Source organism: Oncorhynchus nerka, linkage group LG18 (genome assembly GCF_034236695.1).
Source record: "Oncorhynchus nerka isolate Pitt River linkage group LG18, Oner_Uvic_2.0, whole genome shotgun sequence".
Classification (NCBI taxonomy): Eukaryota; Metazoa; Chordata; class Actinopteri; order Salmoniformes; family Salmonidae; genus Oncorhynchus; species Oncorhynchus nerka.
The window spans coordinates 78,790,902-78,862,780 of NC_088413.1; the positions used below are offsets into that span (position 1 = coordinate 78,790,902).

At 45.0% G+C, this 71,879-nt stretch overlaps 2 protein-coding genes across 2 annotated transcripts; one reads left to right on the forward strand and one right to left on the reverse strand.

Moving 5' to 3' along the window:
• Nucleotides 1–17,648: 17,648 nt before the first annotated feature.
• LOC115123216 (trichohyalin-like) lies at nucleotides 17,649–21,269 on the reverse strand. The gene is made up of 3 exons (XM_065004373.1): nucleotides 19,645–21,269; nucleotides 18,250–18,817; nucleotides 17,649–18,096 (listed from the first exon to the last, which is right to left on the reverse strand). The coding sequence occupies exons 1-3, from the start codon at nucleotides 21,248–21,250 to the stop codon at nucleotides 18,072–18,074; spliced, it is 2,199 nt and encodes a 732-aa protein (XP_064860445.1). The 5' UTR covers nucleotides 21,251–21,269; the 3' UTR covers nucleotides 17,649–18,071.
• A 5,475-nt stretch (nucleotides 21,270–26,744) lies between these two features.
• On the forward strand, nucleotides 26,745–36,103 carry LOC115122711 (zinc finger protein 239-like). Its single transcript, XM_029651957.2, has 4 exons — nucleotides 26,745–26,895; nucleotides 28,719–28,839; nucleotides 32,721–32,834; nucleotides 33,196–36,103. The coding sequence occupies exons 1-4, from the start codon at nucleotides 26,857–26,859 to the stop codon at nucleotides 33,963–33,965; spliced, it is 1,044 nt and encodes a 347-aa protein (XP_029507817.1). The 5' UTR covers nucleotides 26,745–26,856; the 3' UTR covers nucleotides 33,966–36,103.
• Nucleotides 36,104–71,879: the final 35,776 nt, after the last annotated feature.

The following is a 71,879-nucleotide window of genomic DNA, read 5'->3' on the forward strand; positions in this document are numbered from 1 at the left end:
GCAATTCGGTTCCCGACGTTCGTTCGTGAACGACACATCACCACACTGTAGTTCTCCACCATTTCGTATCGTGAGCTGGAGGAGCGTTCGTCCAACTTCTCATCCAAGTAAATGGCAGCGGCGCATCGCGTCATTCTTGAGGGACTCTTGCTCCAGAGGAAATCTCAGCAGCGATGTCTCTGCTGTGCGTCAGAGGTGGGATCTTTTCCTTCTTCACTCTGCTTATTATACTGTACATATCGGTCACATTAATGACATTGCACTCAGGAAAGTTGTCTGTAGGCTATTGGGGAGATGCGCATAGCCCGTTGAGTTGTCCCGTTCCAGTCCAAACATGACCTGGGATGTGAGAAGGGAGCTATTCTATAACACATGTAGATGACATGTTGTCTTTATATGTAGATTATATTTTGGTTTTATATTTCATATTTGATTGATGATTAGGCCTATGACTTTTGATTCCACTTTGGCTACCTTGCATATTGTCCTTTCTTGCTATATCTTAAACGTTATGCCCTTGTGCAGATCTTCTCTCTAAACAATATTCATGATAGTTTGAATGAGTTGAGTAAACTACACTGTTGTTAGCTTCTCAGTCTGTACTGTACTGTCCCTGGAAGACTCTCCACATAGTTCACCTAGATCCAGTCCACTTTGTTCCACTGGTCAACTAATCATCCAAACCTCTGATTAGTGAATCAGGTGTGCTGGTGGTGGAATACATGATATGAGCTGGTTAGGGGGAGGACAGGTTTGAGAAGGGAAAGACTAAATGGACTTTTCTGACCAACATCCCATTGACAGCCTGTGTGACCAAAACCTAAAACGGACCCTAACCTTAACCCTAACATTAACCCTAACATTAACCCTAACCTTAACCCTAACATTAACCCTAACATTAACCCTAACCTTGACCCTAACATTCACCCTAACCTTAACCCTAAGATTAACCAAACCCTTATGCCTTAAAGGTAGTTTCATCATGGGTGTGATTCAGACTGTAGTTTCTCCCTGTGTGTCCAGTAAACCTCCTCTCATCATGGGTGTGATTCAGACTGTAGTTTCTCCCTGTGTGTCCAGTAAACCTCCTCTCATCATGGGTGTGATTCAGACTGTAGTTTCTCCCTGTGTGTCCAGTAAACCTCCTCTCATCATGGGTGTGATTCAGACTGTAGTTTCTCCCTGTGTGTCCAGTAAACCTCCTCTCATCATGGGTGTGATTCAGACTGTAGTTTCTCCCTGTGTATCCAGTAAACCTCCTCTCATCATGGGTGTGATTCAGAGTGTAGTTTCTCCCTGTGTGTCCAGTAAACCTCCTCTCATCATGGGTGTGATTCAGACTGTAGTTTCTCCCTGTGTGTCCAGTAAACCTCCTCTCATCATGGGTGTGATTCAGACTGTAGTTTCTCCCTGTGTGTCCAGTAAACCTCCTCTCATCATGGGTGGGATTCAGCCTGAAGCTGGAGAGGCCAGTAGCAACCAGCCCGACCACTTTATTACTAGTTGGGGATGGATAGTATCTCTAGAGGTACAGTAGGGCATTTCCATGTGAAAGGATTGTCTATTAGGTATTTGTGAAATTGTTAGATATTACTTGTTAGATAATACTGCACTGTCGGAACTAGAAGTGCAAGCATTTCGCTAGACTCGCAATAACATCTACTAACCATGTGTTGTGACCAATAACATCTGTTAACCATGTGTTGTGACCAATAACATCTACTAACCATGTGTTGTGACCAATAAAATTAGATTTTGATTTGAGCACCAATTATAATGTTCATAAGAGCATGTGTAATTGGGTGTCAAATGAAATCTAAGAGTGTATATTTTTGGTAAATGTAATTCTAGATACATTTTTCAACCAGTGAAGGCTTTGATTTCTGGGTAAACAGATGGACAAGGGATCTTAGAAAAGATTAGCAGAAAAAGTCTGAAGAGATCCAATATCAGAACTACATAAAAGCAGAATCATGTTGACATAAAGACCCCTGACTACTATTATCAACACTTACATTTGGGTTTGGAGAAATCGTTTTGGTAATATGGCCTTCCGGCGCCGACAGAGATGGCCGACTCGCTTCGCGTTCCTATGCAGTTTTTTGTTTTTTTACGTGTTATTTCTTACATTAGTACCCCAGGTCATCTTAGGTTTCATTACATACAGTCGAGAAGAACTACTGAATATCAGATCAGCGTCAACTCACCATCAGTACGACCAAGAATATGTTTTTCGCGACGCGGATCCTGTGTTCTGCCTTTCAAACTGGACAATGGAATGGATCCCATACAGCGACCCAAAAAAAACGACTCCGAAAAAGAGGGAAACGAGGCGGTCTTCTGGTCAGACTCCGGAGACGGGCACACCGTGCACCACTCCCTAGCATTCTTCTCGCCAATGTCCAGTCTCTTGACAACAAGGTTGATGAAATCCGAGCAAGGGTAGCATTCCAGAGGGACATCAGAGACTGTAACGTTCTTTGCTTCACGGAAACATGGCTCACTGGAGAGACGCTATCGGAGGTGGTGCAGCCAGCGGGTTTCTCCACGCATCGCGCCGACAGAAACAAACATCTTTCTGGTAAGAAGAGGGGCGGGGGCGTATGCCTTATGGCTAACGAGACATGGTGTGATGAAAGAAACATACAGGAACTCAAATCCTTCTGTTCACCTGATTTAGAATTCCTCACAATCAAATGTCGACCACATTATCTACCAAGAGAATTCTCTTCGATTATAATCACAGCCGTATATACCCCCCCCTCCCAAGCAGACACATCGATGGCTCTGAACAAACTTTATTTGACTCTTTGCAAACTGGAATCCATTTATCCGGAGGCTGCATTCATTGTAGCTGGGGATTTTAACAAGGCTAATCTGAAAACATGACTCCCTAAATTTTATCAGCTAATCGATTGCGCAACCAGGGGTGGAAAAACCTTGGATCATTGTTACTCTAACTTCCGCGACGCATATAAGGCCCTGCCCGCCCTCCTTTCGGAAAAGCTGACCACGACTCCATTTTGTTGATCCCTGCCTACAGACAGAAACTAAAACAAGAGGCTCCCACGCTGAGGTCTGTCCAACGCTGGACCGACCAAGCTGACTCCACACTCCAAGACTGCTTCCATCACGTGGACTGGGATATGTTTCGTATTGCGTCAGTTAACAATATTGACGAATACGCTGATTCGGTGTGCGAGTTCATTAGAACGTGCGTTGAAGATGTCGTTCCCATAGCAACGATTAAAACATTCCCTAACCAGAAACCGTGGATTGATGGCAGCATTCGCGTGAAACTGAAAGCGCGAACCACTGCTTTTAATCAGGGCAAGGTGACTGGTAACATGACCGAATACAAATAGTGCAGCTATTCCCTCCGCAAGGCTATCAAACAAGCTAAGCGTCAGTACAGAGACAAAGTAGAATCTCAATTCAACGGCTCAGACACAAGAGGCATGTGGCAGGGTCTACAGTCAATCACGGATTACAAGAAGAAATCCAGCCCAGTCACGGACCAGGATGTCTTGCTCCCAGGCAGACTAAATAACTTTTTGCCCGCTTTGAGGACAATACAGTGCCACTGACACGGCCTGCAACGAAAACATGCAGACTCTCCTTCACTGCAGCCGAGGTGAGTAAGACATTTAAACGTGTTAACCCTCGCAAGGCTGCAGGCCCAGATGGCATCCCCAGCCGCGCCCTCAGAGCATGCGCAGACCAGCTGGCCGGTGTGTTTACGGACATATTCAATCAATCCCTATACCAGTCTGCTGTTCCCACATGCTTCAAGAGGGCCACCATTGTTCCTGTTCCCAAGAAAGCTAAGGTAACTGAGCTAAACGACTACCGCCCCGTAGCACTCACTTCCGTCATCATGAAGTACTTTGAGAGACTAGTCAAGGACCATATCACCTCCACCCTACTGACACCCTAGACCCACTCCAATTTGCTTACCGCCCAAATAGGTCCACAGACGATGCAATCTCAACCACACTGCACACTGCCCTAACCCATCTGGACAAGAGGAATACCAAATCAAATCAAATCAAATCAAATTTTATTTGTCACATACACATGGTTAGCAGATGTTAATGCGAGTGTAGCGAAATGCTTGTGCTTCTAGTTCCGACAATGCAGTGATAACCAACAAGTAATCTAACTAACAATTCCAAAACTACTGTCTTATACAGAGTGTAAGGGGATAAAGAATATGTACATAAGGATATATGAATGAGTGATGGTACAGAGCAGCATACAGTAGATGGTATCGAGTACAGTATATACATATGAGATGAGTATGTAGACAAAGTAAACAAAGTGGCATAGTTAAAGTGGCTAGTGATACATGTATTACATAAGGATGCAGTCGATGATGTAGAGTACAGGATATACGTATGCATATGAGATGAATAATGTAGGGTAAGTAACATTATATAAGGTAGCATTGTTTAAAGTGGCTAGTGATATATTTACATCATTTCCCATCAATTCCCATTATTAAAGTGGCTGGAGTTGGGTCAGTGTCAATGACAGTGTGTTGGCAACAGCCACTCAATGTTAGTGGTGGCTGTTTAACAGTCTGATGGCCTTGAGATAGAAGCTGTTTTCAGTCTCTCGGTCCCAGCTTTGATGCACCTGTACTGACCTCGCCTTCTGGATGATAGCGGGGTGAACAGGCAGTGGTTCGGGTGGTTGATGTCCTTGATGATCTTTATGGCCTTCCTGTAACATCGGGTGGTGTAGGTGTCCTGGAGGGCAGGTAGTTTGCCCCGGTGATGCGTTGTGCAGACCTCACTACCCTCTGGAGAGCCTTACGGATGAGGGCGGAGCAGTTGCCGTACCAGGCGGTGATACAGCCCGCCAGGATGCTCTCGATTGTGCATCTGTAGAAGTTTGTGAGTGCTTTTGGTGACAAGCCGAATTTCTTCAGCCTCCTGAGGTTGAAGAGGCGCTGCTGCGCCTTCTTCACGACGCTGTCAGTGTGAGTGGACCAATTCAGTTTGTCTGTGATGTGTATGCCGAGGAACTTAAAACTTGCTACCTTCTCCACTACTGTTCCATCGATGTGGATAGGGGGGTGTTCCCTCTGCTGTTTCCTGAAGTCCACAATCATCTCCTTAGTTTTGTTGACGTTGAGTGTGAGGTTATTTTCCTGACACCACACTCCGAGGGCCCTCACCTCCTCCCTGTAGGCCGTCTCGTCGTTGTTGGTAATCAAGCCTACCACTGTTGTGTCGTCCGCAAACTTGATGATTGAGTTGGAGGCGTGCGTGGCCACGCAGTCGTGGGTGAACAGGGAGTACAGGAGAGGGCTCAGAACGCACCCTTGTGGGGCCCCCGTGTTGAGGATCAGCGGGAGGAGATGTTGTTGCCTACCCTCACCACCTGGGGTCGGCCCGTCAGGAAGTCCAGTACCCAGTTGCACAGGGCGGGGTCGAGACCCAGGGTCTCGAGCTTGATGACGAGCTTGGAGGGTACTATGGTGTTGAATGCCGAGCTGTAGTCGATGAACAGCATTCTCACATAGGTATTCCTCTTGTCCAGGTGGGTTAGGGCAGTGTGCAGTGTGGTTGAGATTGCATCGTCTGTGGACCTATTTGGGCGGTAAGCAAATTGGAGTGGGTCTAGGGTGTCAGGTAGGGTGGAGGTGATATGGTCCTTGACTAGTCTCTCAAAGCACTTCATGATGACGGAAGTGAGTGCTACGGGGCGGTAGTCGTTTAGCTCAGTTACCTTAGCTTTCTTGGGAACAGGAACAATGGTGGCCCTCTTGAAGCATGTGGGAACAGCAGACTGGTATAGGGATTGATTGAATATGTCCGTAAACACACCGGCCAGCTGGTCTGCGCATGCTCTGAGGGCGCGGCTGGGGATGCCGTCTGGGCCTGCAACCTTGCGAGGGTTAACACGTTTAAATGTCTTACTCACCTCGGCTGCAGTGAAGGAGAGACCGCATGTTTTCGTTGCAGGCCGTGTCAGTGGCACTGTATTGTCCTCAAAGCGGGCAAAAAAGTTATTTAGTCTGCCTGGGAGCAAGACATCCTGGTCCGTGACTGGGCTGGATTTCTTCTTGTAATCAGTGATTGACTGTAGACCCTGCCACATGCCTCTTGTGTCTGAGCCGTTGAATTGAGATTCTACTTTGTCTCTGTACTGACGCTTAGCTTGTTTGATAGCCTTGCGGAGGAATAGCTGCACTGTTTGTATTCGGTCATGTTACCAGTCACCTTGCCCTGATTAAAAGTAGTGGTTCGCGCTTTCAGTTTCACGCGAATGCTGCCATCAATCCACGGTTTCTGGTTAGGGAATGTTTTAATCGTTGCTATGGGAACGACATCTTCAACGCACGTTCTAATGAACTCGCACACCGAATCAGCGTATTCGTCAATATTGTTAACTGACGCAATACGAAACATATCCCAGTCCACGTGATGGAAGCAGTCTTGGAGTGTGGAGTCAGCTTGGTCGGTCCAGCGTTGGACAGACCTCAGCGTGGGAGCCTCTTGTTTTAGTTTCTGTCTGTAGGCAGGGATCAACAAAATGGAGTCGTGGTCAGCTTTTCCGAAAGGGGGGTGGGGCAGGGCCTTATATGCGTCGCGGAAGTTAGAGTAACAGTGATCCAGGGTTTTACCACCCCTGGTTGCGCAATCGATATGCTGATAAAATTTAGGGAGTCTTGTTTTCAGATTAGCTTTGTTAAAATCCCCAGCTACAATGAATGCAGCCTCCGGATAAATGGTTTCCAGTTTGCAAAGAGTTAAATAAAGTTTGTTCAGAGCCATCGACGTGTCTGCTTGGGGGGGGGGGATATATACGGCTGTGATTATAATCGAAGAGAATTCTCTTGGAAGATAATGCGGTCTACATTTGATTGTGAGGAATTCTAAATCAGGTGAACAGAAGGATTTGAGTTCCTGTATGTTTCCTTCATCACACCATGTCTCGTTAGTCATGAGGCATACGCCCCCGCCACTCTTCTTACCAGAAAGATGTTTGTTTCTGTCGGTGCGATGCGTGGAGAAACCCATTGGCTGCACCGCATCGGATAGCGTCTTCCCAGTAAGCCATGTTTCCGTGAAGCAGAGAACGTTGCAGTCTCTGATGTCCCTCTGGAATGCTACCCTTGCTCGGATTTCATCAACCTTGTTGTCAAGAGACTGGACATTGGCAAGAAGAATGCTGGGGAGTGGTGCGTGATGTGCCCTTGTCCTGAGTCTGACCAGAAGACCGCTACGTTTCCCTCTTTTTCGGAGTCGTTTCCTTGGGTCGCTGCATGCGATCCATTCCGTTGTCCTGTTTGTAAGGCAGAACACAGGATCCGCGTCGCGGAAAACATATTCTTGGTCGTACTGATGGTGAGTTGACGCTGATCTTATATTCAGTAGTTCTTCTCGACTGTATGTAATGAAACCTAAGATGACCTGGGGTACTAATGTAAGAAATAACACGTAAAAAAACAAAAAACTGCATAGTTTCCTAGGAACGCGAAGCAAGGCGGTCATCTCTGTCGGCGCCGGAAGTATAGACTACTATACCTATGTGAGAATGCTGTTCATCGACTACAGCTCGGCATTCAGCACCATAGTAACCTCCAAGCTCGTCATCAAGCTCGAGACCCTGGGTCTCGACCCCGCCCCTGTGCAACTGGGTACTGGACTTCCTGACGGGACACCCCAGGTGGTGAGGGTAGGCAACAACATCTCCACCCCGCTGATCCTCAACACTGGGGCCCCACAAGGGTGCATTCTGAGCCCTCTCCTGTACTCCCTGTTCACCCACGACTGCGTGGCCACGCACGCCTCCAACTCAATCATCAAGTTTGCGGACGACACAACAGTGGTAGGCTTGATTACCAACAACGACGAGACGGCCTACAGGGAGGAGGTGAGGGCCCTCGGAGTGTGGTGTCAGGAAAATAACCTCACACTCAACGTCAACCAAACTAAGGAGATGATTGTGGACTTCAGGAAACAGCAGAGGAACACCCCCTATCCACATCGATGGAACAGTAGTGGAGAGGGTAGCAAGTTTTAAGTTCCTCGGCATACACATCACAGACAAACTGAATTGGTCCACTCACACAGACAGCATCGTGAAGAAGGCGCAGCAGCGCCTCTTCAACCTCAGGAGGCTGAAGAAATTCGGCTTGTCACCAAAAGCACTCACAAACTTCTACAGATGCACAATCGAGAGCATCCTGGTGGGCTGTATCACCGCCTGGTACGGCAACTGCTCCACCCACAACCGTAAGGCTCTCCAGAGGGTAGTGAGGTCTGCACAACGCATCACCGGGGGCAAACTACCTGCCCTCCAGGACACCTACACCACCCGATGTTACAGGAAGGCCATAAAGCTCATCAAGGACATCAACCACCCGAGCCACTGCCTGTTCACCCCGCTATCATCCAGAAGGCGAGGTCAGTACAGGTGCATCAAAGCTGGGACCGAGAGACTGAAAAACAGCTTCTATCTCAAGGCCATCAGACTGTTAAACAGCCACCACTAACATTGAGTGGCTGCTGCCAACACACTGACACTGACTCAACTCCAGCCACTTTAATAATGGGAATTGATGGGAAATGATGTAAATATATCACTAGCCACTTTAAACAATGCTACCTAATATAATGTTACATACCCTACATTATTCATCTCATATGCATACGTATATACTGTACTCTATATCATCGACTGCATCCTTATGTAATACATGTATCACTAGCCACTTTAACTATGCCACTTTGTTTACATACTCATCTCATATGTATATACTGTACTCGATACCATCTACTGTATCTTGCCTATGCTGCTCTGTACCATCACTCATTCATATATCTTTATGTACATATTCTTTATCCCCTTACACTGTGTATAAGACAGTAGTTTTGGAATTGTTAGTTAGATTACTTGTTGGTTATTACTGCATTGTCGGAACTAGAAGCACAAGCATTTCGCTACACTCGCATTAACATCTGCTAACCATGTGTATGTGACAAATAAAATTAGATTTGATTTGATTTGTAATTCCGTTACCAAAAACCCTCAGAACTTTAAGGTATTTTCACATTTGTCTTTGTGAGGAGGGGGGATAATGAAAGTTCACAGAAGTAACAAGTAAGGTAACAATTAGTTCTAGTGATTTTTCTGATGTATATTTTGTTTGTGAATTATTAAGTGATTAAAACTCATAATTCCGTTACCAAATTATACTATACTAGCGTATACGTCCAACTTAAATGGTTTGTCAAAGTTGGGGGCGGCAAGCACTGGGGCACTAACAAGTAGTGCTTTGGACTCAAAATGTAACGTCAGATTTCCTCCTCTTCGTCAGAGGTGTTAGAAGGATCGGGCCAAAACGCAGTGTGGTAAGTGTCCATGTTTTAATAGAATAAACTGAACATGACACAATATAAAATAACAAAGTGAATATTAAAGAAACAGTCCCGTGTGGCACAAAGACTGACACAGGAATCAAACACCCACAAAACAACAGTGAAACCCAGGCTACCTAAATATGGTTCTCAATCAGGGACAACGATAAACAGCTGCCTCTGATTGAGAACCATATCAGGCCAAACATAGAAATAGAAAAACATAGAAAAACACACAGACTGCCCACCCCAACTCACGCCCTGACCATACTAAATAAAGGTCAGAACGTGACAGTACCCCCCCCAAAGGTGCAGACTCCGGCCGCAAAACCTGAACCTATAGGGGAGGGTCTGGGTGGGCGTCTGTCTGCGGTGGCGGTTCTGGCGCGTGACGTGGACCCCACTTCACCAAAGTTCTGGTGCGCCTCTTCGCCCGCCTCTGTGGCCTCTTTAAAGCGGCGACCCTCGCCACCGACCTAGGACTGGCAGCCCCACTGGACTGAGGGGCAGCTCCGGACTGAGGGGCAGCTCCGGACTGAGGAGCAGCTCCAGACTGAGGGGCAGCTCAGGACTTGCTGACGGCTCTGGCAGAGAAAAACACACATAGAAAAACACAGACTGCCCACCACAACTCACGCCCTGACCATAAATAAATAAAGACAAAAGAAAGGAAACAAAGGTCAGAACGTGACACAAAAGCATAGTTACATTCCTTGGACCACTTAAATGGTACTTTGGGCTAAAGCAGCGATGTCAGGGGAGCTACTACCATCTAAAAATTCTTACAGAACGTACGATAGTACCCTCCCATCCCCAGGAATCTGCACAACTGGGGACAAGTCGTGAGAGCAGGAAAAGCAACAATTGCTTCCACTTTGCCAGTTATTTGGCACACTTGACCTCGTCCCACCTGCGTCCCCAAGTAAGCCACAGTAGCCTTCCCAAACTCACCTTCGTCCCACCTGCGTCCCCAAGTAAGCCACAGTAGCCTTCCCAAATTCACACTTGACCTCGTCCCACCTGCGTCCCCAAGTAAGCCACAGTAGCCTTCCCAAACTCACACATGACCTCGTCCAACCTGCGTCCCCAAGTAAGCCACAGTAGCCTTCCCAAACTCACACTTGGCCAAATTGAGGGTTAAAGAAGCATTCTACAACCACTGAAACACACTTTTCAAGGTGGCGAGATGATAAGACCAAGTTGACGAATTAATCATCACATTGTCAAGGTAGGCAGTACAATTTGGCACATCCACGAACACAATGTTAACTAGGCGCTGAAAAGTAGCAGGTGCATTACACATTCCAAAGATGTCAGAAGCTCGAGAGTTCAGAGGCACCTGCCATTAACCTTTTAGCAAATCTAACTTACTAACGTAAGCAGCAGAGCCAATTCTATCAATGCAGTCATCTAAGTGAGGTTTGAGGATCTGGATTTCATTTAGCTGTTATCTCTTGTCCTAACAGTTGACACAAGTTATGTAACTTTCAAGTCCTTGACACCTGTTGACATATGTTACACACCTCGGACTGGGATGTGGTCAGCAGATAATAAACCTGAATTAACAGGGTAAAATGATGAGACGGAGAAACGTTACTAGTGTTCAGTAGTAGGAATTCTCCAAGATGTATTAAAATACTGTTCTCTTTTGTTAATCTGTTTGGTTATCAAAACCAAGTATCCATTACAACTCTATTGTTGCATTACATCTCCACATTTCATATTCCAGTATCAAAAAAATAAAAGGTCTGAGGTTAAAATACTATCACCACACATCTACACATTCACATTATATATAACTCACTGTACTATCAGTGTCAATTTGGAAAAAGCTAGAAATGACAGGAGGCCTGTGCTAAACGGTGCTACAACCATTATATTATAAACTACTAACATGTAAGCTATCAGACTGAGATAAACTAGCCTAGAGCTAGCTAGCGCTTAGCCAAGCTAAATATGGTTAGCATCAAGCTAGCGAACAGTTAAATGCTATTTTTGTAGAAATAGCAACACACACATTTTATCGTGACATCACATATATTACCTGAACTAATCTGAGTCTTTGTTGATAGAAAATAAAACAAATAGGATCTAAACGTTATTGAAAAACAGTACAGAAAGTTCAGACTCCATCTTGTTCCCTTCTCTTACATGTAAACCATTAGCAACCTAGCCAGCCTCCATTACTTACAATGGGGAAAATACCAACCAGTTTATCACTCTGTTAAAACTCCCTTCAATTGCCTTCAAACGTGACCAAACTCATGGACTATGTAGTTAACCATGTTACCTCAATGTGCTGAGAGTCATATTGCACTTTTGCACATTACGTAACTTGATTAACAGGGTAAAACGATGAGACGGAGAAACGTTATTAGTTTTCAGTAGTAGGCATTCTCCAAGATTGAAGAAGAAACCTCTAAGACCTCACGATCTCACTAACGCTCCCCATTGACGTCACAGCTCCCCCTAGCAGCAGTATTCATATACATTACTTTAAATGCAAATACCTGGGAGGCCTAGAAAATGATACAAGGGATGGCTCCATCAGATAACAAATGAAATAAAATATAAAGAATATGACCATACGTATTTCTATGTGGCACATATACACACATGGCATATGCTTGGGTGCCACCTTGACATCTCTGATCTGCTTGCCTCAGTGGTGGAAAAAGTACTCAATAGTCATACTTGAGTAAAAGTAAAGATACCTTAATAGAAAATGACTCAATAGTCATACTTGAGTAAAAGTAAAGATACCTGAATAGAAAATGACTCAATAGTCATACTTGAGTAAAAGTAAAGATACCTTAATAGAAAATGACAAGTAAAAGTGAAAGTCACCCAGTGAAATACTACTTGAGTAAAAGTCTAAAAGTACTTGGTTTTAAATATACTGAAGTATCAAAAGTAAATGGAATATCTCAAATGTACTTTAGTATCAAAAGTAAAAGTACAAGTGTAAACCATTTCAAATTCCTTATATTAACACACCAGAAGGCACAATTTTATTCTTTTTTAATGTTTTTGCTGATAGCCAGGGGCACACTCCAACACTCAGATATCATTTACAAAGAAGCATTTGTGTTTAGTGAGTCCACCAGATCAGAGGCAGTGCTAAAAGTGTTTCATATGATTTCAGATCATCTTAACTCCCCTCCACCAATGAACCATTTATTTATTACAGAAAACCACTGAACCACCACTGCAATATAGACCTACACTAAGAACAAGGTGCTTTCTACAACCTAAAAGGATTATTCCTCTGTCCCCATAGGAGAACAGCTGCAGTGTTGTTTGTTAGATAACAGGAGCCAGGTGTGAGATAACTGTATTGAGTGTGTGAGCGTATAGATATTCTACACAACTACAACGACTGACCGCTGAAGCGCCAAGGAGGCTGGGACCAGCTCGTGCGCCAACAATCAACGATAGGCTGGGTGAGTTTAAACCACGCCCAGTCTCTACTCTGACAGGCCGGCTCGGAAGCAGGAACTACTTCTGTCAAGAGTATATTATAATATCTTTGTCAGGAACAAGTCAGTTCTCTGTTTGCCCTGCGAGGTGGGACAGAGAGCCAGTATATACGAAAATTGCATTTACCACTTATTGCTTAGCTCATAAAAAATACATAGTATACAATCGGTGACTCAATGTCATATTTATCCTGATACCAGATTCGAATCTACATTTCACCCCCAAAAAGGGAATATGACACCGAATGGAAAAACAAGGGGTGTAACTTATACGCTATCATCAGACGATTTAGAATATTACATTTATATATGTTTTTTTTATTGAACTTTTATTTAACTAGGTAATTCCGTTAAGAATAATTTCGTATTTACAACGATGGCCTAGGAACAGTAGGTTAACTGCCGTGTTCAGGGGAAGAATAACAGATTTTTACCTTGTCAGCTCGGGGATTCTATCTAGCAACCTTTCGGTTACTGACCCAACACTCTAACCACTAGGATACCTGCTGGTTACTGACCCAACACTCTAACCACTAGGCTACCTGCTGGTTACTGACCCAACAACTGGTTACTGACCCAACACTCTAACCACTAGGACTACCTGCTGGTTACTGACCCAACACTCTAACCACTAGGATACCTGCTGGTTACTGACCCAACACTCTAACCACTAGGATACCTGCTGGTTACTGACCCAACACTCTAACCACTAGGCTACCTGCTGGTTACTGACCCAACACTCTAACCACTAGGATACCTGCTGGTTACTGACCCAACACTCTAACCACTAGGACCCAACACTCTAACCACTAGGCTACCTGCTGGTTACTGACCCAACACTCTAACCACTAGGCTACCTGCTGGTTACTGACCCAACGCTCTAACCACTAGGCTACCTGCTGGTTACTGACCCAACACTCTAACCACTAGGATACCTGCTGGTTACTGACCCAACACTCTAACCACTAGGCTACCTGCTGGTTACTGACTAACCAAGGCTACCTGCTGGTTACTCTAACCACTAGGATACCTGCTGGTTACTGACCCAACACTCTAACCACTAGGATACCTGCTGGTTACTGACCCAACACTCTAACCACTAGGCTACCTGCTGGTTACTGACCCAACACTCTAACCACTAGGCTACCTGCTGGTTGACCCAACACTCTAACCACTAGGACCCTGGTTACTGACCCAACTCTAACCACTAGGCTACCTGCTGGTTACTGACCCAACACTCTAACCACTAGGCTACCTGCTGGTTACTGACCCAACACTCTAACCACTAGGCTACCTGCTGGTTACTGACCCAACACTCTAACCACTAGGATACCTGCTGGTTACTGACCCAACATCTAACCACTAGGATACCTGCTGGTTACTGACCCAACACTCTAACCACTAGACTACCTGCTGGTTACTGACCCAACGCTCTAACCACTAGGCTACCTGCTGGTTACTGACCCAACGCTCTAACCACTAGGCTACCTGCTGGTTACTGACCCAACACTCTAACCACTAGGCTACCTGCTGGTTACTGACCCAACACTCTAACCACTAGGCTACCTGACCCAACACTCTAACCACTGGTTGGTTACTGACCCAACACTCTAACCACTAGTTACTGACCCAACACTAACCACTAGGATACCTGCTGGTTACTGACCCAACACTCTAACCACTAGGATACCTGCTGGTTACTGACCCAACACTCTAACCACTAGGATACCTGCTGGTTACTGAGCCAACACTATAACCACTAGGATACCTGCTGGTTACTGACCCAACACTCTAACCACTAGGATACCTGCTGGTTACTGACCCAACAGTCTAACCACTAGGCTACCTGCTGGTTACTGACCCAACACTCTAACCACTAGACTACCTGCTGGTTACTGACCCAACACTCTAACCACTAGGCTACCTGCTGGTTACTGACCCAACACTCTAACCACTAGGATACCTGCTGGTTACTGACCCAACACTCTAACCACTAGGCTACCTGCTGGTTACTGACCCAACACTCTAACCACTAGGCTACCTGCTGGTTACTGACCCAACACTCTAACCACTAGGCTACCTGCTGGTTACTGACCCAACACTCTAACCACTAGACTACCTGCTGGTTACTGACCCAACACTCTAACCACTAGGCTACCTGCTGGTTACTGACCCAACACTCTAACCACTAGGATACCTGCTGGTTACTGACCCAACACTCTAACCACTAGGATACCTGCTGGTTACTGACCCAACACTCTAACCACTAGGATACCTGCTGGTTACTGACCCAACACTCTAACCACTAGGATACCTGCTGGTTACTGACCCAACACTCTAACCACTAGGATACCTGCTGGTTACTGACCCAACACTCTAACCACTAGGATACCTGCCGCCCCCGGTAGCCTAGTCAACCTTGCATGTTCCGTTGAAGAGGTTTGCTTCACCAATAAAAACGTCAAGCTCATCTTTTAATAATAATTTATTCATCATAGAATCATCTTTGATTATAGTGTTGTCAGTGGCGAGCCGTCATTTAGGGCAGGTGGGGCGGAGCCACACCCGTTTTGAGCCCCACGTGTTTAACAACAATATATATATGTTGCCTGTTTTGCATGTTATTTTGGCATTAATATGAGTCACATATCAGTTTTCAAACAATGTAAAAACATTTTTTAAATCATTGAGTTAATAAAGCCACATACAGACATTGTCTCTTTTTTGCTTTCTTGAGTAAGGCAGCTCATAAATGCAGGTGTTTCAGCCCAGCTTAGTGCTTTCTGTGGTGGTGGGGCAGCCAGTGAGAAATACGGAGCGTAGGGGTTGGTAATGTTCTCTGGTTGCGCCGTGATTGGCTCAACATGATATTTTCTAAATCATAGCTACCAAGCTAGCAGTCATCATCATGCATCCAGTCAACAATCTCCTGGCAAATCCTTTTCAATCCTTGTCATATGAAGAGAAATTATAGATAAAAAGTCTCAGTGCTCATCAACCTTTCCAAATAAACACAAAAAGTTGGAAAATCGCAAATTCAACAATGAGTGGTTTGGAAGGAATCAGTGGCTAACTGCAAGTTTAACAAAGCAATCACTAGCCTGCTGTTCAACATGACTCTTGAGTGGTTGGAAGGTATGCTTCTCTATAAATGATGTAATATGCCTGGGAGTGTCATGTTCTGACCTTTGTTCCTTCATTATGTCTTTGTGTTAGTTTGGTCAGGGCGTGAGTTGGGGTGGGTAGTCTATGTTATTTTTTCTATGAAGTATTTATGTGTTAGTCCTGGATGTCGTTCGTTGTCTCTGATTGAGAATCATACTTAGGTAGCCTGTTATTCCCATTTTAGTGGTGGGTGATTGTTTTCTGTCTCTGTGTCTTCACCAGACAGATCTGTTTAGTTTTCGTTCGTTGTCCTTGTTATTTTGTTTTTTGTGTTCAATGTTAATAAATTATCAACATGGACACGTATCACGCTGCATATTGGTCCGATCCTTCATACTCCTCGTCAGAGGAAGACGAATATCGTTACAGGGAGATATGCATACTGTATCTAAGAAAGTAATACTAAGTGTATGTTGTGTAGTAAGCTGTTAGTAGCCCATGTGCCTCACCCTAATAATTTTGTCCCTTTCCACTCTCATAACTTAGCCTACTGCTCTGACTTGATGGTGCACATGTAGACTATAGCCTGTTTTAGAGAAATGTAATCATCGAATATTGTATGAGCTTTCATTGTCTGCTTATATGCAGTTATGACTTGGTGTACAGGGAGAATACTGTAAGAATGGCCCATGTTCAAAATTCTGTCGCTGTACATTTCAAAAGTGCTGAACAAATGGTGATATTGACGACGTCCATCCTAGGTCTCTCATTGTCTTAATCTAAATTACAGATATCCTGTAGTCCACTCGTTGTCCCCTTGTGCCATAGTTTGTACATAAGCAAGTCAGCCATATCAGCTATGTTTTTTAAAGGATTCTCTCCATGGTGCTGAAAAGAAACCTCTGCTGTTGGGACAGCTTTATGTAGACCCTAACAGTTTGTGGGCATCGTTTGTTAAAGTTATAGTGCAATTAAGGTATTGTTTAGTGTTGTGTTGTGTAGTGGCTTTGCTGGCATTCATCTAAAACATTTTGGGGGAGTTTTCCCCACCATGATGTACATGCTGCAATCACCACTGGGTGGGTGAATTATAACACCACAACCCTGTTACCTATAGATAGACAGTCTAGAAATGTTTAAACTATTTACATGTGTTTGGTAAGCTTGCATTCCATTCCCCCTGTCACATGGGGATCTATGGTTGATTCTAGATGAAATAGTCAACTCTGTTACAGTCAACCCTGTCACTTTATTTGGCCCTTAATAGGCACTTGCTATAGTCTGTATTTGTTACTCTTGAGATGGGAAACATGTTTTATATTAAGTTGAACATGTGCTCTTTATGACAGAATGTTAGAATTAGGTGAAATAAAAGTTACACTCCCCAAAAGGTACTCAATTGGTGGAATGACCCAATTACTGAGAGAGCTAACGATGCGTCTACTGTTGCTCTCTCCTCAGATTCTTAGAGAAGCTATTTCAATCTGATATTTCTCCTATGGTCTAAAATAGATGTGTATAGAGGACTCCTCTCTAATATAACATGTCACACATTGTATCAAACTGATGGAATGTTAGGTGTCTCATTGAAAGTCTAACATCTACCATGACTACTGGATGTTTCAATTCTAATAAATAACAAAACAATCCACACCGTAACAACAATATTGCTTTTTTACTAAATGCTTTTATTAAAGAATAAAACTTTGCTAACAAAAATGACATCATCAAACATCACTGGCCTGGTGGAAATGATCAGAGTTGCATTCAACTTGAATAAAGATGAGAAACTCTGGTCTGTGGAGCCACTGGTCTGAGGGGAGGACTTCTGTTTAAACCATTTCCATTTTTGGGATATTTTCTAGGACTGTAGAGGTGGGGATCAGAGATGAATTCAACTTGGATAAAGATGAGAATCTGTTCTGGGGAGGAGTGTCACTGACCTTCGATGGTTTGTTGCCTGATAAAGAGGATACTTGCTGGCTTGAGGAGACTAAAATGTTTTGAGGAGGAAATGTGGCTCGATGACTTAAAGAGGAGGAGGAATTATTGGGCGACACTTTTAATTACCAACGTAACCTCAGTGGAACTGTGGCTTCATTGAGTTCCAGCTCTAGGCAGACAGCACATCAGGAAGGCTGTAAGACATCACAGAGACAGGTAAGTATCTATATATTTACATGTGTGTTGCATGTACACTAAACCCTCACATTTGGATAATGTCACTTTTTAAAGTGATGACATGTATATTAACAGTGTAAAACATGAATAGATGTTTAAACATTCTTTACCTCATCCTAATTTTCTTCCAGATGCTTGGCTTTTTCTTTGTCTTTGTCTTGGAGATTGGCTCTGATGTTTCAGCCTCTTCTGGAGCTTCTAGCTGCTGGCTGTCTGGCCCCCCCTGATGGTTCTCTGGCCCCTCCTGATGGTTCTCTGAACTCCCCTCCTGGTTCTCTGCCCATGCCTGTTGCCTCCTTGGCCCCTCCTGCTGGCCATCTCCAGATGCAACAGGCTCTTGGCTTACTTGTTGACCTGTCGCCCACCCCGGCAATTCCTGACCTTGGTTGTAGTCGTGGCTGTGTTGGGTGGTTGGACACCGGGTGATGTACTGGGTGCTGAACTTCTGTATTTGCTCATCAGCCTCCAGATTAATCTGCTCCAGGTACTTTTCCTTCATCTTCTCCCTCTCCTCCTTCAGTTGTTGATGAGTGTGTTTTTTAAGCAGGGACCGCTCTCTCCACTGCTTATTGAAATCCTCCAACTTCTTCCTTCTCTCCTCAGCCTTCAGCAGCTCCTTCCTCTTCTCCCTCTCTCTCTCTGCCCGGGTCATGGTTAGCCTTATGGGTCCAGGGATGACTGGAAGGGGAGAAGTAGAGTTCTCATTCAACTTAGTGGATCTGGTGTCAACTTAAATGTAATGGACACAGGGAATTAGGAATAGAAAACACAAATGGATCTCAATGATTCTTTACTCTTCTCATTTGAGCATGGCATGGAATTTGTAAATAAATGTAAATAATTCCCATCCCGAATTGACCTGACCCAAAGTTTAACACGAGTCCCAAATGGCACCTATTCTTGGAAAAGTGCCAGGGCCGGCCCTAGGCATATGCGATTGCTTAGGGCCCCATGGCAACTAGGGGCCCCTGACCCCCCAAAAACCTTTCCTGGTCAAATTACCCAGGGGCCTTGAACTACAGTGAGCCCCCATTAATTTTGTTAGTCAATTTCATTCAGATATTATCTTAACATGCCATAAGTCATGGCAAAATGTGTAAAGTTGAAGGAAATAGATTTCAAAACAGCTAATTCTTCTCTCCACCCCATGGGAAAATGTGTAGATTTGCAGCAAACTTGCTTAAAAAATGCAATATGTTCTCTACGCCCCGTTGCAAAGTGTAGATTGTGAGGAAATGTAGTCAAAAACCTGAACAAAATGTTTCTTAGGGCCTCAAAAGGCTATGATGCACTACTTTAGACCAGGGTCATTGAGATCCAGTTGAGTTTTCCATTCTAAATTCCCTGTGTACATTACATTTAAGTTGATACCAGATCAGCTTGACCATTTTGGACAGTAGTTTTATATTGAAACAATGATGCAACATGATGACTGGTGTGGAACGTATGTGTGTAGAGGAGACTACAGAGGATGATGTCATAAGCAGAGGGAAAACAGGTCTTACCTATGTGGACGATCTTTTCGCCCTCCTCAGCTTCTCTCTGACAGGTTCTCTCTATCTTTTTGAGGTTCCTCTTCTCCCACTTCTTGTTTACCCAGCCCACAGCTCTCCTTCGGATACTTTTATCAGGTGGGAGAATGTCCTCCTTGTCATCTTCCTTCTCCTCCTCCTCTTCAGTGTCCTCTAAGTCACCCCTCTTGTACTCAAGGATCTCCCTTCTCTCCTCTTTTTTCTTTACCTCTAAAATCTTCTCTCTCTCTCTGATTAAAGCTAAATGGCCTTCAAAGACTCTCTTTCTCTGCTCCTCTCTCTCTTCCTCTCTCTGCCTCTCCTCCTCTCTAAGTCTCAACATTTCTTTCTGTCTAGCAATTTCAATCTCTCGTTTTCTATCCTGCTCCTCTTGTTGTCTTGCCCTCTCCTGTTTTCTTTCCATCTCCAGCCGTCTTTCCTCCTTCTCCCTCCTGATTTGTTGTCCTCTTTCTATGTGTTCTCGTTCCCCCTTCAACACTTCTAACCTCCTCTCTTTACGCCTATTGAAGACTTCCCGTGCTTTTGCTTTAACATTAACTACTACATGTTTCTTCATGCTTACTTCCTTTCCTCTCTCTTCTCTTTCCCTGTACTCTTCCTCTGCTTTCTTAATCACTTCCTGCTTTTCTTCCATCTCTCTCTCCTGTTCTATCTCCAGTTCATTCTGTCCCTCAATATCCCCCAAAATATTTTTCTGCCCCTCCTTTCTTCTTCCTGCTTCCTCCCTTTCTCTCATAATCATATTTTCGTTCTCCATCTCTTTCTGTTGCTGATCTCTTAATTCCATCTCTCTCTGATTCTCATTGTCTTTCTCCCTTTCTTTCTCCTTCTCCTTTTGTTTCTGTCTCTCCTCTTGTTGTTGTCGTCTGTGTATCTCTTCTATCTCTCTCTGTCTCTTGTTCTTCCTCTCTCTTCCCTCCTTCTCCATGTCAATTTGCTTCTGTTTCCATATATCTTCTTCTTGATCTCTCTCAAACGATCTCTTTCTCTCCTCTTCTTGTTGTCGTCTCTCTTTCTCACCCATCTCTCTCTTTCTCTCTTTCTCACCCATCTGTCTCTGTCTCTCTTCTTCTCTTTCTTCCTCTTCCATCTCTATTTGCTTCTGTTTACATCTTTCTTCTTCAATCTCTCTTTCAATCTCTCTCTGTGTCTCTTCTCTTTCCATATTTTTCTGTCTCTTCTCCCTTCTCTTTCTTTTGATCTCTCTCTGTCTCTCTTTCTCCCTCTCTCTTTCTTCCTCTTCCATCTCTATTTGCTTGTGTTTACATCTTTCTTCATCGTTCTCTCTTTCAATCTGTCTCTGTCTCTCTTTCTCCCTCTCTCTTTCTTCCTCTTCCATCTCTATTTGCTTCTGTTTACATCTTTCTTCTTCAATCTCTCTTTCAATCTCTCTCTGTTTCTCTTTCTCCCTTTCTCGTTCTTCCTCTTCCATCTCTATTTGCTTCTGTTTACATCTTTCTTCTTCAATCTCTCTCTGTCTCTCTTCTTCTCTTTCCATAATTTTCTGTCTCTTCTCCATTCTCTTTCTTTTGATCTCTCTCTGTCTCTCTTTCTCCCTCTCTCTTTCTTCCTCTTCCATCTCTATTTGCTTCTGTTTACATCTTTCTTCATTGTTCTCTCTTTCAATCTGTCTCTGTCTCTCTTTCTCCCTCTCTCTTTCTTCCTCTTCCATCTCTATTTGCTTCTGTTTACATCTTTCTTCATTGTTCTCTCTTTCAATCTGTCTCTGTCTCTCTTTCTCCCTCTCTCTTTCTTCCTCTTCCATCTCTATTTGTTTGTGTTTACATCTTTCTTCTTCAATCTCTCTTTCAATCTTTCTCTGTCTCTCTTTCTCCCTCTCTCTTTCTTCCTCTTCCATCTCTATGTGCTTCTGTTTGCGTCTCTCCTCTTCTTCTCTCTCCATCTCCTTCTTCTTCTCATCTTCTTGTTGTCTCTGTTTTGGTATTTTCTCCATTCTCTTTCTTTCTACCTCTTTCTGTTTGTTGTGCTCACCCTTCATCTTCTCCTCCATGTCCATTTGGTTCTGTTTCCATTTATATTTGTCTGTTTCCATATTTTCTAATTCTATCTGCTGTTCCTTGATTTTCTTGAAGACTTCCTCCAATTCAGACATCTTTTTGTCATTGATGAGGGCTGTCTCCATCTCCATCTCTCTCTCCACTCTATTTTTCATCTCCTCTTCACTTCGTCTCCAATCATTTTCTCTCTCTCTGTCTCTATCAAATGTTCTCTCTGGCTCAGTCTCGTCTTTCAATCTAATCTCTTCTTTCATTCTCACAACCTCTCTGTCTAACACTAGTACATTTTGGTTAACCTGTTTCACTCTCTCATTCTGTCTTCTAAACGCTTCTTTCGCTCTTTCAAATTTGATTTTGTATTGAATCTCTTTTGTTGTCATATCTTCTTTCAGTCTCTCAACCTCTCTCTCTAACTCTTTTACCTTTTCGTTAACCAGTTTGACTTTCTCATTCTCTCCAATACGCACGTCTCTTTCTCTTTCAAATATGATTTCCTTCTCAATCTCTTTCAATCTCTCAATCTCTCGTTCTAACACTTTTATCGTTTCTTCTGCCTGTTCCACTTTCTTCTTCATTTCTTGTCTTTCCAATTCTGCTTTTCTCACCCTTTCCATCTCCCTTTCTCTCTCTCTTTCCCTCTCTCTTCCTGTCTCAATAGGTTTGTGGTTCCAGGCCAGTCTTGGTCGCTGATCCTCCATGACTTTCTGCCATAGCCTCAATCTCTCAATCTCTTGCTTCATTTTAAAAGGTAAAATTAGTGATAATCTATGACCAAGACATACTTTCAAAGGATTTGCAGAGAACGATACACAGAAATACAACCTAGAACTGGGTAATTGAATCAAACACTGGACAACATCAATAGCAGGGTCATTTTGATCAATTCATCTGGACAATTCATTGTCAATTAATGTATTATCATGGTTTGAAAAAATTACGAGACATTTTATGGAATCAATTGTGTCCAAAATGTGTACAAATACAAACACACAACCTTCTTACCCATTCAGTTAGGGGTTTGAGAAATTCCTGTTACAATTTGTGTGATGTTACAACAATGTTGCCTCTGATGTTTATGCTTGTAGAAATGACTCCTACAAATGATGCTTCACTAATGCAGTTATTTAAAACCTGCACAGATACAGTTATCAACAACAACAACAGTAATGACGTTAATAAGGAAGTGGATATTCAACCGGCAGAAGAAAGGCATAGGGGTTGAGATAAATGAAGGTTAGGTTCAGGACCTAGGGTTGGGTTAAGGTAAAGGTTAGGTATAGTTTCAGTGAGGTTAAGGTAAGGGTTAAGGTAAGGAATAAGAGTTAACATTGGGTTAGCGTACCGCTGTCTGCCACTATTCATTTTCAGCTGGGTGAATATACACTGCCTTTTAATAATAACAATGACATGTCTTACGTGGGCCAGTTGTAGGTCCACCATCAGTAGATCCAGCAGTTGTTTGAGTCTGTGGATCTCCTGCATTTTTCTCTGGTGCTCCATTGCTTCTGTGGCTCTCTCTGCCTCCCTCTGTCTCTCTGCCTCCCTCTGTCTCTCTGCCTCCCTCTGTCTCTCTGCTTCCCTCTGTCTCTCTGCCTCCCTCTGTCTCTCTGCTGCTCTCTGTCTCTCTGCTTCTCTCTGTCTCTCTGCATCTCTCTGGCTCTCTGCTTCTCTCTGTCTCTCTGCTTCTCTCTCTCTCTGCATCTCTCTGGCTCTCTGCCTCCCTCTGGCTCTCTGCCTCCCTCTGGCTCTCTGCCTCCCTCTGGCTCTCTGCCTCCCTCAGTCTCAGGATCTCAGCCTTCCACTCTGTCATTATACCCCTTTCTACTCTTCTTCTCCTCCTTTCATCTTTTAAAAGGGATCGGAGATTGTCTGTCTCAGACTGTAATTGTTCAATGATCTTGTCCATCTCCGTTCCACCATTCCTCTTCTTCTTTTCCTCCTCCCAGAGGCACACTTGAAGTCTGTCCATCTCCTTCTTCTGGTTTCGGATCGTTCGATCCTTCCCCCTCAACTCAAGCATGTGGGCTTCCTTCTCTGTATAGGTCTTCTTCTCTTCTCTCGGGAAGTGAACCTCCATCTCTGCCTGCTTGTAGCTGGGATCAAAGGAATGTCAACACATTTTTTAGGAAGTGAACTCAGACAATTTACTACAATATTAAAATAATAATTAAACATCTGCTCAATTTAACTGTCTTTAATAACACAAATCACACAACTGTGACTTACAGTAGGTGAATGTGATGAGTTGACTGTCCATGATGGCCAGAGGTGGGTCATGTGTCACTCTGGTCCAGGGCGTTACGTACAGCTTGCAGACACTGAGCCTTCCTTCAGCAAGCTGCACATAATGCCCTGGACCAGAGCTAGGTTATGTGATGAATGACTTACAGACTGTTCCATATGATAGGAGGGGGTAAGAAGACAGTCCCAGTAGGACACATAATGCCCTGGACCAGAGCTAGGTTATGTGATGAATGACTTACAGACTGTTCCATATGATAGGAGGGGGTAAGAAGACAGTCCCAGTAGGACACATAATGCCCTGGACCAGAGCTAGGTTATGTGATGAATGAGTTACAGACTGTTCCATATGATAGGAGGGGGTAAGAAGACAGTCCCAGTAGGACACATAATGCCCTGGACCAGAGCTAGGTTATGTGATGAATGACTTACAGACTGTTCCATATGATAGGAGGGGGTAAGAAGACAGTCCCAGTAGGACACATAATGCCCTGGACCAGAGCTAGGTTATGTGATGAATGACTTACAGACTGTTCCATATGATAGGAGGGGGTAAGAAGACAGTCCCAGTAGGACACAATGCCCTGGACCAGAGCTAGGTTATGTGATGAATGACTTACAGACTGTTCCATATGATAGGAGGGGGTAAGAAGACAGTCCCAGTAGGAGACGGAGATCGTCCAGAAGAAGAAGAGGTGTCCATCTCCTCAGAGACTGCAGGAAAGGTCTACAAGTTTTATTTCTGGAAAATAAAGAGATGCCTTCATTCAGCAACAATGTGTGTTTCTATGTTTCTGTCACTAGATGGTGCCATTGTACACAACATTTACTCACCAGGTCAGTGAATTCAGAAACAGTCTTCAGAGTTGAGTCCTCAAGCTCTAGCCTACAACCCATCATGCATCAGCACAACTAATATAATAATAGCTCATCACAACTTCATAATCACAGTACACCTGGATTGTGTTCACAAAGTGTTTCAGGGTAGGAGTGCTGATCTAGGATCAGGTCACCTCCTGTCCATCAAAACGTATTCAGTTTGATTTAAAAGACCAAACTGATTATTGATCAGCACTCCTTCTATGAGACTTTGTGAATATGAGCCTATGGGAAAGAACCTTTCTGGCATATGCTGGCTAGACAGTACACAGACAATTCAGATGGTCCGACAGACAGACAGAAGAGTAGATACAGATGGAGTGATTGATAGCAACAGAAATAACGAAGCTATAATAAATAATTGTATTTTATAAGGCTAGGTATATAATGTCAGAAAGAAAACATATTTCAAATATATTAACGTTCACCTTCACATGTGGTATCTTACCATGACAGAATTATAGGCTAAGTAGGCTAGCGGATGGTTAATGTATTGTAAACTTTTGTAAATATTTGACTCACCTCAAATCACACGTGTCAAACCTCAGTTTTAGTGTTGAACTGAATAATATCTTCGGCATGAACTTTCTCTGGTCTGGAGCTGTATTGTTGCGTCATTTGGAACGCTTGAGCGTCATAATTGTTTGAATGTTAAATGACGAGACGGAGGCGTTGATGCGAGTAACCAGTCTTGTTCAGTACATCACAACACATCCGGGTAACTCAAGCACCCCGGTAAAACACAAGAGTTGCAGTAATGAACATTTACCAACAGATGGCATCACTGTGCCATTTTACACCCATAACACACTCTGTTACAGATTTTAGTTTTGGAAACAGAAAGATGTATGGAGATCAAATGTTTCATTGATGAGAAATTGAGCTGAATATTGGTCAAAATCCATCTTGTTCAATCTTTTCCCACTGATGGCCACCGGGCTTCCTCTCACTACCAAATATGCCAACCGGATGTTTCACATTTATACACGCTATCTGTGGTACAATGGTAGAACAATCTAGGAGGTGAGTTCATCTCTTAAATCAACATCTAGCAGGATTGGGTCGGTTTAACAATATTCACAAAACTGTAGCTAGGTTTCCATCCAATATTCTAAAATCCCCAAAACGATGTGCTCATTTTTCCCTCCAGTGACGTGTTTCCATCAATTTGTGTTGTTACAGGCTGCGTGTGATTTATTTTACTGGGCAAGTCAGTTAAGAACAAATTCTTATTTTCAATGACGGCCTAGGAACAGTGGGTTATCTGCCTGTTCAGGGGCAGAACGACAGATTTGTACCTTGTCAGCTTGGGGGTTTGAGCTTGCAACCTTCCAGTTACTAGTCCAAACGCTCTAACCACTAGGCTACCCTGCCACCCCAATGATGACGTAGTGCACATACCTTTTGTGGCGCACATACCTCTTATGGTTTCGAAACATCTTTGATGGACAGGCTAATAATCTTTGTTCATTTAGAGAACATGGTGGCCAGAAAGGCTAAACTAGGGCTATTTTGTGTGTGTGTGTGTGTGTGTGTGTGTGTGTGTGTGTGTGTGTGTGTGTGTGTGTGTGTGTGTGTGTGTGTGTGTGTGTGTGTGTGTGTGTGTGTGTGTGTGTGTGTGTGTGTGTGTGTGTGTGTCAGTTGAGGCTGGTGGGAGGAACTATAGGAGGACGTCCTCTTTGTATTGGCTGGAATGGATTAAATGGAACGGTATCATAAAACACCTCAAACATATTGAAACCACGTTTGACCCCATTCCATTTATATAACCTCTTCTGGTGTGTGTGTTGTTGTTCGGTTTGCCAATGAGCAGAATCCAACATTGCATAATGATTATATCACGCCTGTGATTCCCACTCCCGTACAACAGGTGGCGTAAATCTACATCTGTGTAGCTTGACAACAGACTTAGTCTGTCGAAGGAGAAAATGCGGAAATTGACATTGCGTTTGTTTTGGGGATATTTTTTGGGTGGGGGAAGGCGATGTCAAGGCATAAATAACACTACTCGTCAAACAATGAACAAATAACTTCACAAAAAAAATAAATGTATGATTTCGCTTTAGCTACCAAAACAAGGCTTCAGGTAAGAATCCCCCCCATTAGTCGAAGGGGTCTGTTGTAAGGCAAATGGCCAGGCATGGCCTAGCTACCTTTAGCAACCTATTGACGATAGTATCTTCTCAGTAAACCACATTTCCATCCACTGTTTTTTATTTATTTATTGTGAAGTCGTACTGTATAAAAAGAAAAATCACAAACCCTACAGCTGTGGCAATAGATACATTTGTTCGTTTGACATGGTGGGATATTTTTTGTGTCAGTAAAATGTAATTATGTGAGAAATAGCTTGTGGGGAAACGTATCATATCGAAGTGAATCTGTGGTTCACACGTGATGCCGTGTGGTTCTGCCACTATGGATCAGCAGACCATGTAGTTTTATTAAACTACAAATTAAATATATTATGATGAATTTCACAGGGTGGTGAAAGTGCAAGGTGATGAGCTTGATGCACCTTTCCAATAAACCACAATGGTCTAATTCTGGTGTCATGGTGACTGATGGGTTTTACTGCCTTTTTGACAAATAAAAATATTCCTGCTAGAGAGCTCCTAGCAGAACTCGGCTAAGAGAAGCAGACCTTCTGGTCGCATACAGGTTCAGTTTGCTCCTAGCGGAACTCGGCTAAGAGAAGCAGACCTTCTGGTCGCATACAGGTTCAGTTTGCTCCTAGCGGAACTCGGCTAAGAGAAGCAGACCTTCTGGTCGCATACAGGTTCAGTTTGCTCCTAGCGGGAACTCGGCTAAGAGAAGCAGACCTTCTGGTCGCATACAGGTTCAGTTTGCTCCTAGCGGAACTCGGCTAAGAGAAGCGGCCGTCTGCTCGCATACTCCCTAATGACCTTCGCTTGAAAAACTTTGAGCCACCGTAGCAACAGCATAGCCAGAAACACTTTCTCAAAATAGTCGGAATTAATCAAAAATCAACCATAAATCAAGGAATCTGTCATTAATTTTGACGGTTTTGCCGAAGAGGTATTAGTGGCGCAATTTTACATCTACCTAACATGTTTGGTGCAGTATAGTGAAAAAAAATTGCATGGAAACTAGTCCTCTCTCCTTTGAATGACAACCAACACTTAATTTTCCCACTCCTACTAGGAGTAGTACTGTTGACCAATCACTGACAAAGGGGTGTATCCATCAGCTACTGACCTCTGACCTTTGACTTGCCTCAACAACAACAAAAATGTTTATCTGCACGAACAGCCGAAGACCAAAACGAACAAAAACATCACCAAATGTTATAGTAATATATGTGCCAATTGTTTCGCCTGGGAAGCATTCAGCTTAAAGAGTCCAGTTAGGCTCCTTCAGTCCAGTACAGGGCTAGATAAAAACCCAAACCCCATATAGCTAACGTTAGCCAGCTACATGTACCTTACAATTTTAGACTTTATTTAGTAGCTTAGCCCGGGATAGGGAACTGACTTTCCGTGGCAATAATTGAATACATCGGAAAATAAGGGATGTTTTTTTTATTGTATTTTTTTAAGCAAGGGACGTGTGATTGCGGATTAGTAAAAAAAAAAAAAATAAAGATTGATCGTATGTATAGGATGCACATGGTATACATCATCCAAGACGTGCTTGCTTACTTGTAGGTTCCTTCTGGACAATGTAACAACAAAGAAATAAGAAATAATACAAGATAAGAGTACGACCATAAAGTAAATGGCTCAGTAGAAGAGAATAAACATTTTAGCATCAGTATAATACAGGAAGGGACCATTTTTACACATGTTTGGGGGAAGAGGGGGGGGGCAACTAGCTAGCAAGCCATCAAATGATGTAACAGTCCTGCATTTCATACAGACTTCTTTTTTTTTTAATGTTATTTTACAGGTTTTGTGCATCACAGGAGAGATGGCGTCAGTGAAAGACAGCAGTCAGACACTTCTGCTCAATGTCATCACGAAAGATAAAGAGGAGGAAGTGAAGATTTGGGAATGTGATGATTACCCAGGTAAGGAGGGGAATGTGATGATTACCCAGGTAAGGAAGGGAATGTGATGATTACCCAGGTAAGGAAGGGAATGTGATGATTACCCAGGTAAGGAAGGGAATGTGATGATTACCCAGGTAAGGAGGGGAATGTGATGAAGGGAATGTGATGATTACCCAGGTAAGGAGGGGAATGTGATGAAGGGAATGTTTACATTTACATTTAAGTCATTTAGCAGACGCTCTTATCCAGAGCGACTTACAAATTGGTGCGTTCACCTTATGACATCCAGTGGAACAGCCACTTTACAATAGTGCATCTAAATCTTTTAAGGGGGGTGAGAAGGATTACTTTATCCTATCCTGGGTATTCCTTAAAGAGGTGGGGTTTCAGGTGTCTCCGGAAGGTGGTGATTGACTCCGCTGTCCTGGCGTCGTGAGGGAGTTTGTTCCACCATTGGGGGGCCAGAGCAGCGAACAGTTTTGACTGGGCTGAGCGGGAACTGTACTTCCTCAGTGGTAGGGAGGCGAGCAGGCCAGAGGTGGATGAACGCAGTGCTCTTGTTTGGGTGTAGGGCCTGATCAGAGCCTGGAGGTACTGAGGTGCCGTTCCCCTCACAGCTCCGTAGGCAAGCACCATGGTCTTGTAGCGGATGCGAGCTTCAACTGGAAGCCAGTGGAGGGAGCGGAGGAGCGGGGTGACGTGAGAGAACTTGGGAAGGTTGAACACCAGACGGGCTGCGGCGTTCTGGATGAGTTGTAGGGGTTTAATGGCACAGGCAGGGAGCCCAGCCAACAGCGAGTTGCAGTAATCCAGACGGGAGATGACAAGTGCCTGGAGATGACAAGTGCCTGGATTAGGACCTGCAACTCTCGCTCTCTTGAAGACGGAAGGGACGTAGCCAGCGGTCAGGGATGAGTTGATGAGCGAGGTGAGGTAAGGGAGAAGGTCTCCGGAAATGGTCTGGAGAAGAGAGGAGGGGATAGGGTCAAGCGGGCAGGTTGTTGGGCGGCCGGCCGTCACAAGACGCAAGATTTCATCTGGAGAGAGAGGGGAGAAAGAGGTCAGAGCACAGGGTAGGGCAGTGTGAGCAGAACCAGCGGTGTCGTTTGACTTAGCAAACGAGCAAACGAGGATCGGATGTCGTCGACCTTCTTTTCAAAATGGTTGACGAAGTCATCTGCAGAGAGGGAGGAGGAGGGGAGGGGGAGGAGGATTCAGGAGGGAGGAGAAGGTGGCAAAGAGCTTCCTAGGGTTAGAGGCAGATGCTTGGAATTTAGAGTGGTAGAAAGTGGCTTTAGCAGCAGAGACAGAAGAGGAAAATGTAGAGAGGAGGGAGTGAAAGGATGCCAGGTCCGCAGGGAGGCGAGTTTTCCTCCATTTCCGCTCGGCTGCCCGGAGCCCTGTTCTGTGAGCTCGCAATGAGTCGTCGAGCCACGGAGCGGGAGGGGAGGACCGAGCCGGCCTGGAGGATAGGGGACATAGAGAGTCAAAGGATGCAGAAAGGGAGGAGAGGAGGGTTGAGGAGGCAGAATCAGGAGATAGGTTGGAGAAGGTTTGAGCAGAGGGAAGAGATGATAGGATGGAAGAGGAGAGAGTAGCGGGGGAGAGAGAGCGAAGGTTGGGAGGGCGCGATACCATCCGAGTAGGGGCAGTGTGGGAAGTGTTGGATGAGAGCGAGAGGGAAAAGGATACAAGGTAGTGGTCGGAGACTTGGAGGGGAGTTGCAATGAGGTTAGTGGAAGAACAGCATCTAGTAAAGATGAGGTCGAGCGTATTGCCTGCCTTGTGAGTAGGGGGAAGGTGAGAGGGAGAGGTCAAAAGAGGAGAGGAGTGGAAAGAAGGAGGTGGCAGAGAGGAATGAGTCAAAGGTAGACGTGGGGAGGTTAAAGTCGCCCAGAACTGTGAGAGGTGAGCCGTCCTCAGGAAAGGAGCTTATCAAGGCATCAAGCTCATTGATGAACTCTCCAAGGGAACCTGGAGGGCGATAAATGATAAGGATGTTAAGCTTGAAAGGGCTGGTAACTGTGACAGCATGGAATTCAAAGGAGGCGATAGACAGATGGGTAAGGGGAGAAAGAGAGAATGACCACTTGGGAGAGATGAGGATCCCGGTGCCACCACCCGCTGACCAGAAGCTCTCGGGGTGTGCGAGAACACGTGGGCGGACGAAGAGAGAGCAGTAGGAGTAGCAGTGTTATCTGTGGTGATCCATGTTTCCGTCAGTGCCAAGAAGTCGAGGGACTGGAGGGAGGCATAGGCTGAGATGAACTCTGCCTTGTTGGCCGCAGATCGGCAGTTCCAGAGGCTACCGGAGACCTGGAACTCCACGTGGGTCGTGCGCGCTGGGACCACCAGATTAGGGTGGCGCGACCACGCGGTGTGGGAGCGTTTGTATGGTCTGTGCAGAGAGGAGAGAACAGGGATAGACAGACACATAGTTGACAGGCTACAGACGAGACTACGCTAATGCAAAGGAGATTGGAATGACAAGTGGACTACACGTCTCGAATGTTCAGAAAGTTAAGCTTACGTAGCAAGAATCTTATTGACTAAAATGATTAAAATGATACAGTACTGCTGAAGTAGGCTAGCTTGCAGTGGCTGCGTTGTTGACTTTGTAGGCTAGCTGGCAGTGGTTGTTGACACTACACTAATCAAGTCGTTCCGTTGAGTGTGATAGTTTCCACAGTGCTGCTATTCGGGGGCTAGCTGGCTAGCTAGCAGTGTTGATTACGTTACGTTGCGTTAAAAGAACGACAATAGCTGGCTAGCTAACCTAGAAAATCGCTCTAGACTACACAATTATCTTTGATACAAAGACGGCTATGTAGCTAGCTATGTAGCTAGCTACGATCAAACAAGTCAAACCGTTGTACTGTAATGAAATGAAATGAAAATGTGATACTACCTGTGGAGCGAAGCGGAATGCGAACGGGTTGTTGAGTGAGGAAGTTCTATTCGGTGGACGTTGGCTAGCTGTTGGCTAGCTAGCAGTGTCTCGTACGTTAAGGACGACAAATAGCTGGCTAGCTAACCTCGGTAAATTAAGATAATCACTCTAAGACTACACACTCTAAACTACACAATTATCTTGGATACGAAGACAGCAAAGACAACTATGTAGCTAGCTAACACTACACTAATCAGGTCATTCAGTTGAGTGTAATAGTTATTACAGTGCTGCTATTCGGTAGAGGGTGGACGTTAGCTAGCTGGCTAGCTGCTGGGCAGATGGCAGTGTAGACTACGTTAGGACGACGAAATACGATAATTACGCAATTATCTTTGATACAAAGACGGCTATGTAGCTAGCTAAGAAGAAATTGCTAAGATTAGACAAATCAAACCGTTGTACTATAGTGAAATGTAATGAAATGTAATGAAAAGTTATACAACCTGCGGAGCGAAGTGCGAATGCGACCGCTCGCTCCAACCCGCTACTATGATTACCCAGGTAAGGAAGGGAATGTGATGAAGGGAATGTAATGATTACCCAGGTAAGGAAGGGAATGTGATGAAGGGAATGTAATGATTACCCAGGTAAGGAAGGGAATGTGATGAAGGGAATGTGATGATTACCCAGGTAAGGAAGAGCAGGTTTTCTTGTCCGAGGGCAACGGTGTCTGCTGGTTTTCATACTTACCTTTTTAGCCAGACAGATTGATTACGTTATTATTTTTTTAAGACACTATCCTATTTTTCATTTGCTGTTGTGGCTTGAGCACGGCAGATTAAAAGACATACTTGGGTTATTTAGTTGTTTGCGTGCCACTTTGTGACATTGTTTTAGTAATAAATAAATACATTTATCCCCTGCAAGTTGACTACTTTCAATACTATAGTTTTGATGGTATGTGTATTGCAGCGTTTGACATGTTCGTCTGTTCTCGTTCACACAGGAGAGAGTCCAGAGGCGGCGTCAGAAAAGGTGGCAGACAGAAGTCAAACACTGGGGCTGAATGTCATCATTAACAGAGAGGAGAAGGAAGACGTTGGTGAATCTGTTGATGCTGGTAAAAATCAGGTTTTATGTAGAATTTTTAGGCCTGTCAGAGTATTCATTTTTATTTTATTTAAAAAAAATTAAATCTCAGATTAAAGGTGCTCACCAGTGGTAGTAGAACTCATTGTAAATAGAATACATAGCCTAATTAAATTAAGGTAAAATGAAGGTAGAACAAACCTAGGTAGAATAAAATAAAAAGGTAGCCCCTCCATGGATCTCCATACACTTAAAGCAGAGAAACCTCCCATTTAAGCAGAGTTGTCTATATCCATTTTCAGTACTGCTTAATTGTGCACGTCTTTTATTATAATTTGATGCAATGATTGTGTTACACCTGTTCATCTGTTGTTCTGCTGTCATTCACACAGGAGAGACCCCTAACTCCTCTGACCAAGTTGAGACATTTCCTGCTTCAGTCAAGCAACGTCGGAAAGTGAGCAAAGTGAAGAAGCCTCACCGCTGTCCTCACTGTGAGAAGAGTTTCCCATTCCCATCATATCTTGAAAGACACGTGCGAAAACATTCTGGAGAGAAGCCTTATTCCTGCTCTGACTGTGGGATGAGTTTCTCCCAACTGAGTGGCTTGAACGTGCACCATCGAACGCACACTGGAGAGAAGCCTCACCGCTGTCCTCACTGTGAGGAGAGTTTCCCATTCCCATCATATCTTGAAAGACACGTGCGAAAACATTCTGGAGAGAAGCCTTATTCCTGCTCTGACTGTGGGATGAGTTTCTCCCAACTGAGTGGCTTGAACGTGCACCATCGAACGCACACTGGAGAGAAGCCTCACCACTGTCCTCACTGTGAGAAGAGTTTCCCATTCCTATCATATCTTGAAATACACCTGCGTAAACATTCTGGAGAGAAACCGTACTCCTGCTCTGACTGTGGGAAATGCTTCACAACATCAAGTCATCTAACCTCTCATCGGAGAACTCACACAGGGGAGAAGCCTTACTCCTGCTCTGACTGTGGGAAGAGTTTCCCATTCCCATCATATCTTGAAAGACACCTGCGGAAACATTCTGGCGAGAAGCCTTACTGCTGCTCTGACTGCGGGAAATGCTTCACCACATCAAGCAATCTAACGCTACATCAGAGTGCACACAGGGGAGAAGCCTTGGAGCCAATTTGAGTTCAAAAGAATTGACCCAAAAAGAAAAAGAAATGAAATTAAAAAAATTATTGTGAAGTAATGCATGGTGAAACTGAAATGTAAAAAACAAACATAATAATGTAAACAAAAAAGTGAATTGTATGAAAAAAAAAATGTAGAATTCAAACACATTGAAAATGATTTTCAAAGCATTCAGTTGATGTTTGCATCCAATCTTTAAAGTTGATTTGGTCAAATAACTTGTTTTCGCTCTTGGCTTTTGTCCTTGCAATGACAATTTTATTCCACCTTCAAGTCATCTTTTCTCTCCTCCAAGTTTTGGTACTCTTGACCTGGAGGCAGGGTTAGAGGGGATGGGCGTGTCTAATGTTAGAGGGAATGGGCGTGTCCAATGTTAGAGGGGATGGGCGTGTCCAATGTTAGAGGGGATGGGCGTGTCCAATGTTAGAGGGGATGGGCGTGTCCAATGTTAGAGGGGATGGGCGTGTCCAATGAGCCACAGCCTTGGAGTGGCAGCATTCCTCCAGTATCCCCCCAACAGGACACATTCTTATTGGACAAGCACACCTGATTCAACTTGTCAACTAATCAAGTTCTCAATTTTTATTTTTTTACTTTAACATTTATTTAACATGGCAAGTCAGTTTTAAGAACAAATTCTTATTTTCAATGACGGCCTAGGAATCAGTGGGTTAACTGCCTTGTTCAGGGGCAGAATGACAGATTTTTACCTTGTCAGCTCGGGGGATTCGATCCTGCAACCCTTTCGGTTACTACTAGTCCAACGATCTAACCACTAGGCTACCTTGCCTCAATGAGCTGAATGAGGTGTAGGGCTAGAACAAAAATGTGTAGTGTTGGAGACCAGGGTTGGGAAACACTGTCCTAACCAATAGGTTACTTGCACAATGTCGTAAAAACAACTTCCTGGTAATAAAGGTCATGGAAATCTGTTTGCTGGCGAACGGCTTTGTTTTTAGCTACTTTTTTTGTTTACCTGTATTAGCAATTTCTCTCAAGTCCTTCTCCTATTTGTACCAGTAGTGCACTATATCGGGAATAGAGTGTGATTAGGGACGTAACCTGGGTTTCAGAGCAGGTCTGTAAGTTGCTTGGACACTATACAGACAGACAAACAAACCAATACATACAATTACCACATAATGACAAAAAACAAAATATAATATTTCTTGGAACTTTTAAGCCAACAATATGTTTCTGTCCATTTCTGTTTTATTTATTCCATTTGTTATTTGTTCAATTGGTTTGCTCTGTGTTTGTGTGTGTGTGTGTGTGTGTGTGTGTGTGCGAAAACTGATTTTTAGATACACTCCTGTTTCTTGCGTGTGGTCAGATTTCTCATCCATCTCGAGCTCAGGTCTCCTGTGAGAGGGTATGGTATGCTTGATGTACATCCTTACACCTCCCACTTGTCTGCTTCTGTGTCTATTATAGAGAACATATTCCTTTCAATGTCCACCACAGAGCTGGGAATAGTGTCTGATAGCTAAGGATGGGAATGGAATAAAAAGGTTGAATGAAAACCTGGTTGTAGATGCAGAAAGGGGACTAAGGAGAAGGAAGGAGACGCGTTCTGTCTCCTAGAGATGAACGTACTTTGGTGCGAAAAGTGCAAATCAATCCCAGAGCAACAGCAAAGGACATTGTGAAGATGCTGGAGGAAACAGGTGCAAAAGTATCTATCCACAGTAAAAACGATTCCTATATCGACATAACCTGAAAGGCCACTCACCAAGGAAGAAGCCACTGCTCCAAAACCGCCATAAAAAATGCCAGACTACGGTTTGCAACTGCATATGGGGAAAAAGATTGTACTTTTTGGAGAAATGTCCTCTGGTCTGATGAAACAAAAAATCCTATAGAAAATGTGTGGGCAGAACTGAAAAAGTGTGTGCGAGCAAGGAGGTCTACAAACCTGACTCAGTTCCTGACACAAGCTCTGTCAGGAGGAATGGGCCAAAATTCACCAAACTTATTGTGGGAAGCTTGTGGAAAGCTACCTGAAACGTTTGACCCAAGTTAAACAATTTAAAGGTAATGCTACCAAATACCAATTGAGTGTATGTAAACTTCTGACCAACTGGGAATGTGATGAAATAAATAAAAGCTGAAATAAATCATTCTCTCTACTATTATTCTGACATTTCACATTCTTAAAATAAAGTGGTGATCCTAACTGACCTAAAATGGAATTTTTACTAGGATTAAATGTCAGGAATTGTGAAAAACTGAGTTTAAATGTATTTGGCAAAGGTGAATGTAAACTCCCGACTTCAACTGTATGTAAGTAAAGCCTGATTTTATTTTAATGATGAGGAAATGATTAAACTGTTTCAAAGTATCGTAGGAAATTCACGTCTGTTGTTGTATGCAGATACCTTTAAAAAAGGCAGGGGCCTGGATCAGAAAACCAGTCAGTATCTGGCGTGGATCAGAAAACCAGTCAGTATCTGGTGTGGATCAGAAAACCAGTCAGTATCTGGCGTGGATCAGAAAACCAGTCAGTATCTGGTGTGGATCAGAAAACCAGTCAGTATCTGGTGTGGATCAGAAAACCAGTCAGTATCTGGTGTGGATCAGAAAACCAGTCAGTATCTGGTGTGGATCAGAAAACCAGTCAGTATCTGGTGTGGATCAGAAAACCAGTCAGTATCTGGTGTGGATCAGAAAACCAGTCAGTATCTGGTGTGGATCAGAAAACCAGTCAGTATCTGGTGTGGATCAGAAAACCAGTCAGTATCTGGCGTGGATCAGAAAACCAGTCAGTATCTGGTGTGGATCAGAAAACCAGTCAGTATCTGGTGTGGATCAGAAAACCAGTCAGTATCTGGTGTGGATCAGAAAACCAGTCAGTATCTGGTGTGGATCAGAAAACCAGTCAGTATCTGGTGTGGATCAGAAAACCAGTCAGTATCTGGTGTGGATCAGAAAACCAGTCAGTATCTGGTGTGGATCAGAAAACCAGTCAGTATCTGGTGTGGATCAGAAAACCAGTCAGTATCTGGTGTGGATCAGAAAACCAGTCAGTATCTGGTGTGGATCAGAAAACCAGTCAGTATCTGGTGTGGATCAGAAAACCAGTCAGTATCTGGTGTGGATCAGAAAACCAGTCAGTATCTGGTGTGGATCAGAAAACCAGTCAGTATCTGGTGTGGATCAGAAAACCAGTCAGTATCTGGTGTGGATCAGAAAACCAGTCAGTATCTGGTGTGACCATCATTTGCCTTGTGTAGTGTGACACATCTCCTTCACATAGAGTTGATCAGGCTGTTGCTTGTGGCCTGTGGATTGTTGTCCCACTCCTCTTTAATGACTGTGTGAAGTTGTTGGATATTGGCAGGAACTGAAACACGCTGACGTACACGTCTATCCAGAGCTTCCCAAACTGGGGTACGCCAAATAAAAATGTAATTCACATTTTCAAATATTTTTTTTATATATTTTTTAAAGTTTCTATTCTTTACATTTTCAAACAGTCCATTTATATTTTCCAACGGGGCTATACATATACATTTAGTTGAGTTTTTTTCCCACACCTGAGTAGCCTCATTTCACTGCCAAAAAATAATCTAGTGTTCAGTGAAATAACAGCACAATGTCAAATACAGGTATCCTTGTCAATAATTAACATCCAATCACATTAACCGTTACTCTCTCGTGGGAATTCCACTAACGGTCCGTATGAAGCCAAACGTAGCTGCTGCTCATGTTGGTATCTGTACTGATGGCACAAAAGCCATGACAGGGAGACAAAGGCAATGATTAAGAAGTTGGAGCTCTTCTCTGTCTGCATTAACAAGGACAACACACAGGTTGGAGCTCTTCTCTGTCTGCATTAACAAGGACAACACACAGGTTGGAGCTCTTCTCTGTCTGCATTAACAAGGACAACACACAGGTTGGAGCTCTTCTCTGTCTGCATTAACAAGGACAACACACAGGTTGGAGCTCTTCTCTGTCTGCATTAACAAGGACAACACACAGGTTGGAGCTCTTCTCTGTCTGCATTAACAAGGACAACACACAGGTTGGAGCTCTTCTCTGTCTGCATTAACAAGGACAACACACAGGTTGGAGCTCTTCTCTGTCTGCATTAACAAGGACAACACACAGGTTGGAGCTCTTCTCTGTCTGCATTAACAAGGACAACACACAGGTTGGAGCTCTTCTCTGTCTGCATTAACAAGGACAACACACAGGTTGGAGCTCTCACTCTGTCTAACAAGGACAACACACAGCTCTTCTCTTCTGCATTAACAAGGACAACACACAGGTTGGAGCTCTTCTCTGTCTGCATTAACAAGGACAACACACAGGTTGGAGCTCTTCTCTGTCTGCATTAACAAGGACAACACACAGGTTGGAGCTCTTCTCTGTCTGCATTAACAAGGACAACACACAGGTTGGAGCTCTTCTCTGTCTGCATTAACAAGGACAACACACAGGTTGGAGCTCTTCTCTGTCTGCATTAACAAGGACAACACACAGGTTGGAGCTCTTCTCTGTCTGCATTAACAAGGACAACACACAGGTTGGAGCTCTTCTCTGTCTGCATTAACAAGGACAACACACAGGTTGGAGCTCTTCTCTGTCTGCATTAACAAGGACAACACACAGGTTGGAGCTCTTCTCTGTCTGCATTAACAAGGACAACACACAGGTTGGAGCTCTTCTCTGTCTGCATTAACAAGGACAACACACAGGTTGGAGCTCTTCTCTGTCTGCATTAACAAGGACAACACACAGGTTGGAGCTCTTCTCTGTCTGCATTAACAAGGACAACACACAGGTTGGAGCTCTTCTCTGTCTGCATTAACAAGGACAACACACAGGTTGGAGCTCTTCTCTGTCTGCATTAACAAGGACAACACACAGGTTGGAGCTCTTCTCTGTCTGCATTAACAAGGACAACACACAGGTTGGAGCTCTTCTCTGTCTGCATTAACAAGGACAACACACAGGTTGGAGCTCTTCTCTGTCTGCATTAACAAGGACAACACACAGGTTGGAGCTCTTCTCTGTCTGCATTAACAAGGACAACACACAGGTTGGAGGAGCTCTTCTCTGTCTGCATTAACAAGGACAACACACAGGTTGGAGGAGCTCTTCTCTGTCTGCATTAACAAGGACGACACACAGGTCTTTCCATCATTGTATGATTTATTGTGTGTAAATTAACTCAAGCTTACGGACAATGTCAAATGTGATACAGGGAAGCACCTGAGTGAGTTGGGTGCTCACTTACGCAGGTACTTTCCCGAAATGGATGACACAAACAACTGGATTCGTTATCCCTTTCATGCCCTGCCTCCAGTCCACTTACAGATATCTGAACAAGAGAGACTCACAGAAATTGCAACAAGCGGTTCTGTTAAAATTAAATTTAATCAGAAGCCAATGACAGATTTCTGGATTTAGCTGCCCTCAGAGTATCCTGCCTTGGCAAATTGTGCTGTTAAGACACTGATGCCCTTTGCAACCACGTACCTATGTGAGAGTGGATTCTCGGCCCTCACTAGCATGAAAACTAAATACAGGCACAGACTGTGTGTGGAAAATGATTTAATACTGAGACTCTTTCCAATACAACCCAACATTGCAGAGTTATGTGCATCCTTTCAAGCACACCCTTCTCATTAACCTGTGGTGAGTTATTCACAATTTTCAATGAACTAATAACGTTTTATATGTAAGAAATAAATGTTAAATAAAGAGCAAAATGGTTTAATATTAGTATATTATTATTTGTGGCCTGGTCCTAGAAGAGCTCTTTGTAAACTTCCCACGAGCCGGGTTGTGACAAAAACTCACACTCATTCTTATGTTTAATAAATGTATTGTGTAGTGTGTGTGGCAGGCTCACAACGATGACAAAAAAAAAAAACATTTTGAGAGTTTTTATTTATTTATTTTACCTTTATTTAACCAGGTAGGCCAGTTGAAAACAAGTTCTCATTTACAACTGCGACCTGGCCAAGAATAAAGCAAAGCAGTTCAACACAAACAACGACACAGCAGTTACACATGGAGTAAAACAAACATACAGTCAATAATACAATAGAAAAATAAGTCTATATACAATGTGAGCAAATGAGGTGAGATATGGGAGGTAAAGGCAATAAATAGGCCATGGGGGCGAAGTAAATACCATATAGCAAGTAAAACACTGGAATGGTAGATTTGACAGTAGATGAGTGTGCAAAGTAGAAATACTGGGGTGAAAAGGAGCAAAATAAATAAATACAGTAGGGGAAGAGGTAGTTGTTTGAGAGTGCTCTGACCCTGGTGCTAGAGGGGGTACTCAGCTGGAGGGTGAATATTTGAAGGGGTACGGGATTAAAAACTTTGGGAACCGCTGATCCAGAGCATCCCAAACATGCTCAATGGGTGATATGTCTGGTGAGTATGCAGGTCATGGAAGAACTGGGACATGTTCAGCTTCCAGGAATTGTGTACAGATCCTTGCGACATGGGGCTGTGCAATATGATGCGGAAACATGAGGTGATGGCAATGGGTCTCAGGATCTCGTCACGGTAACTCTGCATGACAATTTCCATTGATAAAATGCAATTGTGTTCGTTGTACATAGCTCATACCTGCCCCATACCATAACCCCACAGCCACCATGGGGCACTCTGTTCACAACATTGACATCAGCAAACCGCTCACCTACACAATACCATACACTCTGTCCGCCATCTGCCCGGTGCTGTTGAAACGTGGATTCATCCATAAAGAGGACACTTCTCCAGTGAGGCCAATGGCCATCAAATGTGAGCATTTTCTCACTGAACTCAGTTACAATGCAGAACTACAGTCGGGTCAAGACCATGGTGAGGACGATGAGCACACAGAGGAGCTTCCCTGAGATGGTTTCTGACAGATCTCTGACTCATTCCGGTCTCATTCGGTCCCACTTCACAGTAGAATCCTCAACCAAGTTTCTAAAGACGATTGACATCTAGTGGAAGCCTTAGGAAGTGCAACATAACCTATATCCCACTGTGTATTCAATAGGGGCTGGGTTGAAAATCGACAAACCTCAGATTTCCCACTTCCTGTTTGGATTTCTTCTCAGGTTTTTGCCTGCCATATGAGTTCTGTTATACTCACAGACATCATTCAAACAGTTTTAGAAAATTCAGAGTGTTTTCTATCCAATACTAATAATAATATGCATATATTAGCAACTGGGACTGAGGAGCAAGCAGTTTACTCTGGGCACCTTTCATCCAAGCTACTCAATACTGCCCCGGCAGCCATAGGAAGTTAATCAGCTTCCACACCTGACAGGTGGATGGATTATCTTGGCAAAGGAGAAATGCTCACTAACATGGATGTAATCAAACTGTTATTTCACAAATATGTATCACATATCACTGTTGTTTCAAAACCACATATCAATGTTGTTTCACATTAACCAATCAGATACAGTGCCTTGCAAAAGTATTCATCCCCCTTGGCGTTTTTCCTATTTTGTTGCATTACAACCTGTAATTTAAATGGATTTTTATATGGATTTCATGTAATGTGGTGCGTGTATATGTATTCACCCCCTTTGCTATGAAGTCCCTAAACAAGATCTGCTGCATCCAATTACCTTCAGAAGTCACATAATTAGTCAAATAAAGTCCACCTGTGTGCAATATAAGTGTCACATGATCTCAGTATATATACACCTGTTCTGAAAGACCCCAGAGTCTGCAACACAACCAAGCAAGCAGCACCACGAAGACCAAGGAGCTCTCCAAACAGGTCATGGACAAAGTTGTGGAGAAGTACAGATCAGGGTTGTGTTATAACAAAATATCAGAAACTTTGAACATCCCACGGAGCACCATTAAATCCATTATTAAAAATGGAAAGAATATGGCACTACAACAAACCTGCCAAGAGAGGGCCACCCACCAAAACTCACAGACCAGGCAAGGAGAGCATTAATCAGAGAGGCAACAAAGAGACCAAAGATAACCCTGAAGGAGCTGCAAAGCTCCACAGCAGAGATTGGAGTATCTGTCGATAGGACTACTTTAAGCCGTACACTCCACAGAGCTGGGCTTTACGGAAGGGTGGCCAGAAAGAGTCATTGCTTAAAGAAAAAAACAAGAAAACACGTTTGGTGTTCACCAAAAAATGTGGGAGACTCCCCAAACATATGGAAGAAAGTACTCTGGCAAGATGAGAAAAAAATGGGGCTTTTTGGCCATCAAGGAAAACAGTATGTCTAGCGCAAACCCAACACCTATCATCACCCCGAGAACACCATTCTCACAGTGAAGCATGGTGGTGGCAGCATCATGCTGTGGGGATGTTTTTCATCGGCAGGGAAACAGGTCAGAATTGAAGGAATGATGGATGGCGCTAAATACAGGGAAATACTTGAAGGAAACCTGTTTCAGTCTTCCAGAGATTTGACACTGGGACGGAGGTTCACCTTCCAGCAAAACAATGACCCTAAGCATAATGCTAAAGCAACACTCGAGTGGTTTAAGGGGAAACATTTAATTGTCTTGGAATGGCCGAGTCAAAGCCCAGACCTCAAGACAATGCCCCTAGCACACTGCTAAAGCATCATTCCAGTTGTTTAAGGGGAAACATTTAAATGTTTTGATAGGCCTAGTCAAAGCCCAGACCTCAATCCAATTGAGAATCTGTGGTATAACTTAAAGATTGTTGTACACCAGCGGAACCCATCCAACTTGAAGCAGCTGGAGAAGTTTTGCCTTGAAGAATGAGCAAAAATCCCAGTGGCTAGATGTGTCGAGTTTATAAAGACATACCCCAAGAGACTTGCAGCTGTAATTGCTGCAAAAGGTGGCTCTACAAAGTATTGACTTTGGGAGGGTGAATAGTTATGCATGCTGAAGTTTTTCTTTTTTTGGTCTTATTTCTTGTTTGCTTCACAATAAAAAATATTTTGCATCATCAAATTTGTGTAAATCAAATGGTACAAATCCCGAAAAAAAATCTATTTTAATTTCAGGTTGTATTGCAATAAAATAGGTAAAATGCCAAGGGGAGTGAATACATTCGCTAGCCACATATCTCTGTTGTTTCACAACCACATATCTCTGTTGTTTCACATATCTCTGTTGTTTCACAACCACATATCTCTGTTGTTTAACATATCTCTGTTGTTTCACAACCACATATCTCTGTTGTTTCACAACCACATATCTCTGTTGTTTCACAACCACATATCTCTGTTGTTTCACAACCACATATCTCTGTTGTTTCACAACCACATATCTCTGTTGTTTAACAACCACATATCTCTGTTGTTTCACAACCACATATCTCTGTTGTTTAACATATCTCTGTTGTTTCACAACCACATATCTCTGTTGTTTCACAACCACATATCTATGTTGTTTAACAACCACATATCTCTGTTGTTTCACAACCACATATCTCTGTTGTTTCACAACCACATATCTCTGTAGTTTCACAACCACATATCTCTGTTGTTTCACAACCACATATCTATGTTGTTTAACAACCACATATCTCTGTTGTTTCACATATCTCTGTTGTTTCACAACCACATATCTCTGTTGTTTCACAACCAAATATCTCTGTTGTTTCACAACCACATATCTCTGTTGTTTAACAACCACATATCGCTGTTGTTTCACAACCACATATCTCTGTTGTTTCACAACCACATATCTCTGTTGTTTCACAACCACATATCTCTGTTGTTTCACAACCACATATCTCTGTTGTTTCACAACCACATATCTCTGTTGTTTAACATATCTCTGTTGTTTCACAACCACATATCTCTGTTGTTTCACAACCACATATCTCTGTTGTTTCACAACCACATATCTATGTTGTTTAACAACCACATATCTCTGTTGTTTCACAACCACATATCTCTGTTGTTTCACATATCTCTGTTGTTTAACATATCTCTGTTGTTTCACAACCACATATCTATGTTGTTTAACAACCACATATCTCTGTTGTTTAACAACCACATATCTCTGTTGTTTCACAACCACATATCTCTGTTGTTTCACAACCACATATCTCTGTTGTTTCACATATCTCTGTTGTTTCACAACCACATATCTCTGTTGTTTCACAACCACATATCTCTGTTGTTTCACATATCTCTGTTGTTTCACAACCACATATCTCTGTTGTTTCACAACCACATATCTCTGTTGTTTCACAACCACATATCTCTGTTTCACAACCACATATCTCTGTTGTTTAACATATCTCTGTTGTTTCACGACCACATATCTCTGTTGTTTCACAACCACATATCTCTGTTGTTTCACATATCTCTGTTGTTTCACATATCTCTGTTGTTTCACGACCACATATCTCTGTTGTTTCACATATCTCTGTTGTTTCACAACCACATATCTCTGTTGTTTCACAACCACATATCTCTGTTGTTTCACAACCACATATCTCTGTTGTTTCACATATCTCTGTTGTTTCACAACCACATATCTCTGTTGTTTCACAACCACATATCTCTGTTTCACAACCACATATCTCTGTTGTTTCACAACCACATATCTCTGTTGTTTCACAACCACATATCTCTGTTTCACAACCACATATCTCTGTTGTTTAACATATCTCTGTTGTTTCACAACCACATATCTCTGTTGTTTCACAACCACATATCTCTGTTTCACAACCACATATCTCTGTTGTTTCACATATCTCTGTTGTTTAACAACCACATATCTCTGTTGTTTCACAACCACATATCTCTGTTGTTTCACAACCACATATCTCTGTTGTTTCACAACCACATATCTCTGTTTCACAACCACATATCTCTGTTGTTTCACAACCACATATCTCTGTTGTTTCACATATCTCTGTTGTTTCACAACCACATATCTCTGTTGTTTCACAACCACATATCTCTGTTGTTTCACAACCACATATCTCTGTTTCACAACCACATATCTCTGTTTCACAACCACATATCTCTGTTGTTTCACAACCACATATCTCTGTTGTTTCACAACCACATATCTCTGTTGTTTCACAACCACATATCTCTGTTGTTTCACAACCACATATCTCTGTTGTTTCACAACCACATATCTCTGTAGTTTCACAACCACATATCTCTGTTGTTTCACGACCACATATCTCTGTTGTTTCACAACCACATATCTCTGTTGTTTCAGAACCACATATCTCTGTTGTTTCACGACCACATATCTCTGTTGTTTCACAACCACATATCTCTGTTGTTTCAGAACCACATATCTCTGTTGTTTCACAACCACATATCTCTGTTGTTTCAGAACCACATATCTCTGTTGTTTCACAACCACATATCTCTGTTGTTTCACGACCACATATCTCTGTTGTTTCACAACCACATATCTCTGTTTCACAACCACATATCTCTGTTGTTTCACAACCACATATCTCTGTTTCACAACCACATATCTCTGTTGTTTCACAACCACATATCTCTGTTGTTTCACAACCACATATCTCTGTTGTTTCACAACCACATATCTCTGTTGTTTCACAACCACATATCTCTGTTGTTTCACAACCACATATCTCTGTTGTTTCACAACCACATATCTCTGTTGTTTCACAACCACATATCTCTGTTGTTTCACAACCACATATCTCTGTTGTTTCACAACCACACAAAAGATAAAAACATACTGAAAAGTTTATTTGCTGCAAAACTTAAAGGTGAAATAACTCATTTTATTCCGTTTTAATAATCTGTTTTGAATTGTATGACGATCCTCAGATATGTTTTTATACCTGATACTTTTTGATGTATGTAACTGTAACTCTGAGGCTGAAGCAGCTGCCTCGTTTTGGTTATCTAATAAATCTAACCAATCAATCAACTACTTACTGGGGGAAATGGAAGCTGAAGTGACACACCTGATACTCTCGGCTGCAGGATTCAGAGAGGTGCCTGTCGCAGGCATTTATTTACAACGAAAAAACAACTGCATGCAAATTAAAACACTAAATGTATCATGTTCAATTGTAATTAGTTCACTTTTTTTTTCAAGACTGCAACGTTTGGCTTAAGTTAAATCTAGACTTGGTTTCCTCCCTCGTAATCGCTCCTCTTTCACCCCAGCTGCTAAACTAACCCTGATTTAAATGGCCATCATACCCATGCTAGATTACGGAGACATCATTTATAGATCCGCAGGTAAGGGGGCTCTCGAGTGGATAGATGTTCTTTACCATTTGGCCATCAGATTTTCCACCAATGTTCCTGATATGACACATCACTGCACTCTATACTCCTCTGTAAACTGGTCATCTCTGTATACCCGTCGCAAGACCCACTGGTTGATGCTTATTTATAAAACCCTCTTAGGTCTCACTCCACCCCTATCTGAGATATCTACTGCAGCCCTCACCCTCCACATTCGACTGACAGTTGTGGCTGCTTTGTGTGATGTATTGTTGTCTCCACCTTCTTGCCCTTTGTGCTGTTGTCTGTGACCAATAATGTTTGTACCATGTTGTGTTGCTACCATGTTGTTGTCATGTTGTGTTGTTGTCATGTTGTGTTGCTACCATGTTGTTGTCATGTTGTGTTGGTACCATGTTGTTGTTATGTTGTGTTGCTACCATGTTGTTGCCATGTTGTGTTGCTACCATGTTGTTGTCATGTTGTGTTGCTACCATGTTGTTGTCATGTTGTGTTGCTACCATGTTGTTGTTATGTTGTGTTGCTACCATGTTGTTGTCATGTTGTGTTGCTACCATGTTGTTGCCATGTTGTGCTGCTACCATGTTGTTGTCATGTTGTGTTGCTACCATGTTGTTGTCATGTTGTGTTGCTACCATGTTGTTGTGATGTTGTGTTGCTACCATGTTGTTGTCATGTTGTGTTGCTACCATGTTGTTGTCATGTTGTGTTGCTACCATGTTGTTGTCATGTTGTGTTGCTACCATGTTGTTGTCATGCTGTGTTGCTACCATGTTGTTGTGATGTTGTGTTGCTACCATGTTGTTGTCTTGTTGTGTTGCTACCATGTTGTTGTCATGTTGTGTTGCTACCATGTTGTTGTCATGTTGTGTTGCTACCATGTTGTTGTCATGTTGTGTTGCTACTATGTTGTTTGAAAATAAAAGAGAGCCGCACACTCTAGGAGCTCAGATGCAAAAATGTAATACCAACGTTTCGACAGCCAAGCTGTCTTCATCAGGGTATTATCACAAACACTGCGGGATGACTCGTTTATATTGTGTCAAAAGACACAGGTGTCTGTAATCATGGCCAAGAGTGGCCTAATATCATTGGTTAATAATCAAATATTAAAATGTCATACAAAGAACAGCATATAAACAAATGGATAGCATACGATCATATTGTTGTCATGTTGTGTTGTTGTCATGTTGTGTTGCAAACCATGTTGTTGTCATGTTGTGTTGCTACCATGCTGTGTTGTCATGTTGTGTTGCTACCATGTTGTCGTCATGCTGTGTTGCTACCATACTGTGTTGTCATGTTGTGTTGCTACCATGTTGTTGTCATGTTGTGTTGCAAACCATGTTGTTGTCATGTTGTGTTGCTACCATGCTGTGTTGTCATGTTGTGTTGCTACCATGTTGTCGTCATGCTGTGTTGCTACCATACTGTGTTGTCATGTTGTGTTGCTACCATGTTGTTGTCATGTTGTGTTGCAACCATGTTGTTGTCATGCTGTGTTGATACCATGTTGTTGTCATGTTGTGTTGCTACCATGTTGTTGTCATGTTGTTGTCATGTTGTGTTGCTACCATGTTGTTATCATGTTGTGTTGCTACCATGTTGTTGTGATGTTGTGTTGCTACCATGTTGTTGTCATGTTGTGTTGCTACCGTGTTGTTGTCATGTTGTGTTGCAACCATGTTGTTGTCATGCTGTGTTGATACCATGTTGTTGTCATGTTGTGTTGCTACCATGTTGTTGTCATGTTGTTGTCATGTTGTGTTGCTACCATGTTGTTATCATGTTGTGTTGCTACCATGTTGTTGTGATGTTGTGTTGCTACCATGTTGTTGTCATGTTGTGTTGCTACCGTGTTGTTGTCATGTTGTGTTGCTACCATGTTGTTGTGATGTTGTGTTGCTATCATGTTGTTGTCATGTTGTGTTGCTACCATGTTGTTGTCATGTTGTGTTGCTATCATGTTGTTGTCATGTTGTGTTGCTATCATGTTGTTGTCATGTTGTGTTGCTACCATGTTGTTGTCATGTTGTGTTGCCACCATGTTGTTGTCATGTTGTGTTGCTACCATGTTGTTGTCGTCATGTTGTGTTGCTACCATGTTGTTGTCATGTTGTGTTGCTACCATGTTGTTGTCATGTTATGTTGCTACCATGTTGTTGTCGTCATGTTGTGTTGCTACCATGTTGTTGTTATGTTGTGTTGCTACCATGTTGTTGTCATGTTGTGTTGCTACCATGTTGTCGTCATGTTGTGTTGCTACCATGCTGTGTTATCATGTTGTGTTGCTACCATGTTGTTGTCATGTTGTGTTGCTACCATACTGTGTTGTCATGGTGTGTTGCTACCATACTGTGTTGTCATGTTGTGTTGCTACCATGTTGTTGTCATGTTGTGTTGCTACCATGTTGTTGTCATGTCATGTTGCTACCATGTTGTTGTCATGCTGTGTTGCTACCATGTTGTTGTCATGTTGTGTTGCTACCATGTTGTCATCATGTTGTGTTGCTACCATGCTGTGTTATCATGTTGTGTTGCTACCATGTTGTTGTCATGTTGTGTTGCTACCATGTTGTTGTGATGTTGTGTTGCTACCATGTTCTTGTCATGTTGTGTTGCTACCATGTTGTTGTCATGTTGTGTTGTTACCATGCTGTGTTGTCATGTTGTGTTGCTACCATGCTGTGTTGTCATGTTGTGTTGCTACCATGTTGTTGTCATGTTGTGTTGCTGTGTTGCTACCATGTTCTTGTCATGTTGTGTTGCTACCATGTTCTTGTCATGTTGTGTTGCTACCATGTTGTTGTCATGTTGTGTTGCTACCATGTTGTTGTCATGTTGTTTTGCTACCATGCTGTGTTGTCATGTGTTGCTACCATGTTGTTGTCATGTTGTGTTGCTACCATGTTGTTGTCATGTTGTGTTGCTACCATGTTGTTGTCATGTTGTGTTGCTACCATGTTGTTGTCATGTTGTTTTGCAACCATGCTGTGTTGTCATGTGTTGCTACCATGTTGTTGTCATGTTGTGTTGCTACCATGTTGTTGTGATGTTGTGTTGCTACCATGTTGTTGTCATGTTGTGTTGCTACCATGTTGTTGTGATGTTGTGTTGCTACCATGTTCTTGTCATGTTGTGTTGCTACCATGTTCTTGTCATGTTGTGTTGCTACCATGTTGTTGTCATGTTGTGTTGCTACCATGTTGTTGTCATGTTGTTTTGCTACCATGCTGTGTTGTCATGTTGTGTTGCTACCATGTTGTCGTCATGCTGTGTTGCTACCATACTGTGTTGTCATGTTGTGTTGCTACCATGTTGTTGTCATGTTGTGTTGCAAATCATGTTGTTGTCATGTTGTGTTGCTACCATGCTGTGTTGTCATGTTGTGTTGCTACCATGTTGTCGTCATGCTGTGTTGCTACCATACTGTGTTGTCATGTTGTGTTGCTACCATGTTGTTGTCATGTTGTGTTGCAAACCATGTTGTTGTCATGTTGTGGTGCTACCATGCTGTGTTGTCATGTTGTGTTGCTACCATGTTGTCGTCATGCTGTGTTGCTACCATACTGTGTTGTCATGTTGTGTTGCTACCATGTTGTTGTCATGTTGTGTTGCAACCATGTTGTTGTCATGCTGTGTTGATACCATGTTGTTGTCATGTTGTGTTGCTACCATGTTGTTGTCATGTTGTTGTCATGTTGTGTTGCTACCATGTTGTTATCATGTTGTGTTGCTACCATGTTGTTGTGATGTTGTGTTGCTACCATGTTGTTGTCATGTTGTGTTGCTACCGTGTTGTTGTCATGTTGTGTTGCAACCATGTTGTTGTCATGCTGTGTTGATACCATGTTGTTGTCATGTTGTGTTGCTACCATGTTGTTGTCATGTTGTTGTCATGTTGTGTTGCTACCATGTTGTTATCATGTTGTGTTGCTACCATGTTGTTGTGATGTTGTGTTGCTACCATGTTGTTGTCATGTTGTGTTGCTACCGTGTTGTTGTCATGTTGTGTTGCTACCATGTTGTTGTGATGTTGTGTTGCTATCATGTTGTTGTCATGTTGTGTTGCTACCATGTTGTTGTCATGTTGTGTTGCTATCATGTTGTTGTCATGTTGTGTTGCTATCATGTTGTTGTCATGTTGTGTTGCTACCATGTTGTTGTCATGTTGTGTTGCTACCATGTTGTTGTCATGTTGTGTTGCTACCATGTTGTTGTCATGTTGTGTTGCTACCATGTTGTCGTCATGTTGTGTTGCTACCATGCTGTGTTATCATGTTGTGTTGCTACCATGTTGTTGTCATGTTGTGTTGCTACCATACTGTGTTGTCATGGTGTGTTGCTACCATACTGTGTTGTCATGTTGTGTTGCTACCATGTTGTTGTCATGTTGTGTTGCTACCATGTTGTTGTCATGTCATGTTGCTACCATGTTGTTGTCATGCTGTGTTGCTACCATGTTGTTGTCATGTTGTGTTGCTACCATGTTGTCATCATGTTGTGTTGCTACCATGCTGTGTTATCATGTTGTGTTGCTACCATGTTGTTGTCATGTTGTGTTGCTACCATGTTGTTGTGATGTTGTGTTGCTACCATGTTCTTGTCATGTTGTGTTGCTACCATGTTGTTGTCATGTTGTGTTGTTACCATGCTGTGTTGTCATGTTGTGTTGCTACCATGCTGTGTTGTCATGTTGTGTTGCTACCATGTTGTTGTCATGTTGTGTTACTACCATGTTGTTGTGATGTTGTGTTGCTACCATGTTTTTGTCATGTTGTGTTGCTGTGTTGCTACCATGTTCTTGTCATGTTGTGTTGCTACCATGTTCTTGTCATGTTGTGTTGCTACCATGTTGTTGTCATGTTGTGTTGCTACCATGTTGTTGTCATGTTGTTTTGCTACCATGCTGTGTTGTCATGTGTTGCTACCATGTTGTTGTCATGTTGTGTTGCTACCATGTTGTTGTCATGTTGTGTTGCTACCATGTTGTTGTCATGTTGTGTTGCTACCATGTTGTTGTCATGTTGTTTTGCAACCATGCTGTGTTGTCATGTGTTGCTACCATGTTGTTGTCATGTTGTGTTGCTACCATGTTGTTGTGATGTTGTGTAGCTACCATGTTGTTGTCATGTTGTGTTGCTACCATGTTGTTGTGATGTTGTGTTGCTACCATGTTCTTGTCATGTTGTGTTGCTACCATGTTCTTGTCATGTTGTGTTGCTACCATGTTGTTGTCATGTTGTGTTGCTACCATGTTGTTGTCATGTTGTTTTGCTACCATGCTGTGTTGTCATGTGTTGCTACCATGTTGTTGTCATGTTGTGTTGCTACCATGTTGTTGTCATGTTGTGTTGCTACCATGTTGTTGTCATGTTGTGTTGCTACCATGTTGTTGTCATGTTGTTTTGCAACCATGCTGTGTTGTCATGTGTTGCTACCATGTTGTTGTCATGTTGTGTTGCTACCATGTTGTTGTCATGTTGTGTTGCTACCATGTTGTTGTCATGTTGTGTTGCTACCATGTTGTTGTCATGTTGTTTTGCTACCATGCTGTCTTGTCATGTGTTGCTACCATGTTGTTGTCATGTCGTGATGCTACCATGTTGTTGTCATGTTGTGTTGCTACCATGTTGTTGTCATGCTGTGTTGCTACCATGTTGTTGTGATGTTGTGTTGCTACCGTGTTGTTGTCATGTTGTGTTGCTACCATGTTGTTGTCATGCTGTGTTGCTACCATGTTGTTGTGATGTTGTGTTGCTAACATGTTCTTGTCATGTTGTGTTGCTACCATGTTGTTGTCATGTTGTGTTGCTACCATGTTGTTGTCATGTTGTGTTGTTACCATGTTGTTGTCATGTTGTGTTGCTACCATGTTGTTGTCATGTTGTGTTGCTACCATGTTGTTGTCATGTTGTGTTGCTACCATGTTGTTGTCATGTTGTGTTGGTACCATGTTGTTGTCATGTTGTGTTGCTACCATGTTGTTGTCATGTTGTGTTGCTACCATGTTGTTGTCATGTTGTGTTGCTACCATGTTGTTGTCATGTTGTGATGCTACCATGTTCTTGTCATGTTGTGTTGCTACCATGTTGTTGTCATGTTGTGTTGCTACCATGCTGTGTTGTCATGTTGTGTTGCTACCATGTTGTTGTCATGTTGTGTTGCTACCATGTTGTTGTCATGTTGTTGTCATGCTGTGTTGCTACCATGTTGTTGTGATGTTGTGTTGCTACCATGTTGTTGTCATGCTGTGTTGCTACGATGTTGTTGTCATGTTGTGTTGCTACTATACTATGTTGTTGTCATGTTATGTTGCTACCATGTTGTTGTCATGTTGTGTTGCTACCATGTTGTTGTCATGTTGTGTTGCTACCATGTTGTGTTGCTACCATGCTGTGTTGTCATGCTGTGTTGCTACCATGTTGTTGTCATGTTGTGTTGCTACCATGCTGTGTTGTCATGTTGTGTTGCTACCATGTTGTTGTCATGTTGTGATGCTACCATTCTGTGTTGTGATGTTGTGTTGCTACCATGTTGTTGTCATGTTGTGTTGTTACCATGCTGTGTTGTCATGTTGTGTTGCTACCATGTTGTTGTCATGTTGTGTTGCTACCATGCTGTGTTGTCATGTTGTGTTGCTACCATGTTGTTGTCATGTTGTGTTGCTACCATGTTGCTACCATGTTGTTGTCATATTGTGTTGTTACCATGCTGTGTTGTCATGTTGTGTTGCTACCATGTTGTTGTCATGTTGTGTTGCTACCATGCTGTGTTGTCATGTTGTGTTGCTACCATGTTGTTGTCATGTTGTGTTGCTACCATGTTGTTGTCATGTTGTTTTGCAACCATGCTGTGTTGTTGCTACCATGTTGTTGTCATGTTGTGTTGCTACCATGTTGTTGTCATGTTGTGTTGCTACCATGTTGTTGTCATGTTGTGATGCTACCATGTTGTTGTCATGTTGTGTTGCTACCATGTTGTTGTCATGTTGTGTTGCTACCATGCTGTGTTGTCATGTTGTGTTGCTACCATGTTGTTGTCATGTTGTGTTGCTACCATGCTGTGTTGTCATGTTGTGTTGCTATCATGTTGTTGTCATGTTGTGTTGCTACCATGTTGTTGTCATGTTGTGTTGCTACCATGTTGTTGTCATGTTGTGTTGCTACCATGTTGTTGTCATGTTGTGTTGCTACCATGTTGTTGTCATGTTGTGATGCTACCATGCTGTGTTGTCATGTTGTGTTGCTACCATGCTGTGTTGTCATGTTGTGTTGCTACCATGTTGTTGTCATGTTGTGTTGCTACCATGCTGTGTTGTCATGTTGTGTTGTTACCATGCTGTGTTGTCATGTTGTGTTGCTACCATGCTGTGTTGTCATGTTGTGTTGCTACCATGTTGTTGTCATGTTGTGTTGCTACCATACTGTGTTGTTGTCTTAGGTCTCTCTTTATGTAGTGTTGTCTCTCTTGTTGTGACCTGTGTTTTGTCCTATATTTGTATTTTGTTTAGTTGTTTTTAATCCCCCGTCCCAGCAGGAGGCCTTTTGTCTTCCTAGGCCGTCATTGTACAATAAGAATTTGTTCTTAACTGACTTACCTAGTTAAAACAAAGTTAATAAAATATATATAAATATAACTCATAAAATCCGTCATCCGTTCCTGCTTTATCTAAAGCACCAGGAGGTGGCACTGTTGCCTTAAAGTGTGTGTGTGTGTGTGTGTGTTGTTGTGAGTGTGTGTGTGTGTGTGTGTGTGTGTGTGTGTGTGTGTGTGTGTGTGTGAGTGTGTGTGTGTGAGTGTGTGTGTGTGTGTGTGTGTGTGTGTGTGTGTGTGTGTTCTTGTACGTTAGAAACACCCTAAAACGATCATAAACCATAAAGCTCTAAAAGTTGGCGTTCTGTCCAAGTAGGAAGTGACTGAATCCCACCACAGTTTCAAATCTACAGGCCACACTGTAGTCTAAGTTTTATTATTTTAGTTGTTTTGTGACACTCAACACTGTCTGTCTGTCTGCTTGTCTGGCTGCCTGTCTGTTGCTCTCTCTCTCTGCCTGCCTGCCTGTCTTTCTCTGCCTGCCTGCCTGCCTGCCTGCCTGTCTGTCTGTCTGTCTGTCTGTCTGTCTGTCTGTCTGCCTGCCTGCCTGCCTGCCTGCCTGCCTGCCTGCCTGCCTGCCTGCCTGCCTGCCTGCCTTTGCTGTCTGGCTATTCGTCTGCCTGTCTTTGTCTACTTGTCTATCTGTCGCTATATAGGCTGAGAACCCCAAGGCAGATCAGTTATCTGCACACCTCACGTTCCAAAAATAAACTGTAGATGCCATTCCTTTGTGTCCCTGTGATGGCCCATTTCTCCTGTCATCATGTATGTTCCAATTAAAGAACAGAATGAAACACGGAGCTTCCCCTTCTCTCCCTCCTACATGATTATATTGTCTTCCTTTGGCTTTCTAACCCAGAAACACAGAACACAGAGCACAGAACACAGAACACAGAGCACAGAACACAGAGCACAGAGCACAGAGCACAGAACACAGAGCACAGAACACAGAGCACAGAGCACAGAGCACAGAACACAGAACACAGAACACAGAGCACAGAACACAGAGCACAGAACACAGAGCATTTTGTATGGGTTATCATCACCATAGAATTCAGTGCCTGTGATGTTCCCTAGGGATCTCCCATGTCACTGAGGCTGCCACAGCCGTAGAGATATAACGATTACAACAAATGAAGAAATGGACTTTAATGGGAATGTCTATTCTAGTAACTCTATTTCTATGGCCATAGCACCGTTTTTTGATCATAGATGGAGTTTGTCCAGGGATTCAGAGGTTTCTGCTCCCATCCCTCTGTCTCTCTCCATGCCATCCCCCTCTCTCTCTCTCCATCCCATCCCTCTGTCTCTCTCCATCCCATCCCTCTGTTTCTCTCCATCCCATCCCTCTCTCTCTCCATCTCATCCCTTTCTCTCTCTCCATCCCATCCCTCTGTTTCTCTCCATCCCATCCCTTTCTCTCTCTCCATCTCATCCCTCTGTTTCTCTCCATCCCATCCCTCTCTCTCTCCATCCCATCCTTTTCTCTCTCTCCATCCCATCCCTTTCTCTCTCCATCCCATCCCTCTTTCTCTCCATCCCATCCTTTTCTCTCTCTCCATCTCATCCCTTTCTCTCTCTCCATCTCATCCCTTTCTCTCTCTCCATCTCATCCCTTTCTCTCTCTCCATCTCATCCCTTTCTCTCTCTCCATCCCTCTCTCTCTCCATCCCATCCCTTTCTCTCTCTCCATCCCATCCCTCTCTCTCTCTCCATCCCATCCCTTTCTCTCTCTCCATCTCATCCCTTTCTCTCTCTCCATCTCATCCCTCTCTCCATATCATCCCTTTCTCTCTCTCCATCTCATCCCTTTCTCTCTCTCCATCTCATCCCTCTCTCCATCTCATCCCTTTCTCTCTCTCTCCATCTCATCCCTCTTTTTCTCTCTCCATCCCATCCCTTTCTCTCTCCATCCCATCCCTTTCTCTCTCTCCATCTCATCCCCCTGTCTGTCTCCATCTCATCCCTGTCTCTCCCCATCCCATCCCTCTGTTTCTCTCCATCCCATCTCTTTCTCTCTCCCCATCCCATCCCTCTGTTTCTCTCAATCTCATCCCTGTCTCTCTCTCCATCTCATCCCTGTCTCTCTCTCCATCTCATCCCTTTCTCTCTCTCCATCTCATCCCTCTGTCTCTCTCCATCTCATCCCTTTCTCTCTCTCCATCTCATCCCTTTCTCTCTCTCCATCCCATCCCTCTGTCTCTCTCCATCTCATCCCTCTGTCTCTCTCCATCTCATCCCTTTCTCTCTCTCCATCTCATCCCTCTGTCTCTCTCCATCTCATCCCTTTCTCTCTCTCCATATCATCCATTTCTCTCTCTCAATATCATCCCTTTCTCTCTCTCCATCTCATACCTCTTTTTCTCTCTCCATCCCATCCCTTTCTCTCTCTCCATCTCATCCCTTTCACTCTCTCCATCTCATCCCTTTCTCTCTCTCCATCTCATCCCCCTGTCTGTCTCCATCTCATCCCTTTCTCTCTCTCCATCTCATCCCTCTGTCTCTCTCCATCTCATCCCTGTCTCTCTCTCCATCTCATCCCTTTCTCTCTCTCCATCTCATCCCCCTGTCTGTCTCCATCTCATCCCTTTCACTCTCTCCATCTCATCCCTTTCTCTCTCTCCATCTCATCCCTGTCTCTCTCCATCCCATCCCTCTGTCTGTCTCCATCCCATCCCTTTCACTCTCTCCATCTCATCCCTGTCTCTCTCCATCCCATCCCTCTCTCTCTCCATCTCATCCCCCTGTCTGTCTCCATCTCATCCCTTTCACTCTCTCCATCTCATCCCTTTCACTCTCTCCATCTCATCCCTTTCTCTCTCTCCATCTCATCCCTTTCTCTCTCTCCATCCCATCCCTCTGTCTCTCTCCATCTCATCCCTGTCTCTCTCTCCATCTCATCCCTTTCTCTCTCTCCATCCCATCCCTCTGTCTCTCTCCATCTCATCCCTCTGTCTGTCTCCATCTCATCCCTTTCTCTCTCTCTCAGTGTATTTGTAAATTGAGCAGGCCTACACATTTTCCTGCTATTATGATGTGTTTGAAACAGTGGGTTGGGTGTGGACCTTTACATCTGCCTATCTCAGGTACCAGTGGGTATGTGCAGTGTCAGAAGCTGTATACTGGTCCCACCAGAGCTGAGCTGCTGCCATGTTAATTACAGCCGAACAGCAGCAGCTGGTGCTACAGCCATATCTGGGGCCCGCTGCCTAATGTCTTAATGAGCATTAGAGACCTAGGGCGCATCCCAAACCGTACCCTATTCCTCATTGAGTGCACTACTGTTGACCGGAGGACTTTAGTCTAAAGTAGTGCACTACATAGGGAATAGGGTTCGAATTTGAAAATGCTGCTGTCCTTACATTAAATGAATTCTTCCTGGCTGGTTTCAGAGGTTATTACAACCAGACTGTTGTAGTGAAAACATCATTTCACTGTAAAAACCAGAGTAACTGTGCAAAAATGTCCATTCTGGCATCACGACTAAACTAGTAAACATGGGAGCATCATTTAGGGCTCTGTTCGATCAGTTTTTCAGAAGCGTTACAGACTGTGGACAGAAATTTAAAGGTAATTTTTCGATTGAGCCGACATACGCAGCAATTTACCTTGAATGCTGTCTTTGCTAAAAAAACGGAAACATTGCCTTTAAATGTAAAATCACACTGTAAAACTGAACTTCCACACTATGGATTGAATACAGCCCGTAGTAAACTAGCACAGATCTGATGGTGAATCCATCCCACATCTTACTGTAGCAAAACAACTAGTTAATAAGAGGATGACATGAGGAAATGGTGCAGATTAGTAACTAGAATGTGGAAGTCTTCGCTGCCGCCATTTTGTGGGAGGTAGCTACTAGCTGGCCCCTCCTCCTTCATTGTGATGTCACTGAATTCAAATTTGAAAGTTCCCAAGTACCTAAAACTTCCAGGAAAGATGAGGCGGTAAAAACAAGAACAAATATCCCCTTTACCAAAAATATTGGTAGAATGGAGAAGATACAGTATGTCTGATTTAATGCAGCGTACAATGTTTCCACACAATGTTGGCCTTTTATTTAACAACATAGGCATTGAAATGGATAGCCAGCAGACTAAGCTAACTAAGCTAACTAGCTAGCTAGCCCATGGCCTTTTCTCATTTGGATATGCTCAACTCCTCCATCCACACAATGTTGGCCTTTTATTTAACAACATAGGCATTGAAATGGATAGCCAGCAGACTAAGCTAACTAGCTAGCTAGCCCATGGCCTTTTCTCATTTGGATATGCTCAACTCCTCCATCCTCTCTCCTCCGTCCTCTCTCCTCCGTCCTCTCTCCTCCGTCCTCTCTCCCCTGTCCTATCTCCTCCGTCCTCCGTCCTCTGTCCTCCGCCCTCTCTTCTCCGTTCTCTCTCCTCTGTCCTCTCTCCTCCGTCCTATCTCCTCCGTCCTCTCTCCTCCGTCCTCTCTCCTCTGTCCTCTCTCCTCCGTCCTCTCTCCTCCGTCCTCTCTCCTCCGTCCTCCTCCTCTGTCCTCTCTCCTCCGTCCTCTCTCCTCCGTCCTCTCTCCTCCGTCCTCCGTCATCTGTCCTCCGTCCTCTCTCCTCCGTCCTCTCTCCTCCGTCCTCTCTCCTCCGTCCTCTCTCCTCCGTCCTCTCTCCCCTGTCTTATCTCCTCCGTCCTCCGTCCTCTGTCCTCCGCCCTCTCTTCTCCGTCCTCTCTCCTCCGTCCTCTCTCCTCCGTTCTCTCTCCTCCGTTCTCTCTCCTCCGTCCTCTCTCCTCCGTCCTCTCTCCTCCGTTCTCTCTCCTCCGTTCTCTCTCCTCCGTCCTCTCTCCTCCGTTCTCTCTCCTCCGTCCTCTCTCCTCCGTCCTCTCTCCTCCGTCCTCTCTCCTCCATCTCTCCTCCGTCCTCTCTCCTGCGTCCTCTCTCCTCCATCCTCTCTCCTGCGTCCTCTCTCCTCCGTCCTCTCTCCTGCGTCCTCTCTCCTCCATCCTCTCTCCTCCGGGTTGGGGCTGAGGAGGGAGGCTGGGACTAAGGGTTGGAACTGAGGAGGGAGGCTGGGACTAAGGGTTGGAACTGAGGAGGGAGGCTGGGACTAACAGTTGGGACTGAGGAGGGAGGCTGGGACTAAGGGTTGGGACTGAGGAGGGAGGCTGGTGACTAAGGGTTGAGACTGAGCTGGTGCGTGGGTTGCAGGCTGAGGCTGAGGAGGGACCCGGGGGTGAGATTGCTCTGCTCACTCGCTGCCAAAATAGGATGTGTTTTATTGCTTTCTATAATCTGTCCTCATTTTACATTTTAATCCCATTACTGATGTTCTGTACAGGATCTAAGATGAGTTACTGTTTCAATGACCTAGGTGACAGGGACTTACATCTCCTGTTCTGTCTCCAAAGTTGTACATTTCCACTACACACACACACACACACACACACACACACACACACACACACACACACACACACACACACACACACACACACACATAAACACACACACACATTTCCCTCTGATCTAAGGAGTCAGGTGGTGTAAAAAAAAAAGGGTATTCAGTTTAGTGCTTGGTTCTGTCTTCAGCCAGCTGAGGTGTCAGAGTGTCAAGGCTTGGTTCTGTCTTCAGCCAGCTGAGATGTCAGAGTGTCAAGGCTTGGTTCTGTCTTCAGCCAGCTGAGATGTCAGAGTGTCAAGGCTTGGTTCTGTCTTCAGCCAGCTGAGGTGTCAAGGCTTGGTTCTGTCTTCAGCCAGCTGAGGTGTCAAGGCTTGGTTCTGTCTTCAGCCAGCTGAGGTGTCAAGGCTTGGTTCTGTCTTCAGCCAGCTGAGATGTCAAGGCTTGGTTCTGTCTTCAGCCAGCTGAGGTGTCAAGGCTTGGTTCTGTCTTCAGCCAGCTGAGGTGTCAAGGCTTGGTTCTGTCTTCAGCCAATTGAGATGTCAAGGCTTGGTTCTGTCTTCAGCCAATTGAGATGTCAGAGTGTCAAGGCTTGGTTCTGTCTTCAGCCAATTGAGACGTCAGAGTGTCAAGGCTTGGTTCTGTCTTCAGCCAATTGAGATGTCAGAGTGTCAAGGCTTGGTTCTGTCTTCAGCCAGCTGAGATGTCAGAGTGTCAAGGCTTATCCATGTCAAGGCTTATCCATATCCATGATGTCATTATCCCTGCTGTCATTTACCCTGCTGTCATTATCCCTGCTGTCATTAACCCTGCTGTCATTAACCCTGCTGTCATTATCCCTGCTGTCATTAACCCTGCTGTCATTAACCCTGCTGTCATTATCCCTGCTGTCATTATGCCTGCTGTCATTTACCCTGCTGTCATTATCCCTGCTGTCAGGGTAAATGACGGAATGTTAGCGGAGTGTTAGCGGAATGTTAACAGAGTGTTAGCGGAGTGTTAGCGGAGTGTTAACGGAGTGTTAGCGGAGTGTTAGCGGAGTGTTAACAGAGTGTTAGCGGAGTGTTAGCGGAGTGTTAACAGAGTGTTAACGGAGTGTTAACAGAGTGTTAACGGAGTGTTAGCGGAGTGTTAACAGAGTGTTAGCGGAGTGTTAACAGAGTGTTAACGGAGTGTTAGCGGAGTGTTAGCGGAGTGTTAACAGAGTGTTTGTTAGCGGAGTGTTAACAGAGTGTTAGCGGAGTGTTAGCGGAGTGTTAACAGAGTGTTAACGGAGTGTTAACAGAGTGTTAACGGAGTGTTAGCGGAGTGTTAGCGGAGTGTTAACAGAGTGTTAACAGAGTGTTAACGGAGTGTTAGCGGAGTGTTAACAGAATGTTAACGGAGTGTTAACGGAGTGTTAGCGGAGTGTTAACAGAATGTTAACGGAGTGTTAATGGAATGTTAACAGAGTGTTAGCGGAGTGTTAGCGGAGTGTTAACAGAATGTTAACAGAATGTTAACAGAGTGTTAACGGAGTGTTAGCGGAGTGTTAACGGAGTGTTAACAGAATGTTAACGGAGTGTTAGCGGAGTTTAACAGAGTGTTAGCGGAGTGTTAGCGGCACTACAGGCTTACAGTCTGGTCATTACTGTACTTTAGACCGAGGCCTACAGGGGTCTGGTCATTACTGTCCTGACCGAGGCCTACAGGGGTCTGGTCATTACTGTCCTGACCGAGGCCTACAGGGGTCTGGTCATTACTGTCCTGACCGAGGCCTACAGGGGTCTGGTCATTACTGTCCTGACCGAGGCCTACAGGGGTCTGGTCATTACTGTCATTACTGTCCTGACCGAGGCCTACAGGGGTCTGGTCATTACTGTCCTGACCGAGGCCTACAGGGGTCTGGTCATTACTGTCCTGACCGAGGCCTACAGGGGTCTGGTCATTACTGTACTTTAGACCGAGGCCTGCAGGGGTCTGGTCAGAAGTAGTGCACTGTATAGTGAATTGAATGCCATTTGGGACCCTGGGATTCACTCTGGACAATAGAGAAGATATCTCATCTTCCTCTTTTACTACCGGGCTCTTCGTCCAACTCTTCCTGTTCTCACTCGGTCCCCTGTGACGTCATACACAGAGAAGAAGGGTGGTCGATATAGTGACAGTGTGATACTCTGCTGACTATTAATATGTCGTCGTGGAAACAGGAAAGACGTTCCATTCCGTGTTTGACTATTGAATGACTAGGTCTGATACATTATGAAACCACACCCTATTGAATCACTAGGTCTGAAACACTATGAAACCACACACTGCAGAGACTTTGATATTACTGGCCACAATTGATATGGTAAAAACAGTGAGTGCGGAGGCAGAGGCACAGAAACTCACATTAATACCTTTGTCAGATAACACTGTTAAACTAATAATTGATGCTATTGCTAGCGATCAAGAGGAAACTCTGGCTGAACGACTCAAAAAACTCCCCAGCTTATGCGCTCCAAATGGACGTTAGCTGCAGTAGCGGTTCTAGACTATTTCAACTGGGGGGAGGCCAAGCTGGGGCCAGTTGTACTGTTAGAGGGGCCAGGCTGGGGCCAGTTGTACTGTTAGAGGGGCCAGGCTGGGGCCAGTTGTACTGTTAGAGGGGCCAGGCTGGGGCCAGTTGTACTGTTAGAGGGGCCAAGCTGGGGCCAGTTGTACTGTTAGAGGGGCCAGGCTGGGGCCAGTTGTACTGTTAGAGGGGCCAGGCTGGGGCCAGTTGTACTGTTAGAGGGGCCAGTTGTACTGTTAGAGGGGCCAGTTGTACTGTTAGAGGGGCCAGTTGTACTGTTAGAGGGGCCAGTTGTACTGTTAGAGGGGCCAGTTGTACTGTTAGAGGGTCCAGTTGTACTGTTAGAGGGGCCAGTTGTTCTGTTAGAGGGGCCAGTTGTACTGTTAGAGGGGCCAGTTGTACTGTTAGAGGGGCCAGTTGTACTGTTAGAGGGGCCAGTTGTACTGTTAGAGGGGCCAGTTGTTCTGTTAGAGGGGCCAGTTGTACTGTTAGAGGGGCCAAGCTGGGGCCAGTTGTACTGTTAGAGGGGCCAAGCTGGGGCCAGTTGTACTGTTACAGGGGCCAGGCTAGGGACAGTTGTACTGTTAGAGGGTCCAGGCTGGGGCCAGTTGTACTGTTAGAGGGGCCAGGCTGGGGCCAGTTGTACTGTTAGAGGGGCCAAGCTGGGGCCAGTTGTACTGTTAGAGGGGCCAGGCTAGGGACAGTTGTACTGTTAGAGGGTCCAGGCTGGGGCCAGTTGTACTGTTAGAGGGGCCAGGCTGGGGCCAGTTGTACTGTTAGAGGGGCCAGGCTGGGGCCAGTTGTACTGTTAGAGGGGCCAAGCTGGGGCCAGTTGTACTGTTAGAGGGGCCAAGCTGGGGCCAGTTGTACTGTTAGAGGGGCCAGTTGTACTGTTAGAGGGGCCAGTTGTACTGTTAGAGGGGCCAGTTGTACTGTTAGAGGGGCCAGTTGTACTGTTAGAGGGGCCAGTTGTACTGTTAGAGGGTCCAGTTGTACTGTTAGAGGGGCCAGTTGTTCTGTTAGAGGGGCCAGTTGTACTGTTAGAGGGGCCAGTTGTACTGTTAGAGGGGCCAGTTGTACTGTTAGAGGGGCCAGTTGTACTGTTAGAGGGGCCAGTTGTTCTGTTAGAGGGGCCAGTTGTACTGTTAGAGGGGCCAAGCTGGGGCCAGTTGTACTGTTAGAGGGGCCAAGCTGGGGCCAGTTGTACTGTTAGAGGGGCCAGGCTGGGGCCAGTTGTACTGTTAGAGGGTCCAGGCTGGGGCCAGTTGTACTGTTAGAGGGCCAGGCTGGGGCCAGTTGTACTGTTAGAGGGCCAAGCTGGGGCCAGTTGTACTGTTAGAGGGGCCAGTTGTACTGTTAGAGGGGCCAGGCTGGGGCCAGTTGTACTGTTAGAGGGGGGCCAGTTGTACTGTTAGAGGTCAGGGCCAGTTGTACTGTTAGAGGCTGGGGCCAGTTGTACTGTTAGAGGGGCCAAGCTGGGGCCAGTTGTACTGTTAGAGCTGGGGCCAGTTGTACTGTTAGAGGGGCCAGTTGTACTGTTAGAGGGGCCAGTTGTACTGTTAGAGGGGCCAGTTGTACTGTTAGAGGGGCCAGTTGTACTGTTAGAGGGGCCAGTTGTACTGTTAGGGGCCAAGCTGGGGCCAGTTGTACTGTTAGAGGGGCCTGTTGGGGCCAGTTGTACTGTTAGAGGGGCCAGGCTGTTAGAGGGGCCAGTTGTTCTACTAGAGGGGCCAGTTGTACTGTTAGAGGGCCAGGCTGGGGCCAGTTGTACTGTTAGAGGGGCCAAGCTGGGGCCAGTTGTACTGTTAGAGGGGCCAGGCTGGGGCCAGTTGTACTGTTAGAGGGGCCAGGCTGGGGCCAGTTGTACTGTTAGAGGGGCCAGGCTGGGGCCAGTTGTACTGTTAGAGGGGCCAGGCTGGGGCCAGTTGTACTGTTAGAGGGCCAGGCTGGGGCCAGTTGTACTGTTAGAGGGGCCAGGCTGGGGCCAGTTGTACTGTTAGAGGGGCCAGGCTGGGGACAGTTGTACTGTTAGAGGGGCCAGGCTGGGGCCAGTTGTACTGTTAGAGGGGCCAGTTGTACTGTTAGAGGCTGGGGCCAGTTGTACTGTTAGAGCTGGGGCCAGTTGTACTGTTAGAGGGGGGCCAGTTGTACTGTTAGAGGGGCCAGTTGTACTGTTAGAGGGGCCAGTTGTACTGTTAGGGGAGGCTGGGGCCAGTTGTACTGTTAGAGGGGCCAGTTGTTCTGGGGCCAGTTGTACTGTTAGAGGGGAGGGGCCAGTTGTACTGTTAGAGGGGCCAGTTGTACTGTTAGAGGGGCCAGTTGTACTGTTAGAGGGGCCAGTTGTTCTGTTAGAGGGGCCAGTTGTACTGTTAGAGGGGCCAAGCTGGGGACAGTTGTACTGTTAGAGGGGCCAAGCTGGGGCCAGTTGTACTGTTACAGGGGCCAGGCTAGGGACAGTTGTACTGTTAGAGGGTCCAGGCTGGGGCCAGTTGTACTGTTAGAGGGGCCAGGGGGCTGGGGCCAGTTGTACTGTTAGAGGGGAGGGGCCAGGCTGGGGCCAGTTGTACTGTTAGAGGGGCCAGGCTAGGGACAGTTGTACTGTTAGAGGGTCCAGGCTGGGGCCAGTTGTACTGTTAGAGGGGCCAGGCTGGGGCCAGTTGTACTGTTAGAGGGGCCAAGCTGGGGCCAGTTGTACTGTTAGAGGGGCCAAGCTGGGGCCAGTTGTACTGTTAGAGGGGCCAAGCTGGGGCCAGTTGTACTGTTAGAGGGGCCAGTTGTACTGTTAGAGGGGCCAGTTGTACTGTTAGAGGGGCCAGTTGTACTGTTAGAGGGGCCAGTTGTACTGTTAGAGGGGCCAGTTGTACTGTTAGAGGGTCCAGTTGTACTGTTAGAGGGGCCAGTTGTTCTGTTAGAGGGGCCAGTTGTACTGTTAGAGGGGCCAGTTGTACTGTTAGAGGGGCCAGTTGTACTGTTAGAGGGGCCAGTTGTACTGTTAGAGGGGCCAGTTGTTCTGTTAGAGGGGCCAGTTGTACTGTTAGAGGGGCCAAGCTGGGGCCAGTTGTACTGTTAGAGGGGCCAAGCTGGGGCCAGTTGTACTGTTAGAGGGGCCAGGCTGGGGCCAGTTGTACTGTTAGAGGGGCCAGGCTGGGGCCAGTTGTACTGTTAGAGGGGCCAGTTGTACTGTTAGAGGGGCCAGTTGTACTGTTAGAGGGGCCAGTTGTACTGTTAGAGGGGCCAGTTGTACTGTTAGAGGGGCCAGTTGTACTGTTAGAGGGGCCAGTTGTACTGTTAGAGGGTCCAGTTGTACTGTTAGAGGGGCCAGTTGTTCTGTTAGAGGGGCCAGTTGTACTGTTAGAGGGGCCAGTTGTACTGTTAGAGGGGCCAGTTGTACTGTTAAAGGGGCCAGTTGTTCTGTTAGAGGGGCCAGTTGTACTGTTAGAGGGGCCAAGCTGGGGCCAGTTGTACTGTTAGAGGGGCCAAGCTGGGGCCAGTTGTACTGTTACAGGGGCCAGGCTAGGGACAGTTGTACTGTTAGAGGGTCCAGGCTGGGGCCAGTTGTACTGTTAGAGGGGCCAGGCTGGGGCCAGTTGTACTGTTAGAGGGGCCAAGCTGGGGCCAGTTGTACTGTTAGAGGGGCCAAGCTGGGGCCAGTTGTACTGTTAGAGGGGCCAGGCTGGGGCCAGTTGTACTGTTAGAGGGGCCAGGCTAGGGACAGTTGTACTGTTAGAGGGTCCAGGCTGGGGCCAGTTGTACTGTTAGAGGGGCCAGGCTGGGGCCAGTTGTACTGTTAGAGGGGCCAAGCTGGGGCCAGTTGTACTGTTAGAGGGGCCAAGCTGGGGCCAGTTGTACTGTTAGAGGGGCCAAGCTGGGGCCAGTTGTACTGTTAGAGGGGCCAGTTGTACTGTTAGAGGGGCCAGTTGTACTGTTAGAGGGGCCAGTTGTACTGTTAGAGGGGCCAGTTGTACTGTTAGAGGGGCCAGTTGTACTGTTAGAGGGGCCAGTTGTTCTGTTAGAGGGGCCAGTTGTACTGTTAGAGGGGCCAGTTGTTCTGTTAGAGGGGCCAGTTGTACTGTTAGAGGGGCCAGTTGTACTGTTAGAGGGGCCAGTTGTTGGGGCCAGTTGTACTGTTAGAGGGGCCAGGCTGGGGACAGTTGTACTGTTAGAGGGTCCAGGCTGGGGCCAGTTGTACTGTTAGAGGGGCCAGGCTGGGGCCAGTTGTACTGTTAGAGGGGCCAAGCTGGGGCCAGTTGTACTGTTAGAGGGGCCAAGCTGGGGCCAGTTGTACTGTTAGAGGGGCCAGGCTGGGGCCAGTTGTACTGTTAGAGGGGCCAGGCTAGGGACAGTTGTACTGTTAGAGGGTCCAGGCTGGGGCCAGTTGTACTGTTAGAGGGGCCAGGCTGGGGCCAGTTGTACTGTTAGAGGGGCCAAGCTGGGGCCAGTTGTACTGTTAGAGGGGCCAAGCTGGGGCCAGTTGTACTGTTAGAGGGGCCAAGCTGGGGCCAGTTGTACTGTTAGAGGGGCCAGTTGTACTGTTAGAGGGGCCAGGCTGGGGCCAGTTGTACTGTTAGAGGGGCCAGGCTGGGGCCAGTTGTACTGTTAGAGGGGCCAAGCTGGGGCCAGTTGTACTGTTAGAGGGGCCAAGCTGGGGCCAGTTGTACTGTTAGAGGGGCCAAGCTGGGGCCAGTTGTACTGTTAGAGGGGCCAAGCTGGGGCCAGTTGTACTGTTAGAGGGGCCAAGCTGGGGCCAGTTGTACTGTTAGAGGGGCCAAGCTGGGGCCAGTTGTACTGTTAGAGGGGCCAAGCTGGGGCCAGTTGTACTGTTAGAGCCTCTGCACTCTAGTTATAAATGAGTCTCACTCTGTCATATGGATGCGTTGTATGATACACCGAGAGCAACTGGTGGCAAATGAGCTGAGCACAGAACTCAGAGATATAGTGTATACTGCTGCAGGTAACTTCAATTGTTAAAACTACATCAAACCACCTCCACTGCGTACTTCTTCACTAAACTATATGGTGATATGGGATCAGAGCATGACAATGTTTTATTTCATACCGAGGCTTGGTGGTTATCGAGGGGGAGTGTTTGGGAGAAAAACAACATTTAATTGAGAGAGGAACTGTTGTTGTTCACAGTGCATGTAACAAAAAAAAATTGTAGAAAAGACTTGTTTGACTTTCTGTGTAATGAAAAGAAAATGTTTCTCCTTGCCTATGTAACAGACGTTTTTGGGGAACTGAACAAACTGAACGCAAGCATGCGGGGAAAAACAAAAACATTCTACAGATGAGTGAACCAATCAGCAGCATCCGTTTGACTGTTGACATGCTGGTAAAAAACATTCTACAGATGAGTGAACCAATCAGCAGCATCCGTTTGACTGATCCTGGATCAGTTGACATGCTGGTAAAAAAACATTCTACAGATGAACGAATCAGTGGATTCAGAGGAAAGAATTATTTTTTTGGAGAGAGTCTTTTCAAAAGTGATCCGTACCCCCTTCCCTCGGCTGTGCCTGTTTCTAACAGAAACCTGCATCAGTAAGTGTCCCACACCAGTAATGACTGCTCACCTCCAACGTTTTTGGGGAAAAAGCACTTTGAGACCGACTTCTCAATCCGTTTGACTGTGATCCTGGCTCTGTGATCCTGGCTCTGTGATGGCTCTGTGATCGGCTCTGTGATCCTGGCTCTGTGATCCTGGCTCTGTGATTTTTTACATTTACATTTAAGTCATTTAGCAGACGCTCTTATCCAGAGCGACTTACAAATTGGTGCTTTCACCTTATGACATCCAGTGGAACAGCCACTTTACAATAGTGCATCTAGGTCTTTTAAGGGGGGAGGGGGAGAAGGATTACTTTATCCTATCCTAGGTATTCCTTAAAGAGGTGGGGTTTCAGGTGTCTCCGGAAGGTGGTGATTGACTCCGCTGTCCTGGCGTCGTGAGGGAGTTTGTTCCACCATTGGGGGGCCAGAGCAGCGAACAGTTTTGACTGGGCTGAGCGGGAACTGTACTTCCTCAGTGGTAGGGAGGCGAGCAGGCCAGAGGTGGATGAACGCAGTGCCCTTGTTTGGGTGTAGGGCCTGATCAGAGCCTGGAGGTAGTGAGGTGCCGTTCCCCTCACAGCTCCGTAGGCAAGCACCATGGTCTTGTAGCGGATGCGAGCTTCAACTGGAAGCCAGTGGAGAGAGCGGAGGAGCGGGGTGACGTGAGAGAACTTGGGAAGGTTGAACACCAGACGGGCTGCGGCGTTCTGGATGAGTTGTAGGGGTTTAATGGCACAGGCAGGGAGCCCAGCCAACAGCGAGTTGCAGTAATCCAGACGGGAGATGACAAGTGCCTGGATTAGGACCTGCGCCGCTTCCTGTGTGAGGCAGGGTCGTACTCTGCGGATGTTGTAGAGCATGAACCTACAGGAACGGGCCACCGCCTTGATGTTATTTGAGAACGACAGGGTGTTGTCCAGGATCACGCCAAGGTTCTTAGCGCTCTGGGAGGAGGACACAATGGAGTTGTCAACCGTGATGGCGAGATCATGGAACGGGCAGTCCTTCCCCGGGAGGAAGAGCAGCTCCGTCTTGCCGAGGTTCAGCTTGAGGTGATGATCCGTCATCCACACTGATATGTCTGCCAGACATGCAGAGATGCGATTCGCCACCTGGTCGTCAGAAGGGGGAAAGGAGAAGATTAATTGTGTGTTGTCTGCATAGCAATGATAGGAGAGACCATGTGAGGTTATGACAGAGCCAAGTGACTTGGTCCTGGCTCTGTGATCCTGGCTCTGTGATCCTGGCTCTGTGGTCCTGGCTCTGTGGCTCTGTGATCCTGGCTCTGTGATCCTGGCTCTGTGGTCCTGGCTCTGTGGTCCTGGCTCTGTGATCCTGGCTCTGTGATCCTGGCTCTGTGATCCTGGCTCTGTGATCCTGGCTCTGTGATCCCGGCTCTGTGATCCTGGCTCTGTGATCCTGGCTCTGTGGTCCTGGCTCTGTGATCCTGGCTCTGTGATCCTGGCTCTGTGGTCCTGGCTCTGTGGCTCTGTGATCCTGGCTCTGTGATCCTGGCTCTGTGATCCTGGCTCTGTGATCCTGGCTCTGTGGTCCTGGCTCTGTGATCCTGGCTCTGTGATCCTGGCTCTGTGATCCTGGCTCTGTGGTCCTGGCTCTGTGATCCTGGCTCTGTGATCCTGGCTCTGTGGCTCTGTGATCCTGGCTCTGTGATCCTGGCTCTGTGATCCTGGCTCTGTGATCCCGGCTCTGTGATCCCGACTCTGTTGACATGCCGGGTAAGTGAAATCAAACAGCTGATTGAGGTGTAACCAAACGCTACAGACAACTTGTTTCACAGATCACAACTTGTTTCACAGGTTAAATTCAAAGGGAATACCCTGCCCCCCCTCCCCTGAGCATTACAACTCATGGCACCCTTCACCAGCTCATACCTGTGTGAAGCTGTATTCAGTGCTCTTGTCTGCATTGAAACCAAATATCCATCCAGGTTGGATGTGACAGCAGAGATGAGGTGCGTACTGTCGACCACGCCCCCTATCGACCACGCCCCCTGTCGACCACGCCCCCTGACTTTGAGAAGCTCCGACTGATGAGACATGCATCAAGCCACACCCATCTCATTAGTGGTGGTTAGATAAGAGAAAATTATGTCTGTCACGAACCGGCTCACAGTTCGTAACAAAAAGGGAGACAACGTGGAGATAAGGAATAACAAAATATATTTATTAACTGATACAATTAGTATGGTGAGTGTAGTCAGTAATCAGTAGTGTAAGTGGGTGGTTGCATGCATAAATGTGATAATGAGGGGTGTTGAAAGGTGCCATAGCAAACAAACAAAACAGCCACACAAAAAAATGCCACAACCAAAATCTATCAGTGTGTCTGCATGGAGAGAGTCTCCTCAATGAATGGGGAAGTGGTGTATTTATCCTGGGACCCAGGTGTGTCTGCATGGAGAGAGTCTCCTCAATGAATGGGGAAGTGGTGTATTTATCCTGGGACCCAGGTGTGTCTGCATGGAGAGAGTCTCCTCAATGAATGGGGAAGTGGTGTATTTATCCTGGGACACAGTCTCCTCAATGAATGGGAAGTGGTGTATTTATCCTGGGACCCAGGTGTGTCTGCATGGAGAGAGTCTCCTCAATGAATGGGGAAGTGGTGTATTTATCCTGGGACCCAGGTGTGTCTGCATGGAGAGAGTCTCCTCAATGAATGGGGAAGTGGTGTATTTATCCTGGGACCCAGGTGTGTCTGCATGGAGAGAGTCTCCTCAATGAATGGGGAAGTGGTGTATTTATCCTGGGACACACCCCGGCCCAGGTGTGTCTGCATGGAGAGAGTCTCCTCCATGAATGGGGAAGTGGTGTATTTATCCTGGGACACACCCGGGCCCAGGTGTGTCTGCATGGAGAGAGTCTCCTCAATGAATGGGGAAGTGGTGTATTTATCCTGGGACCCAGGTGTGTCTGCATGGAGAGAGTCTCCTCAATGAATGGGGAAGTGGTGTATTTATCCTGGGACCCAGGTGTGTCTGCATGGAGAGAGTCTCCTCAATGAATGGGGAAGTGGTGTATTTATCCTGGGACCCAGGTGTGTCTGCATGGAGAGAGTCTCCTCAATGAATGGGGAAGTGGTGTATTTATCCTGGGACCCAGGTGTGTCTGCATGGAGAGAGTCTCCTCAATGAATGGGGGAAGTGGTGTATTTATCCTGGGACCCAGGTGTGTCCCATGTCGCTGACGACACTCACAGCTCCGCCCACCGACATCCTAATAAGGAAAACAAGAGCAAAGCGAAAGATTACGGCAAACAGAGCGGGAGGGTCGTCACAATAGGGAATAGGGTTCCAGTAGAGCACTATATAGGGAGGGTCGTCACATGTCAGACTCATTTACAATTGACTGTCATAGTCCCACATGAACATTATGTGATGGTGAGTTGAGAAGACAATCAGAAATACTGTTACAATGTTTTTCTATTGACAGTCATAGCCCCAAATAAAATAAAAGTTAACATTGGCTGTTAATCACATCATTTTTTTAACGCACGGTTGGAGTCGCGAGAATTCTCAGATATCAAAATGGGGTCGTGGGCCAAAGTACTTTGGGAACCCCTTGCCATAGACTGCTTTCAAGGCAAGAAAACAAATGGCTAAACTATCTCTTTAACGAACTGCGGTGTGTGAACTGTGAAGGTGAATGTGTGACAGGAAACTGTGAAACTAATGCATGTTACAATTAACATTTATTTTATCTCACTTGAACGGTTAATGACCCACTTAATGATTTGACCTACAAAACAGAAGACGGTCCAGAAGGAAAACACGCGACTGTATTTCTACTGTAACGATTACGCCGTGTGTCAGGAAGCAGGTCCAGGAGGAAAACACTCGACTGTATTTCTGCTGTAACGATTACGCCGTGTGTCAGGAAGCAGGTCCAGGAGGAAAACACTCGACTGTATTTCTGCTGTAACGATTACGCCGTGTGTCAGGAAGCAGGTCCAGGAGGAAAACACTCGACTGTATTTCTGCTGTAATGATTACGCCGTGTGTCAGGAAGCAGGTCCAGGAGGAAAACACTCGACTGTATTTCTGCTGTAACGATTACGCCGTGTGTCAGGAAGCAGGTCCAGGAGGAAAACACTCGACTGTATTTCTGCTGTAACGATTACGCCGTGCGTCAGGAAGCAGGTCCAGGAGGAAAACACTCGACTGTATTTCTACTGTAACGATTACGCCGTGCGTCAGGAAGCAGGTCCAGGAGGAAAACACTCGACTGTATTTCTGCTGTAACGATTACGCCGTGCGTCAGGAAGCAGGTCCAGGAGGAAAACACTCGACTGTATTTCTGCTGTAACGATTACGCCGTGCGTCAGGAAGCAGGTCCAGGAGGTGAGTTTAATAATAAAAGTAGGTCGATAATACCAAACGGGAGAAGCGTACAGAACGACACAAAATCAATACTGCCTGATACTACTGAGGGTTAAATAAAGGGAGAGTAATCAGGCTGTGTGGTGTCCAGGTGTGGTGTAAATGACTGTTGCCAGGACTGTTGGTTTCGGGTGGCAGGTATCCTAGTGGTTAGAGCATTGGGCACTAACCAAAAGGTAGCTAAATCAAATCCCCGAGCTGACAAGGTAAAAATCGTCTGTTCTTGCTCCCATGAGCAAGGCAGTTAACCCACTTTTCCCTGGTAGGTCCTCAT

Excerpts from the sequence above, each read along its gene's own strand:
- LOC115123216 (XM_065004373.1), bottom strand. The coding sequence starts at position 21,250 with ATGGAAGAGGAAGAAAGAGAGAGGGAGAAAGAGAGACAGAGAGAGATC. Across the intron at positions 18,818-19,644 it reads CGAAAAGATCGTCCACATAG|TCATCCCTGGACCCATAAGG; the intron begins GTAAGACCTGTT and ends CTCCCCTTCCAG. Across the intron at positions 18,097-18,249 it reads TGGAAGAAAATTAGGATGAG|CCTTCCTGATGTGCTGTCTG; the intron begins GTAAAGAATGTT and ends GATGTCTTACAG.
- LOC115122711 (XM_029651957.2), top strand. The coding sequence starts at position 26,857 with ATGTATGATTTCGCTTTAGCTACCAAAACAAGGCTTCAG. Across the intron at positions 26,896-28,718 it reads CTACCAAAACAAGGCTTCAG|GTTTTGTGCATCACAGGAGA; the intron begins GTAAGAATCCCC and ends GTTATTTTACAG. Across the intron at positions 28,840-32,720 it reads GGAATGTGATGATTACCCAG|GAGAGAGTCCAGAGGCGGCG; the intron begins GTAAGGAGGGGA and ends TCGTTCACACAG.